This window comes from Dipodomys merriami, unplaced genomic scaffold, assembly GCF_024711535.1.
Source record: "Dipodomys merriami isolate MVZ:Mamm:240054 unplaced genomic scaffold, mDipMer1.0.p SCAF_8, whole genome shotgun sequence".
NCBI lineage: Eukaryota > Metazoa > Chordata > Mammalia > Rodentia > Heteromyidae > Dipodomys > Dipodomys merriami.
Window position 1 is genome coordinate 56160719 of NW_027206401.1, and position 72089 is coordinate 56232807.

Here is a 72089-nt window from a genome sequence, read left to right on the forward strand (position 1 = left end):
GAACCCAGAGCACAGTAGGGTCTGAACTATGGGAATTTCATTTGGATCTGAAGCAATGCCAACAACCTTTTTATACTTCGGATCATGACCATCTACTTGCCCATCTTGGATGTTGAATATGCATTTGGTCAATGTATTCCACCAGCATATTTTTATAAAATCACGTGTTGGTAAGATGGGTTCACCAAGGTATACAGATCTTCCACATGTTGATTGCAGAAAATTGTACAGAATCAAAAGTCACACTTATTAATAACTCCAAAAATCCCATAAAAATGTCTTTTGGCACAAGAAAGCCATCAAACTCACCATGAAAGAGAGAGTTTATGGAATTCTTATCTATAAGAGTTAAACTTTGTCAATAGCAAAAGAAAAAAAGTATCAGCCAAACTAGGAAAAAAATGTCATTTTCAACAGTGACAGTTACTGCGTTGATCTTTTAGAAGATGCCTGAGTAATCTCAATTCACATATCCTTCGTTTTCTCTGCAGTGCATGGCAGCTAGCTCGGCCTGTACCTCAGTGCTTTTCCTTGGGACACCTCCTGCCTTCCAGAGCAGAATGGCCGTCCACAAGTTGCTGTAACATTGGAAAGAGGTGCTGGGCTGGGCCCTTCCTTTCCACTCAGCAGGCGTGCAGCATGCAGCTGGCTGCAAAACTGCAAAAGGGTTCTCACTGTCTGTCCTTTCAGGGAGGGGAGAATTCTTAGAAGATGCTCCAGGCAGTTACCAGTTATGCATCAAAAAGTTAGACCCAACTATTAGTTGGCATTTAAAGAGCTAATTGAGTCCCTATGAAAAACACTGACTTACTGCTTTCAAAAATTAAACCTGATTTAACTGACACTGCAGGTCATCTAGAAATGTTCCATTGCTGGAGACTGGATTTGCAAAAAGTAGCAGGAGGGATGAACCCTGGTGATCACACCTGTAATACTAGCTACTCAGGAGGCTGAGATCTGAGGATCAAGGTTCCAAGATGGCACAGGCAGACAATTCTGAGAGGCTCTTATTTCCAGTTAACTAACTAGCAGAAAGTTACAGGGAGGTGGAGGTATAACTCAAGTGGTAGAGTGGCACCAGCGGTGAGGTAAAAAAGCTGAGCAAAAGTAAGAGGCCAAGTTCAAGCCCAGTGCCAGTGCGTGCACGCACGCACGCACGCACGCACGCACGCACGCACGCACGCACGCACACACACACACACACACACACACACACACACACATGAGAAGTAGGGGAAAACATTGCTCTTATTTTTCTTACTATCTTGTAGCTTCTTTGCTAAGAGAGAGAATTCTGTCAACTGAAATGTTACTTTAGCTGCTTTAATCATGAATGATGTGAGCATGGATGTGGAAGCCAGCCCTAGGGGTGTATCAGAAGTCTCAGGTTCTCGCCCCATAGCAACTAGCCACAGAGTTGAATTCTTTTTTTTTTTGTCGGTAGTGGGTCTTGAACTCTGGGCCTGGGCGCTATCCCTGTGCTCTTCAGCTCAAGGCTAATGCTCTACCACTTGAGCCACAGCACCACTTCTGGTTTTCTGGTGGTTGACTGGAGATAAGAGTCTCACGGACATTCCTGCCTGGGCTGGCTTTGAACCACAATCCTCAGATCTCAGTCTCCTGAGTAGCTAGGATTACAGGCATGAGCCATCTACACCCGGCCAAAGAAATCTTTTTGAAAGCTTGAACACACAGAAACAATTGTGAGATCCTCACAGGGTCCACAGAATTGAATGAACATCGAATCTGAAGCACAAGAAGGATGGTTTCTACACCACCTTCGTCATCCTTCCCCTGTCCAATTGGCTCAACAAATGGCGAAGTCCCTGCTGGCCTGAAGTTTACACGTGTGAAGGAGGGAATGGGGAAACAGAAGCAGACAAGTAGCTTTCCAGCATCGAGACCCTTTCCTGGAAGCCCATCTCATGGGAACTCTGAGGAAAACAGCCTGTCTGTCCAGCACCAGGTGGACACATAGAGGAGGCAAAGATTGGGCTGACGAGTATATAGACTGGTGGTTCGTCTGTGTCCCTGCCTGAGTAGGGACAGCAGAGGTCAGAGCTCACTGCAGTGCTGAGTCGGTCATCTTCAGAAATGAGCCAGTGCCACTCGGTAATCACTGACAAAAATACCTGTGAACACAACCAGAAAGGACACAAGCCAGCCAGAGGCAAATGTGAACATATTAGATAATGCCATTTCTATCGACCGACAGTTAGGAAATAGCTCATCTACACTGACTCAAAGCAGATCCGCAGCTGTCTGGGGCCAGATAGAGCCTGGATGGATTGTCTGAGAGCACGGTGAACGCTTACATGGTGGAAAGGCTTGACATCTTTATTATGGTGGAGTATATACCTTTGTCAAACTCATGGAAACACACTTGTTAAATAGATTTTTAACATGCATTGTATTGTCTGCAAACTCTTCCTCAATAAAACATTTTTAAAAGATGGTGCTAGTGGCTCATGCCTGCAATATTAGCTACTCAAGAGGTTGAGATCTAAGGATCATTGTTCCAAGCCAGCCTGGGCAGTAAAGTCCATGAGACTCTTATCTCCAATTAACCACCAGAAAACCACAAAGTGGTGCTGTGGCTCAAGTGGTAGAGTGCTAGCCTTGAGCTGAAGAGCTCACGGACAGCATCCAGGCCCTGAGTTCAAGCCCCAGGTTCAGAATTCACACACACACACACACACACACACACACACCACCTTTAAAGTTTCCATTATACCTGAAAAAAGCAACAAAACCCTTCATTATGGTTTTCCATCTCCATTCTTCCTCTTATTTGATAAGTGCACTAGTGTACATGCTGGCACTATAGCTTGAATTAAGTCTCAGTGGCTCAAGCATATGTTCTACCATTTGAGCCACCAGCTCTTTGCTAGTTAACTGAAGATAGATGTCTCAGGAACTTTCATAACTGAGCTAGCTTTCAACCATGATCCTCAGATCTCAGCCTTCAGAATAAGTCATGAGCGTGGCTCCTCTTTGTTATTTTAAGAATAGATCATCAACTTCTCTTAGAGAATTTTTTAATTTTATAGGAAAAAAATGGATAACCCTATCAAATGTATCTTTTTACTGTTTTGTTTTCTGGGAGATTTTTCTTATCTCCCCTCTTCTCCTTCCCCAGCCTTAAGAATCTCCCATTTACTTTCATACTCTTCTTTCCTCCTCCCCCAACTTCCATTCAAGAGCTGCATTAGGGAGACAACTTCTTTCACATAACCTTATCATCAGCAGTTCCATTATTCGTCTTCAAATGACTTAATTTCATTCTTCCTTTTGTTTTTTTTTTTTTTTGGTCAGTCATAGGGCTTGAACTCTGGGCCTGGGCACTGCCCCTCAGCTTTTCAGCTTAAGGCTAGTGCTCGACCCACTTTGAGCCAAAGTGCCACTTCTGGTTTTCTGAGTGGTTTTTGTTGGAGGTTAAGAGTCTCACAGACTTTTCTGCCCGGGCTGGCTTTGAACCATGATCCTCAGATCTCAGCCTCCTCAGTAGCTAGGACTATAGGCATGAGCTACCGATGCCCGGCTTCATTCTTCCTTTTGACTAATACTGTTGTGTACACACACACACACACACACACACACACACACAGATACATTTTTTTTTGGCCGTGGGGCTTTTGACTAATACTGTTGTGTACACACACACACACACACACACACACACACAGATACATTTTTTTTGGCCGTGGGGCTTGAACTCTGGCAAGAGCTCAGGGATAGCACCAACCACTTGAGCCACAGCGCCACTTCCATCTTTTCCTGCTTATGTGGTGTTGAGGAATTGAACCCAGGGCCTCATGCATGAAAGGCAAGCACTCTACCACTGAGCCACCTTCCCATCCCCCTGTTGTATATATCTTTTATCTGTTCATTCATTGATGAGCAGTTATATTGATTTCATAGCTTGGCTATAGTTTTAAAAAATGACATGATAAATGTGTTTCTATAGACAGCTGATGTTGATTCTTCAGGGTATATATTCTTGTGGAGTGACTAGTGACTAGCCTAAATCCACTAGCCATAGTGACTAGCCTAAATTTACAATCCCACCAATATCATACAAGGGCTCCCTTTCTCCAACATTTGCTTTTTGTTTTCTTGATGAGAGCCACACTATTTGGGGCAAGATGGACTCCGATGAATTGATCTGGCTTTCTCTGATAGCTGAAGATGCTGAATGTTTCCTCATGTGTTTTTGCCATTGTGCTGCTTTTTGATGGTGTCTGTCCAATTCATCTGCCCCTTTATTGATGGGCTATTTATTCCTTTTGAGTTTGTTTTATTATGACCTGGATATTTAAATCCCTTGTCAGATAGATAGCTGGTCTCTTATTCCAGTAATTGTTGTCTTTGTCCTGTAATTTTTTTTTTGGGGGGGGGGGGTGTTGTGGGGCTTGAACTCGGCCTGGGCACTGTCCCTGAGCTCTTTTCGTAAGCAATCACTCTACCACTTGAGCCACAGCGCCACTTCTGGTTTTCTGGTGGTTCATTGGATATAAAAGTCTTACAGACTTTCCTGCCTGGGCTGGCTTTGAACCACAGTCCTCGGATCTCAGCTTCCTGAGTAGCTAGGATTATAGGCGGGAGCCACCGGCACCAGTGCTGTAAAGTATTCTTAATTCATTGCAACCCCAGTCAGTCCTTCCCAACCCAACACCCCTCCTCCCCCCGCCCCACCCATATCACCTGAGTTACTGGGAAACCTGCTCAGGAAGTTACCACCTATGCCTGTGACTTGAAGTGTTCCCCAAGATGTCTCAAAGTTCCAGATCTAACATTAACATCTTGCATTCGCTTCAAGTTGCTGGTGCACACAGAATGCTGGGGCAGGTTTAGTTGGGATGAAAAGGAGTCTGAGTAGAGAGAAGAAAATGATCCGTTCTTGAAGGGGCCCCTCCTGCTCAGTGTCTGTGAGTCCCCATTGGCTTACGCAGACCCCACCTCCTCCACACTCAGTGGCCCTGACTGAAAAGCCCACAGCAAGGGTGCTGCACACCCTGGTGGGAAGGACTGCATTCCGCTGCTGTGGCACCCAAGAAAGTGAGCAGCCGCACGCCTACTTGGAGGCCACCCTGCCCACCTGCCGGCCACAAAGGCAGTGGGAAAATAGCCATCAAAGGCGAGATGTGCTCCTTTCCCAGCGGGCTTAGATTTGTTCAAAAAGAGAATTAAAACAACTCACTCCATGATGATAATTTTAGGCCATGAACTGGATGCTAGAAATGTGAAAATGCACTTTGTTCTGAGGCTGTTGGCTTTGGCTAAGAATGCAAACAGCTGTCAGGGATCTCATGTTTTCCAGCAGGCCCGGCCCAACATGGCATGTGTGGGGGATGTCTCCAACACGTTGTATTGGCACCTCTCAATTCCCTTTAAGACATTGGTCCAGTGTTGTTGTATTCCATCACATTTCTACAAACAAGAATTAAAAAGTACTGAAGTATAATTTTATTCTACTCTGCATCAATGCCATACATACAAAAAGTTGTTTGGGTCACTTAATAAATTACCATATTTCACATTTTAATATTAACAACAAAGACATAAATGATCGATTCCTGAGTAAAATAGAACGTATTGCTAATAATACAATAGCATAGAAACATAATCAAAGTGACCATTGGCAAGTGATGTAGTAGAACAGTGATACAATCTGAATATAAGGAAATTTGTAACCCATAACAAAGAATCTTGCATGTCATTGTTGTCATGATTGATTTTCCAGGTTAAATATCAGTAGTAAAAAAACCAAGAAGTTACCTGTACTGAGGGAACATTGGATTTCATTTAAGAAATGGAAGCCTGGACTCTAGTTAACCTTTAGGACATACAAAAATGTTCACTTAAAAAAATGCCAGTCCATCACAGATGAAAATAACCTGGTTGAATAGAAGACAATGGAAGGTCTTCATCATGCCGTAAAACTATGGATCTCATCTGTGGAGAAGTTAAGATCGTACAGCAACCTGAAAAACAAGTACAGAGTGCGATGGATATGAAAAGATGAAGAAATAAGAACAAAATTTATCTCTGCACCACAGTTCATTTTCATTTTCCACTTAATTAGGCAAGTAATTTTTACTTTTTAAAAAATGACAATAATTCTTAAATACTATCAAATGCCTAGTGTTCAAATTTTCCTTTGTTCATAAATGTCATGACTTTTTAAGTTGTTTGAGTCAATTTACTCATTGCAATATATTCATTAAAGTCAGCTAATAAATCTTTTAGGTATATTTTGATCTGTAAGATCTCTCTCTCCTTCCTTCATCCCTCCATCCCTAACCACGTCTTACAAAATATTTGTTGCAAAAGATCAAATTTATTTGTTAACCCCACCACAGCCCTTGCTTTGCAGTATCTCTGTCATGTTTCTTGGTAACATGTTCCCATGTTCCCTCATTTCCCACATCTAATAACTGTATCTGGAGCCTCATGAAGGCTAAATTCTGTCTGACAAAGCCAGTTCACAATGGCACATAATACACAGTTGCCTCTCTTACTGCATTCTAGCAAACACCGATGACATTCTACTTTTTTCCCTAATATTCAAATCCTTTTTTTGTTCATTAGATTTTTGCTTGTTATGTAGTTATCCAGAAGTCTGGCTCATAATGAAAACGCAGAATAGATGCTTGATTTCTGTTTCTCTTTATTCAACAGTTTTCAAAATAAGGAATTGATTCTAGCAGTCTACCTTCATTCTTCCTTCCTAAACAGGTATAACAGACAGAGCTGCGGAAATGCAGTTCACTTTGGAGCACAGTATAGGTGGAGAGAACCTCACGGAAGTGGCTCTGTTTAAAATGCTGCTGAAAACAAGCAGCTTTTATTTTATGTTTACTAAATCACATGCTGCTGCCAGATGAAGCATTTCACATGCAGGGAAATGTTGTTTATCTGGTTCCACTTCCTGGGTAGTGAGTGATTTTAAGTGGGGAGGCGGGCACTGAACCCCCAGCTGGCAGCTTCCTGGGCTCACAGGCAGAGGGCCACATCCCACGGGAGCTCTGGTACTGCAGGTAAGGCTCTCACTATCTGGGCCCCGCCTACCTTCCAGCTGACTCTCCCATGTGAGGGCCTTCACTCTAGCCTAGCCAGTCTATCTTCTGATTCCCTCTATGCTTGACTAAAGTGTCTGCCCCCTCCATCTCCTCTGGCTGTGCATTTCAGTCACCATTCGAAGCACGGGTCTTTTCTCACCATGTGGCTCCCACCCCTCCTCACACAACCATTTTATTCTTAGTAATTATAAGCTGTTTTCTCTTTATTGAACAAGGGGGGTGGGGCTTCTGAGTCTTCTGCTGTTGTTTGTCCACACAAAATGACAAATACGGACAGTGTGAGGTGACAATGCAGTGACCCCCCGTCCTCGGCTCACCTGGGGGGTAGGAGGATTGGTCTTTGGGTCACTTGGGGGAGGAGGGGGGACTGGTCCTCAGCTCACCTGGGGGGAGGGGGGACCGGTCCTGGGCAGGCACACAAGTCCTTCCTATAAAGTAATGGCGCGTTTGCATCCTACGCAATTCCTTTCATATACTTTCTTCTCCACATTGTTTGTACTACACATACACTCTCTACCCTGTACCTGCATGAAGATTAAAACTGTTCTTGTTTCTCTACGCTGTAACAGACTGCGCAAGTGTAAGAACCCAAGGAAGACCTTCACTCTCGCCCCAGCCGGCGCTTACCCAGTTCCAAGCTCCGTAAATGGCATTGGTCCACAAATGCACAGGAGGACTTTGGAGTTTTCTAGACTTCTTTTCAAAAATTCAGAGAGAAGAGCTGGTGAAATGTGTCCCCGTTTGCCATTCCATTCCAAAGCAGGTGCTGAGAGAACAAATTCAACATCAAATCTAGGGAAAAGAACCAGTTTTTAAAACTCTATTATTTTAAACACATTATTAGCACATTTCAAATTCAAGAAGACACTCCCTGAGAGGCCAGAGTAATATATAACCCTGACCAGAGACCTGAATAGGTAAGAAGAAAAGCTGTAGCAAAAAAACATACAGGCACATGATATTTGCTAAGAAATTTGGCCTTTTTATTTAACTCAGGATAGATCCCAGCACGCTCCACACTGTATTTATTAATTACATGCTGGTATAAATCACAGTGAAGAGCCATTTCATAGGTTCAGTGGCATGTGAATTTCAATCTCTGGTTCACACCTCTCTCAAATTGGTTATAAGGTCTGGAAGTCATCATTTTAGTTTATACAAGGCAATTCACTGTCACTAATTTATTTACATATGTAAATGTTACTTCATTTACATGTGAGTAAGTGCACTTTTCTAGGAAGGTTTCATAACCTTTCATCAGATTTTCAAAGGGACCCCCAAAGTAGTTACAGAGCAAAGTAGTTACAGAGTTCTAAGAAATTTTCAATTACACATAGACAGTTGGATAAAACACAGAAAGAAAAATGCCTTGGTTAAGTAAAAAAAAAAAAATAGAAATGGTCTCTTATACCTCTATTTGCAATGAACTTTTCACTGGAATAAAACTGTTAAAATATGAAAATCAATACTGAGTCCCTACAAACTGCAATAAGTATCATTCATAAGTTTTTCACTTTTGTATGTTTTTCTTTGGGGAAAAAGATGGTTAGTGGCGTATTTTCTACAGGCATGTACATATATGAGGAGAAACCATTGAGATCTTTCTATAAACAGCTTAAACTGCTCTTGCATTTTGTATCTATTCACATAATGGTCCCTTGGCTAGAATTCTAGCTACTTTGAGGAAAAAGCAAATAGGCGGCAGAGACACAATTTAAGGATACTGAAAGGGGCTCATATCCTGTTTATCCCCTTCACAGAAAGAGGAAACTGCTACAGTGAAGCAGGACTGATCCCAAGTTGAGGGCAGGAAATGAATGAAGGGGTCATCAGAATGCATGAAGGGTTTCTCATTGTTGAGTGTTGGGACACAGGTGCCCATGGGCTCCTCCCTCTCCGATGGTAAAAAGGAGTAGCTCTAGGTCGCTGTAAACATGAGAGGGAATGAGAGGAACCATTCCAAAACTCCTGTAGTCACAACAACTGGGATCCTTGAAAAGTTTACCTGAACCTAAACCCAAGTAACTCACAAGATACAAAGCAACAGGGACAAAACAGAAGGAGAAGAAGAAAAAGAGAAAATGCATGTGTTTCTGGTGAATGCTTTTGTGGTCTAAAATGTTAATGGAAGGAAATAATTCTTGTTAAGAAACTTATTTTTGATGAAAATGTATTATACTAATAAACTGAGATGTTGACTGGAAATCCCACGATTTAAAGATAAGGAAAATTATTTTAGAATGACAGTGAGGAGATGAAAAGGCTTGAAATACATATAGATTCCTTCTGAAGCATATGCAGAGCCTGTATATCCAACACTTTGTTTCTTCCTCCTCTCCCTTTCTCTTTGCCATATGGCATTCTTCCTGCCACATCCACATCAGGCCCCGAGAGCTCTTGTGAAAACACTTCTCTAACCTAACTCCCATCTGTGCCACACACTACTATTAGCTCTCCTACAAACCCAGCTCCAATCTTGTGAATTCTTTTGATTAAAAAGCAGTGACTCTTTACTGCCACAGATGGGCATCTCAGAGTACTTAGGGCCTCTATTTTCCTGTTGTTTTTTTCTTTTTCTTGGCTGAAGACAAACTCTAGGAGGAAAACAAGACTCTGCTTTGTCACTAAAACACTTCAACACTCTGGCCCTCATGTCTTTATTCATATAATCCCAACTACTCAAATGACCACAAACCAGCCAGCACTAAAGCCATCAGGACAACCATGTACAGTATTATTTACCATAGCCAAGATATGGAATCAACCCAGATGCCCCTCAGTGGATGAATGGATCAAGAAAATGTGGTATACACACACAATGGAATTCTATGCCTCCATCAAAAAGAATGATGTTGCCTCATTTGTAAGGAAATGAAAGACTTGGAAAAATTATATTACTCAAAGTAAGCCCAAAGTAAGCCAGACCCAAAGAAACATAGGCTGCATGGTTTCCTTTATTATTTATAATAACTAGAATGTGCCTATAAACCTACAAATTAATCCAATGGCTAGTGAAAGACAAATAATTACACTAGAATTGTTTTCTATTGACCGTACCAGCATTTCTGAGGGAGGCACCCAGGATACTTGAGCTAAGGCTGTGAGTATTAACACAACAAAACAAGCCACTGGGGAAAGCCACAGTGGGTATCAGCTCTAAGAAATCCTGTCCCTTGTCTCTGCTCACCCACCCTCATCACATTCTTTACCTGAACCCCATCATATAAGAAAATGTGGGATTATAAAACTGACTAGCCACTGGAATATTTTCAATGAACCTCAACTCAGTATAATGTACATTTAAATGATATATTACATAGATTTTACAAACAGCATTTTAAGGGGTTGAGGGGGATATTAACAGTATTTATGTTTAGAAAATTATGTTAGTTTACTTTTTTCTTTGAAGAGGCAGCTTCCTGATCAATTCAAAGCTTCAACCAAAGGAGTTAAGGCTTGTACTTACTATGTAGATATGAATATATAAATTTAGAGTTAATACCAATGCAATACCTTTCATTGTCAAATGCCAATTTCTCCAATTGTCTTCTCCAAATTATATCATCCTCTGTTTTATTGAAGAACATCAACTTTATCTTCCTTTAAAGAAAAAGAAACTTCATTAAACATAACTAATTATATTTAAAATATGCACAAGTGGAGATACTACAGTGAATTAAGGTGAATGCTTTTTTAATACAATATAGATAACCAAAATTATAAAAAAAAAAAAAACTGAAAAAAGATAAAGAAGCAAGTTAATAACTAACTAGGACTCAAGAAGGCAGAGTAAGAAATGATAAATGAGGGAATGACAATACTCTTATTATGGCCAGCAAATGATCAATTTAGAATACCTTAAGTTAATAAAACAGTCTCACAAGCAACAGTAATTAGAGATAAAATTACATACCTGAGACTGGGTACATTAGTCAAAGCATAATTCAGAATTTTAACCATTGGTGTGAAGCCTGTTCCGGCTGCCAATAAAAAGAGATCTTCTAATTCCTGGAGTTTGGATATTTTAAAACTGCCCTCAGGACTGCTTACAGAAACAAAATCTCCTAAACAATGAAATATAAGCTAAATCAGAAAAACAAAGCAAAACAAAAAACCAGAAGGGAAACTGAGAAGGCTAAAAGTAGCTGGAGTTAAGGTAACACCATGGCTATTTAAGCTGCAGACACACAGGCAGTCTTTAAGGTGTATCAGGAGTTCAGAGAGTAATCTAGGCCTCTCAGTATGTGTGGATTAAGTCATTATAATAATATTTTACTACATTGTTTCCCACAATTCTCTTCTCCAACAAGCTGAAGCCAAAACTTTACACATCATTACAAAGTGTTAATCCACAAATGCTCAGTATAGGACTGACTACCAAAGTATATTATAGGCACCTCAAAAGTAGATTCATGTAGATCTGTGTCACATGGTATAATATACAGAAGAAAAACTTGCTCATCTACTGATAGGATTGGTAGGGAGAAATGTTTTCAAAAACTTTGTGTTAGTACGTGCTACTTTTTGTATGAAGCTTTTATAAAAGACCTGATTAAAACAAAGAAAGCGATGCTGAGTTTCATTCCTAGGAAAACAAGGCAGGCTGGGAAAGCAGTGAGCTATGTTTGGAGAATGCCGTCTCCCAGTCTAGAAGGTACTCAGTGAGGAATTGGAGCCCAGGGCGGGGAGGGACAGAAGTAAGAAAACTACAGCCAAGGTACATTTAAAACTTGCCAGTGCAACTTTAAAAACAAGAACTAAAGCTGTGCATCTTATTTCTAAATAACTTCAAATTCTCTAGTTTATTTTCAAATGCTAGGATATTCAGAGTTTTTTTTCTTTTTCACTGCTAGGTAGTAAGAAATTTGTAGCAATTGATAAATTAAGAATTCAAAGTAATAGAAATATCACAGCTTGAAAGAGACCAAAATACCAGAATGTCTGTAGAAAACAGAAGATGATGTGCAATAAAAACTGTACAGCACCAGGTGCCAGTGGCTCACGTCTGTAATCCTAGCTATTCAGGAGGCTGAGACCTAAGGATCGTGGTTCAAAGCCAGCCCAGATAGGAACATCTGTGAGGCTCTTTCTCCAATTAACCACTAGAAAACCAGAAGTGACACTGTGGCTCAAGCAATAGCCTTGAGCTGAAAAGCTCAGGGACAGCACCCATGCCCAGAGTTCAAGACTCATGACTGACAAAAACAAAAAAACAAAAACATTCCACAGCATGAACTTTCTCTCTCTTTCCCTCTCCCTCTCCCTCTGTATATATATTTCTCTATCCATCCTATTAACAGGCCTGATCTTCCTGTCTCAGTCTCCCAAATTCTGGGATTAAATGTGTGTGCCCTCACTCCCAGCTTAGCTTGGAGCTCCTATCCCTAACCCTGCCTTTCCCATATCCCCAAGCTGCTTAGAGCCAGGCAGGATAACCAAATGCTAACCAGCTTCACAAGACGTTAAACTATACATGTCAAAATGGCAGATGAGCAACAGTTGACACCTACTATCTGGAGTTAACTTCCTCAAAGCAATGTTTTCTTTACGTGTAGAGTTCAGTGATGCACCCCAGTGTACCGCTAATGATACCTTAGCAAGAGGACATGTTTTCCATTGGGTAAAAAACAGTGAAAGAGACACAGGGAGAAATAGGAGAAGGAACATTTTCTAAAAGCCTACTGGGTGCTGCCTGCCATGATGGAAGCTGGAAATGAGTGTAAGTATGCCTTACACTCCGGTATTATAAGTAAGAAATGTACGTTCATTCAGTGGGGCTCCAACTTGATCTTCCTTCCTCACCCTCCCCAGTTCCACGATTAAATGTGTGTGCCAATAGGCTTTTAGAAAAGAGTCGATGAGACTCTTATCTTGAATGAACCTCCAGAAAACTAGAAGTGGTGCTGAGACTGGAAGTTGTGGAGTGCTAGCCTGGAGCAAAAGAGCTCAGGAACAGTGCCCAGGTCCTGAGTTCAAGCCCGTGACTGACAGGGAAAAAAAATGATATTTAGTTTGTATATTTACAAAAGGGCATTTGACAGAAGGGTGGATTGTTGCTGAGTGAGAGACCTCATGTGCCTACCAACGTGGACAGCAACTCTATAGAACTTCAAATAACACAAATGTTTCTCAACAGCAAGAGATAAGCTGGAGAGATCATGTAAGTCTTTGCAGCCTCAAAGAAACTGAATCGTCTACCAGCAATGGGGGCCCTTGAGAGACGTCAAAGCTCCAGAGCCATAGGATTAAATCTGTTCTCCAGGCAGATAAAGAGAATGAACTGGAAAATGCATATAAACAGAGAGATACTAGTTAGAGACAATAGGAGAGATCAGCAAGAGATTAAGACAAAAATGATCGATGCCAGCTTTTAGAGGGTGGCAAAGGAGTAGAAAGGAAATAAGGAAAACTCCTTGGGAAGCAGATTCAATGGAACTTGGTAGAACGATCCAAGAACAACATGTACAGGTTTCCAAACGAAGTAAGACAGCATGCTGTAAATAGCACAGATGGGGAAGACAGGGAAGACGACGTGGGCTGTAGACGAGCTGAGTTAAGATAGTTAACAGACGCCAGCACAGAGACAACTGTGCCTGAGGAAGGTCTAGCCACTGCAGAATTACTCACCGATCTCAAGACGATCAAGCTCGGGTGTGAAGAGTCCAGAAGGATAAATTTTGATCAAAAAGTAAATGTATTTATTGTTAGGAAGAACTGGCTCTTTGAACTCTGAGACTAAGGAATCAGATACAGGTGTATATGGCTTCACTATTTCTGTACCTAGAAAAAAACAAGACAAAGACATTAAATTCCAAAACCCTGAAAAGCTTTTATAAAAGATGCAACAGACAAAATTTAAACATATGACTATACATTTTATATTAATGCATACATAATTCTAAATATATGCTCTGTATCTACGTACTATATATATATATATATATATATATATATACACATATATGTATACTTCTTATACCTGCTGAAATAATTTTAACAGAGCAAAACCTTCCCATCATATAGACAATCTATTTTAATTAAATATGGTCTAAAATAAAAAAGATAGATGATAACATATCTAAATATGTCATCAATTTTATCAGCACATAAACAAAACTGGCATCAAAGGGGCTGGGAAGGTGGCTTAATGGTAGAGTGCTTGCCTATCATGCATGAAACCTTGGGTTCGATTCCTCAGAACCACATAAACAGAAAAAGCTACAAGTGGCGCTGTGGCTCAAGTGGTAGAGTGCTAGCATTGAGCAAAAGCAGCTCAGGGACAGTGCCAAGGCTCTGAGCACAGGCACAAAAATAAATAAATAAATAAATAAATAAATAAATAAGAAGGAAAAAAAAGGCATCGGCCGGGCGCTGGTGGCTCACGCCTGTAATCCTAGCTACTCAGGAGGCTGAGATCTGAGGATCGCGGTTCAAAGCCAGCCCGGGCAAGAAAGACCGTGAGACTCCTATCTCCAATAAACCACCAGAAAACCGGAAGTGGCGCTGTAGCTCAAGTGGTAGAGCGCTCGCCTTGAGCTGAAGAGCTGAGGGACAGCGCCCAGGCCAAGAGTTCAAGCCCCACGACCGACAAAAAAAAAAAAAAAAGGCATCAAATGTTTTCCACAGTGATGTAATAAGGTATCTATATAATAATTTTAATTATATGTATATCAAATTTTTAATTATTATTTGGGAGAGAGAGAAAGGGAGGAATTTAATTTTTTATTTTATTATTTGAATTGATTTAACACTTTAACATATGCTATTTTGGTAAATAAATGAAAGTAATACCAATTCAACTATTTCCAAGAAAATATTATATTTTAAAGGTAAAATAAAAATGCATAATTTAATTTTAAATAACTAAATTCCAAAGAGAAGATTCACCAAACATTTTAAAGATCAAAATTCAGTACATGGTTCCTAGACAGGTACAATATTAATTCATGTGTAAAAGTATACTGGTACTAACTCCACTGAAGAGACACCAGCTCTTGGATGTAATCTGGCATTAGTGCCGTGGTAACACAGCACATCTACCAGTTCCTGGCTTGGAGTCCATTAGACTCGCTGCTGAAAACTCTATGATGGGGATGGGCATTTTACCTTTCACAGCTTTAAAGAGGAAATCAGATGATGGCAACTATTAAGAAGGGTATTTAAAACAAGTAATTTCAGGATGAAAACAAGGAAAAAGAATTTTCACAGCAAGGAATACAGTTTTAGAATTTCTTATACTGGTGGCACAGATAACCAGAAAATTTAGATTGATCAAATTCTTAGAATTAATTATCTAGATCCAACTTTATAAGGGATAGACCCCAGTGACTGCTAACTGAAGTGGATAGAAGCCTCCAACAGTGGTCCCTATGGAGAACTACGGGGATTCCCCTCACCTTGCTCCTTCAGGGTTGTCACAGTAATAAGTCACAGTCCCCTGGAACGAGCTCTGCCTAGGGCAACTGTGTCACATGGTAACCAGGCACCGCGAGGGTCCCAACATGTCAGCGGCACTGCATCTACAAACCCAGTGCTGACCAACACGAGCCCAGCTAACACTTAGTAATCACTTGAAGACGACTTCCCAAAGAGACTGGAAATGTTTTGAGCTAAGTGCCTCACCTGCAATGGTCAGCTTGAGGTAAACATGGTGCCCGGCCGGCACCTGCAGATGAGTGCGTAGAGGCAGTGCCACACAGAACAGCCTTGTGTCGGGAGTGACAACTGCCTTTGACACCAGCTGGCACTTCCTGTAGTACAGACCTGGAAAGCAAACCATTATGTCCTAAGGAATTAAAGCCTTTCTTAAGTTCACTTCTTAAGTAATTCCTTCTTTACAACAATAGACATTTTATGTGTGAAAGCATTTAATAAACGACATACTTTCTAAAGTACTCACACAATGTTAAGCTGTTATCCCCACTAGTGGAGGCTGGGATAGGGCAGATCATAGCAGGCAGGAGACCCTGAAACTCCATCAGAATAGAAAAAAAGCTAGAGGCCTTCCCATCTTCAGTGGAAGAGTGTAGAGACTGAGACCAGGTCTCAAAAGTAACCAAAGTAAAAGAGGGTTGGAAGTATGGCTTGGTGATGGAGTGCCTGCCCAACAAGTGTTGAGGTCCTTAGTTCAAACCCCAGTGCTATCACCACCAGAGAAAGAAAAAAGAAAATGTAATGCAACAAATAAATCTGGAGGACAGAGAGATTAGAGATGAAAACTCTTCAACATTATTAGTAATTCTTAAAAATTTAATAGGCAGGAATAGGATTCTAAAACAACAGAACATAAATTTAGAAATTAACAAGATTAGGGGAAGCCAGATGCAGTTGTGCAAGCCTGAAATCCCATGGCTGAAGAAGCAGCAGTGGAAGGTTGTAGAACCTTCTCCACCTGCAGGCCTCCGGTAGAGAAACATGACTCTTATCAAAAAAGTCACTAAAAATCGGAACCAAAGGACAAAGTTCAAAATGAGAGAAAAGATCTTTAGTGACTGATTAAAGATGTGTAGAGTAAGAACATCTAGAAAGAAGAAAACAGAACAGAGAGGAAGAAAGCAAAATGATACGTTTTAGAACTGAAGGCCACCATTCCCAAACAACAGAGATCTCAAAGATCACAAAGGATGAATGCAGATGAATGAAGGGTAGGAACAGACACACAGGCTGACACATCACTGTGAAACTTCAGAACACATGGAGCAGCAAGTGCTGCCAGGCCAACGAGAAAACACAGGACGCATTCCTTGTGATATTTCAACACTGTAATATTTACTTTTTCTGCACATAGTTTTGTTTACTTGAGCAGAAAATTATTAAATGTGTCTTTCACAGAAAAAGTAAAAAGAGATGTGCATCTAAGGCATACACATAAACTGTTTCTGCACCTTTAATTGAAATGGTTGTGAAGGAATGAACGCTTGTATAATGGTCTAGCACTATTAGAATTCTCCACTCAAGGTATTACCTAATGACTTTGTGAAATCTACATATTACACAGTATAATCTGAAAATCAACCTCTGAAAAAAAAAAAAAAAACCAGAAATAAAAAGCCCTTTTGCAGACACAACATTCCCCTCAGGACTTCCTGGAGAGAGACACCAGACCCTCTGGCAAACACCATGACATCTTTACATGCCACCGCTCTGCCACTGCTATCCCAGCCTCACCAACACCCATAAGCACAACAAAACAGAGCACAGCACACCTCTATCTTTCCTTGGAATAAATGAACCGTGCATCTCCAGTGGATGGCCGAGACTCTTCCAGGAAGTATTCTCTCTTTTCTTAAGGATAATCTCTATTTTTCCCACGTTCTCAACAACCCGCACTGAAAAGAAGAGAAAATTCCAGCTGTATTGTTAATACTAAATATATGGCTTTATTTTAAAAGTCCCTGCAGTCAGAATGTTCTGATTTTATACAATGATCCCGATACTTTGTGAGAAAAGATTGTTTACATATTCACTAGAATTATATTAATCCACCTTATTTTAGAATGGTCCCTAGTAAATATAGAATTTAGTAAAGTATCTTTGAATCTTTGATAGTTAAAAGCCTTTTAGATTTTCTTCCTTTTGAATGATTAAAATAGTTTAGTATTTAAAATAAACATATTTAAAAAATTTATGTTGGGTGCCCATAGTTCATGCCTGCAATCCTAGCTGCTCAGGAGGCTGAGATCTGAGGATCAAGGTTCAGAGCCATGCCAGGCAGCAAAGTCCATGAGATTCATAACTCCAATTAATAACCTAAAAAGCCAAATAGAGCTCAAAGTGGTATTAGCCCCAGGATAGGCACATAAAAACAATATGTGGGTGGGCTGGGAAGGTGGCTCAGTGGTAGAGCGCTTGCCTTGCATGCATGAGGCCCTGGGTTCGATTCCTCAGCACCACATAAGCAAAAAGAAAAAAGCTGGAAGTGGTGGTGTGGCTCAAGTGGTAGAGTGCTAGCCTTGAGCTGAAGAGGCTGAGGGACAGCACCCAGGCCCAGAGTTCAGGCCCCACGACCGGATCGCCCCCCCCGATATATATATATATGTAAATATATTATGTGTGCATATATGTATATGTATATATACGTTTTAATATCCATATATATTTTAGTAACCATATACATATTTTAGTATCTATATATATGTACATATGTGTACAAATACATGGCTATATATGTACATATGTGTATATATGTGTACATACATATATGTAGACTTCTATATATTGATTTTAACTTGAATGATTACACATGCTTTTAAAGCTACAAGATAGAAAACATTTCACCTTCTGGGTGGACTGAACCTAGGGTTTTGTGTCCTTTAGGAAAGCACTCCACTTCTAAGCTATTTTCTTCAGAAACAATGGATCTGCTTCTCCCCACTGTAAACTCAGAACCTAGTAGCAATCTAACGTTTCAAAGTAGATTAGCCAAAGAAATTCAATTAAATGATCACTGATTTGAAGCAGAATGCTGTCTCTGAATCTGCAGCAGGCATTCTGACCTAGTGAAATGTCCTGGAAACTTGAGGAGTTACCCGTGTGTGTGTGCAGCCCCATTCTTAACTTACTGGATATCAACAAAGCCACATAAACATATCATCTAAGAAAACATACCCAGCTAGGGCTGTGAGAGAGAGTGTAGAGATGAGAGAGAAGGAAGGAAGAAGAAAGAGGAGGCAGGAATTGTTTGGCTTTTTTTTTTTTTATTGGTACCAGTCTTGAGGCTTGAACTCAGGGTCTATGCACTGCTCCTGAGATTCTTTTTCTCAAGGCTGGCACTCTACCAGTTGAGTCCCATTGCCACTTCCAGCTTTTTTTCTAAGTAGTTTTATTAGATAGTAGTCTCACAGATTTTCCTACCCAGGCTGGCTTCAAACATGAGCCTCATATCTCAGCCTCCTGAGTAGCAAGAACATAGGCATGAGCCATCAGCAACCAGCAGGAACTGTTTCTTAAGGGTGAGAAAAAGGAAAAATAAGGAGATGAGAGAAACAGAGACAAAGAATGGGGGGTAGGGAGGCAAGACCAAAAGGAGTATATTTTTAAGATAAATGATGTGTGGGTATATATTTAGGCATGTGTGAACATAAACAGTATTTTTTTTTTTGTAGCTTACCAGAAAAGTCTTCCTGAACCTCATGGCTTAGCCCTGTGATTTAAAAAAAAGCATTTCATTATAATCAATTCATACAGCTGTGAGTACTATGTAAGACTCTGAGCCCAGGGCCTCAAGCTTGTGTGGGCTGACGTTCTACCACTTGAGGAATACCTTCAGAATAGCTTTTTGCTGGTTAATTAGAGCTAGAATCTCAGAGACTTTTTCTGCCCAGTCTAACTCTGAACCTGAGTCTCCAGATCTCAGCCTAAGCAGCTAATATTACAAAGTATGAGCCACTGGTGCCCAGCTAAAATCATTTTTAACATATTATTTCAAAATCCTTAAAAAACAATTAGGAAACATTTTCTGAGATAATAACTGAAAATCCAATTTTTGAAAATATATCTCTTCCATTTTTCTATTTCTCTCCCTATGAACTGAGGGATAAATACTCAACTGCCCATAAGCTGCCAATCCACATTAGTCCTGACTGATACCTTACAAGAAAGGAGCAAGCAGTTTAGGAAGGACAGCAGTACTTAGCACGTGAGTGGCTGGTTGTATGTGTGTGTGCGCCCACGCATGTGTGCACGAGCACCCACTACATGTGAGCAGGCCACACCCAATCCAGCTCACTTTTTCTCACCCTTTTCTCAGGAGGCAAATATCCATCTGATCCTAAAAAACAAATTCCTGAGCATCTGTGTGTAACCAGATACTTCCCAGGTATGATGGATATAATGGTGAATAAAAAGAAAACCTCTGCCCCTGAGGAACTTAACATTCTAAAAGAGAAAACACAAGAAATATCTTTGCAAATACCTTTTCTAAGTTTCACCATGTTAATATAGTCACCTGACACTGAAAAGTTACTTTATTTCAACCTTTCCCTTTCACTATTGGCAACCAAGAGTTTCTCAGTTGTACTGAGTTTTGCTTAGTTGTTCATGTGTGCTGTTGCTCCACTTTTCTGTTCTGACCAAGAAATATGAAATATCATGGCTGCCCTGTGACCCAGCCAGCTACCTATTTTCCTCTGTGGGTTGAACCCCAGCAGGGGCATGTATTTCCAGGCACTGAGAAAGGATGTTATCCAAAACACTGTAAGATAGTAGCTAGTCTCCAGAGACAAAGTTCTCAAATCCATGCATCACCCCAGCAACCTGACCCCTCACTACACACAACAGAACACCCCTCCTTCCAATGTTGGCCTTGGAGATAAGCTGCAGCCACGTTGTGCTGAGTTTACCTCATGAATGTTCACTCAGGGCTTCCTGGAGATTATTGGCCCTCCCTGGAATCCCATCCTTGGGGACACTCACTTGTGGGAAGTCCCTGCTACAGCGTCTGTTGGGACAACTCCAGTTTTGGCTCTGGCTGGACTGGACAGCTACAATATGAGGAAGACTAGTGACACAGGATTCCAAAGCACAGCTGACGCTGCCCAGGGATTTCACCAACGGAGACATGGGGACAGTGCCAATGACTAACAGGCACATTTCCACAGTGATGAAGACCCACCCATGAAGGTGATTCTACCATATGCTAACAGTAAAGAGATATAAAACCTTTGGGGAAGGATGTATTTCTTTCTTTTTTTAATAATAATTTTTTATTGAGATGAAATGATTATATAAATTTCACAAATTTCACAGTATTGTGGGATAGTGATATGAAGTTAAAGTTACAAACACATTTTAACCTTCACAAGACAGACTGACGTTATCTTGGTCTATAAAGTTTGTGAATTCTATGAGCTTTGACAGTACAACTATTTCTTCCACGTTGGGTGATATAGACATTCTTTCCTTTTGCTTAAGTGTTAGCTGTTCCCTCTTTCCCTCTCTTACCCTCCCTCCTTTCTTCCCTCCCATCTCTGCCCTTGAGTTGCTTAGTTCATTTTCATCAATGTCCAGAAGGAGGATGTATTTCTAAAAGAGAGCTTTAATGATCTGCAGTTGGTGAATCTTGTGAATGGAGAAAATAGAAAAAAAATCAATGCTGGCTAAATTCAGAACCAAAGGTACTTCTTCACTAACACAGCAAAGCAAGGCACACACAAGTGAGCTCGAGTCTGGTGTTCCAGCCTGTTTTACAAAAGTAATGAAATGTTCTATACAAAGAACATATGTTTAAAAGCACTAGGATTATATTCTTGTTGTTGCTTTGTGTGTGTGTGTGTGTGTGTGTGTGTGTGTGTGTGTGTGTGTGTGTGTGTGTGTGTGTGCGTGTGTGTGCTGCTTCTCCTTCTAACCATAAAATATCACCATCGTGCCATAAAAGGAGCAAATGATAAAATCCTAGAGTTCATATGGCTGGGAATCAGAGGAACAATGGAGTGCTGATTCTGGAGTTTACTACTGATTTCTCTCCTCTAATTGACCTGGAATCCCTCAAAACTGCTAACTAAATTGTCTGGCTGGGTCTGAGCATGTCCAGAGGCAGCTAAAGGAGGCAATACAAAACTGTGGTCCAGAACTCGTTGCAGGCAAGGAGCAGGTGAGTGGGAGCCTCCCAGTGAGCATTGCGCTGGAGCCAAGCCACCACGTTTCCAGAGACTCTTGTAAGTGCTTAGCAGAAGAGACTTACCAGAACCAGGCCCACAAACATCATCCACTCTGATTACATCTACTTGCTAAAGCGTGGAAGGGTGAGACCACAATGCCACGTGCTAGCAGAATTCAGCCTGTCGAGGGTGGCTCACACCTGTAATCCTCGCTTCTCAGGGAACTAAGATCTGGTGGGTTAATTTTGAAGCAGGAGGGGGAGGGGGAGGGGGAGGGGGAGGGGGAGGGGGAGGGAGAGGGGGAGGAGGAGGAGGAGGAGGGGAAGCCCTCTAGACTGTTTCCAATTAAACAGCAAAATGCTGGATGGGAGGCGTGCCTCAAGTTGTAGAGCACTAGCAAGAAAATCAAGCAAGAACATAAGGCCCTGAATGCAAGACTCAGTATTGGCCACACACATACCAAAAAGAAAAAAAAGAAGAAAATCCAAAATGACAATAGTAGGATATAAATAATATAGTCACCTAGCACCTAGATTATATACCAAATAATAAACACAATTAAAGGCAACAACATTCTCATTAATAAGATACTTACCAATATGTATAAGAAATGAATAATCCTTCATGATTGTTTCTGCTCTAAAGGAACCATCCTGATGATCAATGATTATTGATTCTAAACTGATATCCTATAACAGAAAGCAAAGGTAGAGTTATTAAGAAGTAAAATTTCTCTAAAACTTGTACAAAACTATTTTTAGGGTGATCAGTAAACGTTCTTAGGATACTGTTTTATGGATTCCCACACGGTAATCCAGTTCTTCAAAGAACATATCATAACTTTCATTACATATTTGTTTGATATATACTTTACCCATTAACTCCTGAGTCATAAACTTTAGGGACTCCTTTAGAGCATTATTTGGTATCAATAGCACCCGCTAAATAAGCAAGGTGGCAAAAAAACAGAATCAGGGCAGAAATCAAGATACTTGTACTTGCTTATTTTCCTTTTGTACACCATGCACTGAACACATCACTTCCACACAGAGCCTGTCCTTACACCTGCCCATCTTACTGCGTGATGTAGAGACTTGGAAAGCAGACAAGCACAGATGCCGCAGCCTGGGCTACAGTGGACAGAGGCAGTACATGTCTACAGAATGTTCAGTCCTGCTGTGAGTCAGAGGAACCCACTGGCTCAGATGTGGCTCTGCTACCACAGAAGGAGTAGCAATTCTCCAAAATTCCCAGCCACCAAAACTTGTCTTTAAACACTATGTGGTTCTTAATTACTGAACCACAACAGCTGTTGAAGGATGAGCTTGGCAATGTGAGTTAGGCACATATTTGCTCAGTTTTCCAGTGGGGCTGTAAGCTGGTAAAAGCCAGGTCTCTCTGAATCTGGGTCATTACTAGATCCCTGACATCTAAGATAGTGTTGGATAAAAGGGGTTATTTACATAAACAAAAGAGAATCTCCCTGATTCGTTTCAAAGGGCATCTGACCACCATCTATGGTTTCACACATATTAAGCCATAGCAGTATATTCTCTCTAACCCAAACTTATATTCTGGCTTATGGTGAAGTTAATGTGATTCATTTTCGTCATTCATGTTTCAAAAAAACAATCATGGAAAAACACATAAAAACTTTCGAGTGTTTGAGGTAACACAAGGTTGGAGAGGTAAGAACATTCTTTCCAGGCAGCAGTCAGACTGCCTGAGCTCCAAATACTGCTACACCACAACACACTGTGGGACTCTGGGAAAATTACTGACATTTCTTGCTTCTCTATGAAGCAGGAATAACTTGGCATAGTTGTAGTGAGGAGCAAAGGAGTAAAACTAGGAAGGGAAGATGAACAGGCATGTGGCTAACATTTATTGAGTATTACTTTTTTATTTCTTCCTGACTTTTAAAGAAATGCTTACCTTCTGTTTTGTGTATATGACGATGGTAACTGAAGAGTCTGTTTGGAACCAGTCGTAGCTATAAAGGTGAATAAATGACAAAGTTACTGACATATATTAAATCATCAAGTGATCAAGTGTGTAAAATTTACAGGGAGAAGAAATATATCTCACTAGGTTAAATTTTTCTAAGTTAAAAGTGGTCTTAATAGCTGAACATTATTTATTTTCAAATTAAAACATACTTTTATGTATTTGAATACAAAATATCATGGATAGCCAGGCATCAGTGGCTCATGCCCATAATCCTAGCTACTCAGGAGGCTGAGATCTGAGGATCGCAGTTCAAAGCCAGCCTGGGCAGGAAAGTCCATAAGACTCTTATCTCCAATAAACCACCAGAAGTGACACTGTGGCTCAAGTGGTAGAGCACTTGCCTTGAGCTGAAGAGCTCAGGGACATCACCCAGGCCCAGAGTTCAAGCCCCACGACTGAAAAATAAAATCACAGATAAAGGATACTTTTTATAAAGGCTGTTCATCTTATTAAAACGTTCTTTGATCAGATTATAATAGAATACACAATGCTAGTTAAGGAAATCTGCATGCTTATTAACTCCACTCCTTATCCCAAAGAAATCAACTCATCAAGGTTGTTTAATGGATCAACAATAAAAGTTAAGGTAAAACTAAGACCTCTGTTGTAACTACTGATCAAATCAGTACTGTTTCTGCACTTAACACCTGCACATAGGCAACCATACCTAAAACTTGAAAAGGCATTCTTAGCCCCATGATTTACTAAAACTGTTCACAAAAAAATTGTGATGAAGTATAGCAAGATGCTCTGCTAGAATGATATTGCAGTGGGGCTGGGGCAATAAGAGAAAGGACAGAGAACAACTATAACACAAGTTTGTACCGCTTCACATGGTGTTAACAGTTAAAGACAATTAGTATTCAGTTCCAGCTTAAAATAGTTCCATTAAATAACTGAATAGCTAACTAAATTGTGGTATGGTCATATGACAGAATGAAAAAAAAGGTTGTACAGAGCATTTAATCACACAGGAGAGAACTCATACAATATGTTGTAATGTCAGTATTATAAAAGTAGAATAAGCCAGGCACCCGTGGCTGACACCGGTAATCCTAGTTGAGGAGGCTGAGATCTGAGGATCATGGTTAAAAGCCATCCTAGGCAGGAAAGTCCATGAGACTCTTATCTCCAATAAACCACTAAAAAACCGGAAGTGGTGCTGTGACTCAAGCGGTAGAGTGCTTACCTTGAGCTGAAGAACACAGGTACAGTGCCCAAGCCCAGAGTTCAAACCCCACAACCGAAAAAAAAAAAAAAAGTAGAATAATATGGAAATAGATACTATGTTAATCAAACTGGAAGGAGTAAGTCAAAATGTCAAGATACACATCTAAGATCGGTAGGATTATAAGTGTTGTGTTTTTTTACTTTATAGTTCTTTGTATTTTTCCAAATTTTCTATCAGGAATATATATTTTTAATAAATCATTTATAAAGGGTTATTTAAAAGGGATCAAATTTCTGTAGTTCCTGAAAACTGACTTTTTTTTCCCCAGTCCTTGGATTTGAACTCAGTTCTTAGCTAGTGCTCTACCCAATTGAGCCACAGCTCCCCTTCTGGCTTTTTGTGGGTTTAATTGGAGCAAAGAGTCCCATGGACTTTTATATACAGGCTGGTTTCCAACTGCAATCCTCAGATTATCACGCTGCTGAGTGGCTAGGATTGCAGGCCTGAGCCACCGGCACCCAGCTTCAAACTGACATTTATGGAAGAGTGCCTACTCCAGCAAAACCTGGCAAGTGAGGCACCACAGGCCACATGTCAAGAAGTACGGATCAATAGGCAGCAATAAATCAGCCCCAGAGCTTTCTCGTCCTAAATGTTTGCGTTTCTGTGTAAAACTGATAAAACTTTAAAAACGTAAAGTAAGGAAGGTGTCTACCTTGGAGAAGAGGGACTTTCCGTGGCAGGCGTATCTGTCGCTGGCCTCTTCGGAAGCAAACCTTCACAAGGAAACACAAGTGACAGCCATAACTTACTTACACAGCACCTCAAAGCTTGTCTTTCCAGTTAACTTCTCACTGGGCTTTCACACAAAAGGACATTAGCGACAAATGAGCTACTCAAAGAACTTACATGACTTAAACTTACTCTTGGAGCCAGCCCCAACTTCATGCCCTGCCCCTCGCTGCCCCTCCTCCAAAGTGAACCATTATTGAAACTTCTATTTAACACTAGGATTAGTACTTTTTAATTAGTGCATATTAACTATACATCATCATTGGTTCTTGCAATCATATAAAGAAATCATAAAATATATTCTTCTGGTCTGGATTTTGGGCCCAACATTATAGACTACAATTCTTTTATGATTGAGAGCAATAAATCAAAGCCAGAGCTTTTTAACCATGTTGTTAAAGCAACATGGTTTCAACACCACATATGTTAAAACACATGGTTACAACACAACAGTTGTTCAAACACACATTTTGTGTCTGTAATTTGTCGCTTTTATTACTGAATATGATCATACTGCATTAATACACCATAATTTATGCACTCTCCTATTGATGGAGTTATTTCCAGCAGGGGAGTCAATTACACTCAGTGTGTCTCAGTGTGGGGGCATACTAGTTAACATTGTTACTACAGTGTTCCGGAGTTCCCGTTATTCCACTAACTCAGCAAGGTGGTGTTCTTTTCCCACTTTACTCATGCCTGTGGGTCCTCATCAACATAGCCCTCCACTGAAGCTCTGAGATATGAAAGAACTCTCCCTATAAGCATTAAGTATTTAATGTTTTATGCAGTTTGTTCATATTGTCAGTTTATTTTTCCCAAGTATTGCTCCTAAATGACTAAAATTAAATGCATCCATTATATTGCTAGTTCTCAAAATATGCAGAAAAAAAATTAGTGGTGAGTTTCTAGTGATCTTATGAGATCTCCAATAGGAAGTCAGCAATTATAAGCTGAAGTTCATTGGCACCTGAGAGATTTTTTTCAGTCACAAAACCTTCTGCTTACAGCGTGCTTAGCAGCAATCACAGATGTACAACCAGCAAATGTCTTAGGGTGAGGCTAATAATGAGGCCTAAGCCTACACACCACTCTTCTGCTTCCTTCTCCTCCCATGCAACTCTGCAAAGCAGATAAACTAAGGGAAGCCTCAGAGATATAATAACCAGGCCAAAGCTGTGAATAAGGAGCAGTGGAGACAAAAAGAGGAATGCTTACTGTAAAACCATAGGTAACAAAACCAAGCACCATAAGAATTTATGACAAAATGCAAGAAAAGGAAGTCTCATTATCTAAGATCTTGTTATTTCTCTTTTAGAAGTCTCAAAGTATGTTAATAAAAGGAAGTCTCATTATCTAAGATCTTGTTATTTCTCTTTTAGAAGTCTCAAAGTATGTTAATAAAACCTGTACATGACAATCTAAAACTTTCTGTGAATTCTGCTTGGATTGTAACTGTCTGACTTGATTATAACGAGAAAATCTAGATTTAAGCTCAGTATTAGTGCTTATCTTCAATAGTTACCAGAAAACCAGAAGTGGTGCTGAGGCTTAAAATGACAGAGTGCTAGCCTTGAGAAAAGAGTTCACAGTAGCACCCAGGCCCAGAGTTCACACCCCATGACCAACCCCCCCCCCCAAAAAAAAAAACAAGACATTGTTCTTCTCAGTAGTGATATAATTTGTTATAACTTATGCACGGATACTGTCTATCTCCTCAGCTAGTCCAAGCACTACTCTAGTACTAGAAATAGTGCAGGTTCTCCAGATATACTTGAGTGTAAATGAATAAACTTAGATTCAGTTAGGGAAAAAAGGCTAAGTGTCAGAGCTGTTGTCTTATACTGTTTCCTTTCTCTCAACCATCCGGAGAACACAAAAAGAATTTCCAGAAAATCTAGAAAAACTAAAGAGTATCATGATAAAAACATAACTTGTTAGAACAAATTAACTTCTCTGCCACAGAATGTATCTTGATTTCAACATCTGCAAAGCAAGCTTATGCAACATCCTCCTGGGTAAAAGCAGGGTGAAGTAAAATAATTGGGCAAGCATAATAGGCTGAGAGTATATTCTGGCACCCAACACATGGTCTAACTGAATGATATATGTCCATTTGAAGAGATTGGGTCCTTACTGGAACTCAAAAGGAGTCTGTCCCCGTGTGTGATCTAAGGGGCCATTGGAATGACAAAAGGCAGGCAGGTCACACATGGAAATATATATAGACTTAGCAATATAAGACTTCCAGGAGCCAAACCTTAAGAGCCTCAGATACTCGCTGACATTTTTGTGACACACTCCTGTGTGAAAGCATGAGTCTGATTCACTGTTTATGACACAAGCACATCACTTACCATTTAAGACTCGCCTTTCCTCACGATAGTCTGAGTGATGAATGGCGGGGAGAGCGGAAAGGGAGAAGTCAGAAAAGAATAGATTAAGAAAATATCGGGATAGTTTATTGATTTAACTGAAACAGCCCTTCAGTCCGGAAGGGTTTGTGTTTTGTTTTCTAAGTCTTGAGAACAGATATGAGGCTATTCAATTTAAATAAGTCAGCTTCATCTCTGAAGACTACCAAGACATTTCTCCATGTCTGTGTCTTTTCATTGAACTTTCCCACACTCTTTGGTCCTTTATTCCCCCTAATAAATTGAGTAATTTCTCTCCCTCCCTGCCCGCCCCTCCACACACACATACACCATCCCCCATCCCAGAGATAAGGCAGAAGGCTTCAGGAATCCAGGCAGAAGCTCTACTACTGAGCCATGCTCCCTCAGTTCATTTCTTTGGCGGACATATAAACCCCAGACATATAAACACCAAGTTTTTTTCCAGGATATAAGATTCAGTTAGGCTAAAGTAAACCAACTTCATTAGATTTTGCTCAATAAAATATACATGTTAATAATAGAAAGAATGACAATTACTATTCTTTATTTGATAATGAATTGTTAATGAATATATTAATACTTGAAAGTAAACATTATTGCAAATTTAAGCTGGCTGAAACTATGAAGTACATTAAGACATTCATGCACATATTCAAGGCAATTACCAGTGTTACAACCTAGAAAGAATTTCAGGATAGCAACAACTCACATCTGCATTTCTAAGGATGGCTTGTCTCATCTCTAAGCCATTTGAGGAGCTAATCAATGCTTTCCTAAGGCTATGGCATCAGCATCTCTCTAAAGTAAGCCCTCCTAGCTCACTCCCCATTGAGCCAGGTACCTGCACTTCAAAGGAAGGCATGCCTTACCTCTAGGCCTTGGAGTTGGGTGCACAGCCCCCATCTCTGGTCTAGGCACCAGGATGTATACAAGAAATTATCTAGGCTCATCCACCTTACTTTATTTTGATGGCTAATTGTCTGGGTTACAACCACCAGAGTGGCCCCCCTATGGATCTTGCCTTCAAATACCCTGAGGTTATTTGACTTTACTGCAGTTCTTCACTGTTCTGATACAGTAGGGAGCAGTCCCCTGGCTAATAAAGATTCCTAGCCCAATTAACTGAGTGTTGGTGCCTCATTTCGCCCTGGGAAGTTGGGTTACAATAATACACCTGTAATTCCAGCACTCAGGAAGCTAAGGCAGAAGGATAATGAGTTCGAGGCCAGATTGGTCCTGTTCACAGGATCAAGGGCTGAGATGGGGCTTGACAGTACATCGTATGCCTGGTGCTTTATCTGGATATGAATAATGAAGTTCTGCTATTTGTCTCCCCATATGATCTCAAATTCTTTGCTGAGCACTAATAACTGATTTGCACCTATGGGGATGTTGAAGGTTTCAGGTTGAAACGATGTTCTTCCATTTAAAGATATGCATACAGATTTAGTTACCAGATAGCCTGGGAAATCTGTAATGAGACTATTTAAATTGCTGGTTTGAGGTGCTGTATTTAATCCAAACTCTTATTCCAAACTTAAAGGTGGTATATTTGAATTCATACGGGGAATCAGCTATGACCTGCACTCCTAGACAGAAACTCCTTAAGCAACAAAATGCTTAAGCTGTTTTCAGGAAAGGCTCCAGAATGCTACGAGGATAGGTTGATGCTGACTTCTTAAGAATGAACACATGCAAAACAGAACTCAACCTAAAGGAAAGGGGCAACCTGTGTAAGGTGTAGCATGTCTCTATGCCCTGAATGCCCTTCTTTCTCACCCAATCAGAAAGCTGCTTTTCCTCCCCCTCCTGTAACTCTCCTGCTACCAACTGATGGAGGCAAAGCTCAACAGCTCCCAGCTGCTCTGCTGGCTTGACAGCATTTCCTCCTAGCTTTTGCGTTTTATAAAAACCCAGTGCTATTGTGCTGGCTGACACATGCATCAGGCAGCAAGTCTTTATAGAAGACCTTCATTTTTTTTTGTCGGTCGTGGGGCTTGAATGCTGGGCCTAGGCGCTGTCCCTCAGCTCTTCAGCTCAGAGCTAGCACTCTACCACTTGAGCCACAGCGCCACTTCCAGTTTTCCCGTGGTTAACTGGAGATAAGAGTTTCACAGGCTTTCCTGCCTGGGCTGGCTTGGAACCTGATCCTCAGATCTCAGCCTCCTGAGTAGCTAGGATTACAGCTGTGAGCCACCAGCACCCAGCTATAGGAGGCCTTCTCTTTCCTCTCCCCATCGCCCTGTAAACTAGATCAAGACAGTCAAGACACTATAGTCCAACATCTCTCTTTGTCATCTCTCTTCCCATTTCACTTATCAAACACCCTGGAAAATCCAGGCCATACACAGAGGTCTCTGTTCCAACTTTCTGCCTTTTATGGACCCACCACCCTGTCTTCCATTCCAGTGTGAACATGAAAAATGTCTGAGTGGCTCCAAGATCCTAGTATCTATAAAGGGTTTGGGAACATTGGACTCAAAGCTAGCTTTGATTTCTGCTTCTACTTGGCCTTTTATCAAAATCTTGGGATGCCCTTATGAATTAATCAGCTCATTTTTAAAATGGGGTTGTATGAGATGAAGCTTTCTGAGGATTACTTCTCTTTTATTTCTAGAGAGTTAGGAAGAAAACAAAAAGTACTCTACTAATTTCACCTCTCCTGTGGGACACACTGTGGAACCTAGCATACTTCCTGATCACAGCAGAACACATGATCTTTACTGCTGGATTGTGAAGACACACAACAATGGAGGAAAAGGAAAGGTAGTCATTTACAAATTTTACTTAGGATCCTATCTCCTGCTGGCACTGGATCAGTGAAAGGAAGACAGTGAAGACATAAAAGGGGTTGGTTCAAATCATAGGTTAGTTCAAAAGAACTTCCAAACACTAATGTTTAAATGTGTTAACTTTTGGCATATATAACACTGCTTATCTGTAGCAACAAAAAGAAGTTTCCTCATCACCCCTCATACTTCTTGTGTACTCCTAGCCCACGAATCACTGTATAGGCTAAGAAACTGAGACTCAGAGGGGAAAACTGGCCCAAAGATGACAGGACTATCAGGCCATGGAGATAAGGTTCAACTCTAGCTTCAAGCCCCATTCACACACATTTGCGCACACATACAGTACTTATGTGTCACACTCAGTAATGCCAGTTTAGAACCAGCTCCACTTACTTACCTTTCAGAGCAGTGAGCTTCACTGCCATCCTGCCAACCAGGCATTCCTTCAGCATGGATTCATAATTGACCCAACGGTGAACCTAGGATGAAGATAAATGGGCAGACAAGCAATGTGACTAACTCAATAGGCCATTCCTACTGACCTGTGAGCAAAACTAAACAAAACCTTAAACCACTCTGAAGCTGATTCAATTAACCAGAAAGGAGAGGAAATTGGCAAGCACAGAAACCGTGGAGGGCTCATCCTCAGAGACCACCGGCACACTCAAAGTCTGCTCCCTGGTGTACAGTTAACTTCATAATGCAGTGATGCTGTATTTGGCAATAGATAAATCTACTGGCCAAAATCTTAGTATTAACAAAAGCAGGAGCCTCAAATGATATTAACGATCATTATATTTCTTACCATCATAAACTCATGGCTGGAATTTAAAAATATTCTTCACAAAGTTGAAAAAAAAAGTAAGTTACTTAAATCTGATTCTCTAACGTGTCTTATCTATAATCTCTGTGTTAAAACAGAAAACTTCTTAAACCGTGATGGCTATCCTGAAGAAAGATATATAAGTAATCTATTGGTTTGCAAATGAATGGAGCTTTTCTCCAGAAAGGCTGTTTATCATTCATGAAAGAAAAACTCATAAATAAGCCACTTTTTCAGACCTGGGTATTTAAACATTTTCTTAAAATGTTCATTTTCTTACAATTTTTTTCTTTTCTTTTTTTTTTTTTTTTGGTTGGTCATAGGGCTTGAACTCTGGGCCTGGATGCTGTTCCTCAGCTCTTCAGCTCAAAGCTAGCACTCTACCACCTCAGCTACAGCACCACTTCTGGTTTTCTGGTAGTTTATTGGAGATAAAGAGTTTCATGGTCTTCCCTGCCCGGGCTGGCTTTGAACCACGATCCTCAGATCTCAGCCTCCTGAGTAGCTAGGATTACAGGTGTGAGCCACCGGCTCCCAGTTCTTAAAATTTCTTAAAATGTTCATTTTCTTAAAATTTTCTTAAAAAATGAACAAAGCAAGATTATTCATTCTAGGGTAACAACTGGTAGTACTGTCATATAGTGCTGAGGGGAATTAAATTTAAACATTCCTGGAAATCACCTTCTCAATAAGCATTACGTCTTCAAATATATAGCTACATCACTCAGACTTGGAAATCTGTCTGAGAAGATATCTGCATACACACAAAGATACAAGTTACCAGGCTATTCATATCATAGCATGGTTTAATTAGCAAAAAACTAGAAAAATACAAAAGTGAAAATATCAATAAAGGAAAATCTTAATATGCTATCTTGTCAAATAATATATAAACAAAAACAATAAAATAATCAGGTCAAATGATATCAATATAAAAATCTTTGATATATTAAATACATAACAAAAACAAGTACATTTCCTAGGATAAACTGACATTTCACTTTCCAAATATCTAGGGAGAATCACTGAGATGTGAGTGTGTGCCTCTGGAGGTGGAGAGATGGGAAGGGGGTCGGAAGACAAAGGAGGAAGGTATTGAAGAAGGCCAAGGAACTCATGGGGCTATAAATACATGGGAATGCTCAGAAGCAGCAGGCACTTAAATTCTTCCAAAGCAGAATAGCTACCCTGACATGCTCTAAGGCCTCAAATACCAGGCAGATGACTAAATTTATCCCACTGCCAGTAGTGAGCCACTGAGAATTGTAACAATGTGTAAAAAAAAAATGTAAATCAGTACTTAAGATGAAAACAACTGGACAGTATTGAGATCTGAGATCTGAGGATCACAGTTCAAAGCCAGTCCAGGCCAGAAAGTCCATAAGACTCTTATCTCCAAATAACCACCAGGAAACTGGAAGTATGAATCAAAGTAGTAGAGACTAGCCATAAGCACAAAAGCTCAGGGACAACACATAGGCTCTGAGTTCAAGCCACATGCCTGCAAAAAAAAAAAAAAAAAAGGAGATGAAAAAAAGAGCAGAGTTAGAGAGAGTAATGATGACCTGAATTAGGCAACAGAAAGGAAGAAAAGGTGTCATGTGTGAGACACCACATTGGAATCAGCCAGAGACTGATACCAGGGCATTATGGGAAATGAAGATTACTTCAAGCCCTACCTATAGATGCAGACAGGAAAAAAGTGAAAATTGGTACTGAAGATATACTAGAGTGAAATGCTAATAGGTAAGTGGATTGCTCATGATGGATTTGGAAATACAAGAGGTCAAAGACCATCTGAGATGTAGTATGATAATAAAAAGAGTATCAAGTTATCAAATTGGGTATGCTTTGTAGACTTCAAATATGGGGGATATGCAAAGTTTTACAAGCCAGGTGCCAGCAGCTCACTCTTTTAGTCTTAACTACTTAGGAGGCTGAAATCTGAAGACAGCAGTTTGAAGCCAGCATGGGCAGGAAAGTCCATGAGACTCTCATCGTCAATTAACCATGAAAGGAAAGTCAGATGTGGAGCTGTGACTAAAGTGTAGGGCACTAACTTTGACACAAAAGCTCAGAAACAGTGCCAAGTCCCTGAGTGCAAGCCCCAGAGCCAGCACAAAAAGGAAAAAGTTTTATAATGAAAGACTCAAGAGGCTTCACCACAATCTCCAGAACATAGCTGTTTACTTCCACAGAGAATAAGAGTCATAAATAATTTAAGCTCTGGTCTCATTATAGCCCAGGGAAATGCAGCACACAATAACTAAGGTGTGTTGTTTCATGGATGCCATGACTTCTCCCAAACAAGTCTTCCTTCAACAAGGCCCAAATAAACTCAGAACACTGAGGAATATCAACAAGATTACATTTTAATGAAGATTCTTCTTACAGGAGAGATTCAACATCAAAGGTTACAGAGCACATATAAGAGGGAAAAATATGTGGAGGACCTTTCAGGCAAAAGTTCCTAAACTTTTCTAGCAGGCTTGGATTGCTAGGTAATGACAAATCACAAATGATAACAGGAAGCTGCCTTTTAAAAAGCAGTAAGGATGCTGGGCACTGGTGGCTCACACCTGTAATCCTAGCTACTCAGGAGGGTGAGATCTGAGGGTTGCAGTTCAAAGCCAGCCTGCGCAAGGAAGGTCATGAGACTCTCCAATTAACTACCTAAAAACCGGAAGTGGATCTGTGACTGCAAGTGGTAGAAGTTCAGGGACAGAGACCATGCTTGAGTTCAAGCCCCACGACCAACAATAACAACACAAAACAGTAAGAACATTGACAGAAGAATGCCATTATGACAATATGTAAAGATGATTTTTCTCCAATCTACAAGGAATATTAACAGCAAAAAAAGTTCTATACTTAGACACATCTAAGGACTTTTAAATACAAAATAAGTTATATTTCTGGAAACCTGGTTAAATAAAACCTTACTAAATGAGAAAATAGAATACAAATAACCAAGATAGAGCTGATCAGAAACAATGTAAACCAATAAATACATACAACTCAATTTGATTCAGGTATCTTGTACTGAATCCAGTACTCTCACCTAATTAATTAGTACTAAAATACAAAATAAGATATGCTAGACATGGGCAAATTTCACTGCTTCTGACCATTGTAAAAGATCATAGAATAACAACACAGCAAATATAGTCATCAAAGCTATACATTCTGTATAGCTTTTAAAAAGAGTAAAAGCTAATCCTGAGGCAAACAGCATAAGATTACTAATTCAATTATCTGTTGAGACAGCCACACAGAATCTCTCCTTTTAGTCTGGTAAAAAATGACTTTTCTGTGTATTAATCAACCTCATCCTATCCCTATATGATACGCAGATTCAGCACAACGATGCAGGCTGTATGTGTAGCAATTCACAAATGTACAAAGACCAAGAAATTTGAAGCCAAGCTAACTGTTTAAAAACATTCAGCAAATTGGTGGCAGACTCCAGCATTCCTTCCGATCACCACTACTTTCCAGAAGTCAATTTCCATCATTATTAAAATTAATCATGACTTAGTAAGCACTTGCCAGCAGGGGAAGGCAAACAGCAGGCCAACAATTTGAAACCATCTCTAGTTTTGAATGGTTCAAAAGCAAACTAAATGAACAGCTGCTACTTGTGAACATCTGCCTACATTTCACAATTTGAACCATATATCTGAAATTTATGCAACTATTTGCTTTCTTTCTATAAATGTCACATGGCTCAATCTATGAGCACTCTTCCACTGTAGTAAGCCAATTCCTTAAATTATAACTTTCAGTCCCTCACCTGATCGAAAAGATCGGTGCCATCCGCTCCCGCTGCTCTCAGGAGCTCCTCTTCTCCACCAGGGTGATACTCCATGTACGGGCTGACGTTATAAACATACCCTGTTCAAAGCAAGGGAAATTGTACTCCAGTGAACTTCTTAAAACGTGCAAAAGCTGCAACTTTAAGTACCAGTAAACTATTCCCAATCAATTTTACTGAATTAATTGCTATTTCCAAGTATCAAGAGCTATAAAGAAACCAAAGTTCCACTGTGCTTGTAAGGTCACAAGTTAACCTGTCAGTTGAGGGGCTGGGCAGGTGCCTGAGACCCCACAGTCAGAGGCAGAAAACATGGGAGCCTTCACATTCCAGAAGTACACATTGATGTCCACATCAATGCTGCAGGCCCATCAATGCTGAAGGCCCACTTTGTCACACATGACCCAGCAAGGAAACAGTCACTTGAAGAACCTGTATGCACTGGAAGATGATATAGAGGCAAAGATGGAGCAGTACAGCGCACCTCTCACCTGAATGAGGAGCTGGGCTCAACAACATAAAGTCAGAGGGCCCCACACCAGTAGTGATGGAAGGCTGGGGACCAGCCCCAGCACTGCTATATGGGCAGGGCCGCTGGTTACTGGTGGAGAAAAGGCTGTGGTGTCCCTCCCCCAGCTCTCCCCTTGAAAGGAGGATGCCACTGATAGGGCACACATCCCAGCAGCCTGTGATGCGATTTCACGCCTGCACATACCTGAGTTTGGAAGTTTTAGCAGGTCTTAGAAGACATCCAGAAATGAATCATTGTCAGTGTTGTCATCACTTTTTTCCAGTCCACTCTTTACCTACTCTCCACCCAATGCCCTGTCCTCCAAGACTGGACCTCTGAAGCTGGCAAAGGTGAAAGTGGAGTATAGCTGCAGTGTGGACTAGGGCTTTGGCATGTAAAGTACTAGCTTTCAACAGAAAGGAGTCTTGCGGGGGAGGAGGGGGAACCAAGGGTGAAAAAAATTATCAATAAAATGACTTAAAGCCAGGCACTGTTGGCTCACCCCTGTAGTCCTAGCTACTCAGGAGGCTGAGAGCTGAAGATCATGGTTCAAAGCCAGCCCTAGCAGAAAAAGCCTCATGAGACTCCAATTAACCACTCAAAAACCAGAAGTGACACTGTGGCTCAAAGTTGTAGAGCACTAGCCTTGGGCAAAAGTATCAGTCTGGAAGGCTATGGGTGTTTCAGAGCTCAGGGACAGCACCCAGGCCCTGAGTTCAAGCCCCAAAACTGCAACAAGAGAGAGAGAGAGAGAGAGAGAGATAACTTTCAAACAACAACAGAACAACAGAACTGTTTTGCTTAATACTGAAAAGACTGTTTCCTGTTTACATGATAGCATCTATGAATTTAAATCATCTTAAAATGTTCATCATAATGAGTTTGGAAGGAAGGAGGCTGGATTTGAGACCTTTGAAAAGTACTACAATTAAAATAACAAGCCAGTCCAGAGTTCTTCACAGAACTGCTTAGAAGCAAGCACAAGGAATCTACAAAACCACTTTTCAGCAGGCATCCAAAGAAGAGTTTAAGAAAAACTAGCTGGGCCCCACCCTACCTCTCTCCTTGCCCATCAAAATTTAGGGCTTTTTCCAGTCTTTAATTTTTCAAACCACAAATGAGCGTTAACAATTAGGATCACATGGTTCCTGGTAGGCTTTTTATGACAGAGGATATGTTCCAAACAAGATCCAAACATCCTCTATAGTCAAGTCTTGAGCAGAGCTGTAGAGTTTCTCAAGAGTAAGATCTCTAACATGCATGAGCATCTGGGATAGAAACTGCATGTGGTTCAACCACCGGCGTTCTGGGGTATGTGAAGAGCCACAGACCTCCAGACGGATGCTTAGTCTTTCACCACGTTCTTTCCTTCCTGACTGGATCACCAGAACCAGAGCACACCCCACTCTCCTCAGATGGACAACACTACCACACTCATAGATCCCGCATGGCAAGTTGTGACTGTAAGGTCCACTCCTGGATGGCGAGCAGACTCCACCCTCCTTGCAGCAAAGTCTCCGCCCATTACCTGCGTTACCTAGGCAACTGGCACACCTAGAAGAGGTCACATCTGCTGAGGTCACATCTGAATTTGACGTGGCCACACCTTTCTCTGTCCATACCCTAGATAAGGCTTAGCCCAGGCCCAGACTCTCTCTTTCCCAGCTCTCTTTCCCAACTCTCCTCTTTTCCCAGCTCTCTTCTGTTTTCCAGCTCTTTCCCAGCTCTCTTCTCTTTCCCAGCTCTCTTTCCCAGGCCTTTCCCAGCCGCGTGGAGGGCCAACATGGCCTGGTGCCAGCCAGAACAATGAATAAACCTACCCCTTACCTAAATACATGTGTGTGGTGCTGTTCTTACTCGGCTACCTCTTTTTAAAAAAACTAACATAAATGATGCCGAAACCTGGGAAGGGCTTAAAGTCAGGATAGGTGGGATTCCTCTCCGTTTTTTTTTTTCTTTTTGTTGGTTTGGGTTTTCCCTTTTTTGCTCTGAGGAATACCCATAGTTCTGACAGCCTTTTCACTGTCTGCTGCAGACACAGCGCATCAATACCACTGCTGGCCTCTACATCCACCTCCACGCTTCTACATTTTAGTGAGTGAACTACTTTCTAAGGGTTCTCTGTTGCTCAGTCTCTCTTCAGACGTGGTACCACGCCAGAAAACCTGCTAGGCCTTTAACTGAAAGGCCGGTCACCAGGACGCTTGACTCTGGTTGCTTGTCTACTCCTCCCTAGAGGGCTCGGTGGCAAGTTGGGACACTGCTTCCATCCGATAAGCCCTCCTTCACTCACTAATTTTTTCTCTCCTATGCCTTTAATGGGGTGCTGTGTGTCACTCCAGTGCCATGAAACCCCTCTGAAATGCCTCCTGCACTCCCTGGCAAGCCAGAGCGCCTAATTTTTTATGCTGTTCTCAGATTTAGACAATTTTGCCTCTGCAATGGTACATGGGTAGAAGTCTGTTTACTTTTAGGCTCTCTTTGCTCTCTCTCTGATAATCATGTCCAACTTTCTCCCCTTTTTTCTACAACTTTTTGGCTTGTGCCCTGAAGAGTGCGACGCGGGCTGGGTTCTGGGGACCTCCTCTAGGTTCCCTCTCAAAGGCTAGCCAAACTAGGCTTGATCTATTTGTTCAGGGTTTCTTTGCATTTTTTTTTTTTTTTTCAGAAATTTGCCATCTTGAGTTCACCATCTCGGCCACATGGTGGGGTAAGGGTTTGGCCCCATCTGACCCATACCCTTCCACCAAGCTTACTACTCCTCCATATATCTATTCTAATGTACCTTGCTGACAACTTGCTCTTTTCACAGACCCTGGCTGGTAACTGAGGCCCAATCATCTAATGTGCTTTGTTAGCAAAGATGTCTAAACATTGTTGTCAAAATTTTAGGTTTTGAGTTTTGCCTTTTTTGTTTTGTATTGTATATTATAGTACTGACTACGTGATTCTAAAATATAGGGCATATCTGTTCTAAGATTCTCACATCTAACGAGTTTTGTCATTGCAGCATATTTTTTGGCCAATTCTTAATAAGGACCAGATAAGCTCTATCCTATTTGATCTCCTTATTGCTTTAATTGGAAATAATAAAGGGTTTTCATGGCAAAGATTGCAATTCAAAGACAGCCCGGGCTGAAAAATCCCTAAGACTCCATCTCCCAACTAACCTGCAAAGAGCCAGGCTGGAAGCATGGCTCAAGACTCTTATCTTGAACTGGCAAACACTGCAGGTGGTACTATAACTCAAAGTGGTTCAGTGCTAGCCTTGAGCAGAAGTGCTCAGGGATAGTGCCCAAGCCTTGAGTTCAATCCTCCTTGAATACCAACTGGGACAAGCCATCCCAGCAACAAGCACCTAGACTCAACCAGTCTGGGGAACAAGGGACCATGGAAAGGAATAAGAGGAGATGATGTCACATCAGCAACTTTGTGCCTGCCCTTTCAAAATTAACCAGAGCTGGAGGTCAATAGAAGTAAGAAGCCTGCCCATCTAGTGTCCATACCTGTCTACCTATTAACTGAACAGGAATTTATATTCTTGCCTTTGTCACCTGACTTCTCCTCTACCTAGTCGCCAGATGTCAGAAGTAGCTAGGGAAATTTCTACCAACATTTTTAGCCCCAAGTCCTTCCTCTTGCCATTTACTTGCTCTCTAGTATTTTATTTTCCAGCCCCTCAATGCCTCATGAGACTTCTCCAGACTTCATCTAAGGACTCACGGCCACCAAAGGACAGATGCTGCTCGCTGCCTTCTCTGGGAGGGGACCAAATTCCAGCCTTTTACCCCTATTGTCGGTGCCCCTTGTCAGCAGGAAGTAGCCAGAGAGAGTCTGCACCCTATTTCATGATTATTAAAAAAGGCTGGAATGTAAGGTCTACTCCTGGATGGTGAGCAGACTCCACCCTCCTTGCAGCAAAGTCTCCGCCCAGTACCTGCGTTACCTAGGCAATTGGCACACCTGGAAGAGGTCACATCTGCATCCGCCTGAGGTCACATCTGAATTTGATGTGGCCACACCTTTCTCTGTCCATACCCTAGATAAGGGCTAGTTCAGGCCCAGACTCTCTTTCCCAGCTCTCTCTCTCTCTCTCTCTTTCCCAGCTCTCTCTTCTCTTTTCCTAGCTCTCTCTCTTTCCCAGCTCTTTCCCAGGTCTTTCCCAGGCCTTTCCCAGCCACGTGGAGAGCCAACATGGCCTGGTGCCAGCCAGAACAATGAATAAACCTACCCCTTAACTGAATACCACGTGCGTGGTGTGGTTCTTACTCAGTAACCTCTTTTTAAAAACCTAACAATGAACAAGTTGTCATGTCCAAAACGAGCTTTACAACGTCGATGGGGGGGGGGGGAGGGGGGAAGAAGGATTGGGATTGGGGGGGAGGGGGGAGGCTGGGAAGGAATGTGAAGGGTAAACAAAGGAGGAGGCTGCAATGCTTGGTAAGAAATGTACGCATTATCCTGCCCATGTAATTGTAACTCCTCTGTACATTATGTTCACAAATAAAATTAAATTAAATTAAAAAAAAAACCTAACAATGACAAAACAGTTACTGTTGTAGCCCGAGATACCTTAATGGCAGTGTTAATAACTTCCCAATCAGGAGACTTAAACAGCAGCCCCTGAAGTAAACTGGACCATTTCTACAGACCTCTTTCCTACCTCTCTCTTTTCTCTCCGTCCTAGTTTTCTTTTCTAGCAATTAAAAAGTAAATCCCTGAATGTGCAATATATCCCCCTGAGAAAAGCGTGCTTTCCCTTCATGCTTTGTAATTATCTCTGTATTACACATGATCTTTTTTCTTTGTTTCCTCTTTTTCCTTTTTTTTTTTTTTTTTTTTTTTTGGGTGCAAGTTTTGGGGCTTGAACTCAGAGTCTGGGGGCTGACCCTGAAGTGTTTTTGCTCAAGCCTAGCACTCTACCACCTGGCCCACAGCTTCATTCCGGCCTTTTAAATAATTAATTGGAGGTAACAGTCTCAAGGAATGTCCTGCCCCAGATGACTTTAAACCCTGATCCTCAGATTTCAGTAGAGATCTGAGTAGCTAGGATTATAGGCATGAGCCACTGGCACCCAACTACATCTGGCTTTTATTAAGCAAGTCTCTCATGTTCAAGATTTGCTGTCATTGTTTTGTTTTGTCTCATAGTATCAAGGACTGAATCCAGGCTTTCTTCAAATAAGCTTTGCACTGAACCCTTTTGTTTTGATTTTGTTTTTCAGACAGTCTCATTAACTCTGCCAAAGTTAGTGTCACACTTATGACATCTTCCTTTTTTTGCCTCCCAAGTAGTTGGGATCACAGGTTTACCACTGGGCAGAGCTTCTTGTAAGCTCTATTTGTTTCATGTTTGTTTGATTGTAGGGATTGAACTTAGGGCCTGGGCCCTGTTTCTGAGCTGTGTGGCTCAAGGCTAGCCATCTACCACTTGAGCCACAGTTCTACGTCTTTTTTTTTTTTTTTGATATTTAATTGAAGCTAAGAGTGTCAGGCTTTGCTGCCCAGGCTGGCTTCAAACTGGGATCCTCAGAACCCTGATCCTCAGATCTCAGCCTCCTGAGTAGCTAGGATGATATGTGTGAACTGCAGGCACCCAGCTACTACTCGACATTTAGAAACAGTTTTGTAACCTTCACAAGTCTCCAATGACGATTTTATTAATTTCCTCCTAAATTTCTAATTCCTAAGGTGTGGCAGCTTGGAGCACATGTTTGACCATGGGATAGAAACTATTTATTTGTGGAAGATAATAATCTCAAATTGATGCTGGGATCTTGATAAATTTTGCAAAGTCTAAATCCTAATTAATAACGTTAGAAACAAACAGCCTCCCACATTCATGTCTTTTTTTTTAAATCTAGATTCTGCATGAGAGAAAAAAATGTGAAATTTGTCTCCTCACTTCCTGCTAAAACCCTGCTCAGGTCTCCAGGTTTATCTCAAACACACACACAAACACACACACACACACACACACACACAAACACACACACACACACACACACACACACACACACACACACACACACACACACATCTTATTTTCCTAACCTAGGTGTATCCTGCCTCTAATCTGCTACCACCATCCCCAAAACCCTCTACAGAACTTCACTGCCACTACCCCCACATGGCAGCAGGTCTAAATAGACTGTCCCATGATAAAATGAAAAACAAGCTCTGTCAAAAGAAAAAGATAAAAGAAAAAAGTCAGGTGTCAGTGTCTCATGACTATAATCCTAGCTTCTCAGGAGACTGAGATCTGAGGACTGAGGTTTGAAACCAGACAGGACAGAAAATTCCAAGAGACTCTTATCCTTGATAAACTAGCAAGAAGCCAGGAGTGGAGTGGTGACTAAAGTGGTAGAGCACCAGCTTTAAGCAAGAAAATAAAAGGAACAGCACCCAGGCCTAGAGTTCAAGCCCCAGGACCAGCACCAACAAAAGAAAGAAAAAGGAAAGGCAAAACAATACACTTACTTTTCCAAAGAAAAAAGAAAAGGATTACTTATTGTCAGATTAGAACACATTTCCCTAATAGAAATTTTAAAATTTCCAGCAACCTTGCTGGAAAAGGTATCATATATTGAAGTCATTAGAGGTGATAGTGGACGCCAGCACAATAGTGCAGGCCTTTATCCCATCAGCATATCAAATGAATAGTAGGGGGGATATAGATTCTCATAAGCTCTCACTGCCTATAGAATATGAGTCTTCAGAAGCGGCTCTATCTTGCACAACAGAGCTGAGGCCCCTGCAGTTGGGCCAGCTGAGGAGTGCTCCTGGGGAATGGGTCTCCACCAATCCTGAGCAAAGCACTGAGGCACAGAAGAGAAATCACTTTGAACCAGTGCCTGCAGCCTGTAAACAGGTAAGCAGCAGGAAAGGAGGGGGGTGGGATACTGAACCCTGTAAGAAACAAAGGGATCTTTTCACACCTGGCAGAATCTTAGATGCAGCTTGCTGGTAGGAACCACGTCTGGATGTCCCTGGAAAGTTGAACAGTTCTAGCTTGGGATAAGTTATGTCATCACCTGCTAGAAGTTTCCATATCATGGTCACTGAAAATTCATACTCTAAGCTGGAAACAGTGGCTCACATCTGTAATCACAATTTGAGGCCAATCTAAGCAATAAGTCATTTAGGCCCTATCTCCACCAATAAGCAAGTGGGGGAGACAGAGGTAGAAGGATTGTAGTCTAAGAGTGCCAAGGCAAAAAAAAAAAAAAAATCTATGAGAACAATAACCCAATGAGAACAATAACCTACAACAAAAAGGGTTAGAGGGGTGCCTCAAATGGCAGAGTGCCTGCCTCACAAGCACAAGGCTCTGAATTCAAATCCCAGTACCACCAGAAAAAAAGGACAAGAGAAGGCCGGGTGCCAGTAGATCACACCTATCATCCTAGCTACTCAGGAGGCTGAGATCTGAAGATTGTGGTTCAAAGCCAGCCTGGGCAGGAAAGTCCATGAAACTCCAATAAAACACCAGAAAACTGGAAGTGGCCTGTGGCTCAAGTAGCAGAGTGCTAGCCTTGAGCTGAAGAGCTCAGGGACAGTGCCCAGGCCCAGAGTTCAGGCCTCATGACCAAGAAAAAAAAAAGGAGAGAGAGAGAGAGAGAGTGAGAGAGAGAGAAAGAGAGAGGAAAGGAGAGGGGAGGGGAGGGGAGGGGAGAAGAGGGGAGGGGAGGGGAAAGTAGGGGAAGGGAGAGGAAGGGAGGGGAGAGGAGAAGGAATGTCTAATAGTGTCCAGGTCATGCCCATGATAGAAGAGCACACATAGAGGACTGCAGCCCAAGGCAGCCCAAGCATGCAGTGAGACCCTGTCTTGAATAACCAGTGCCACAAGGGACCGATAGAGTGTCAGGTGACAACGTATCTACCTAGCAACTGTGAGGCCTCAGTTCAAACTTCATTACCACCAAAAAATAACCAGGACACTATTAGATTATTCACTTTGATTCCCCTGAAGCTGGAGATGACAGGCATTGCCAATGTGCCCAGCCATCCACCGAGATGGACACCTGAGGATTTTTAAATCCTGGAAGGCCTCAAACTGTGACCCCCTGATCTCTGTACCTCAAGTAGCTGGGATTCTGGGCTTGAATCAATGTACCCAGGTAAATTGCATCTTTTATAGGTTGAATTCTGTTCAAGGTTAAGACGAGGTTCTTAACCTAGTAAGTATAGAACCTAGCACACACAGGACTCCATGGCTTTGAAATGAAACCACACAATTACACACACACACACACACACACACACACACACACACACACACACACACACACATACACATCCATCCTATATCCTCCAATCCCTCTTCCTTAATCACCACATGACTGTGTCCCTGTGCATTACCCAATATAAATTTCCTGCCCTGCATTAGGGGCCTATCTTACTTTAGGATGATCCCAGCTGACTTCACATCCATAATGAAAGCCATATTCTGTCTTCTTCTCATACTCTCATTTCTAATGTGAAACTTACAATGTAGTATGGGCTAGAAAACTCAGGAACTGGCATGGCTAAGAAAGAACATTAAAAACAATTTGCTGAAAATGAGACTTGAAGACTGGGCTTTAATGTAGCCTTTCTGGCTCCCCCTGGGTTCTCAGACACATCTTTTCCAACAGAACTCAATTATATGGCTCTGAGATAGAAAATGATGTGACACACACTGTGTGTTCTGGATAATTCTGCCGTTCGGTTTGGCATTAAATTTCCTGGCAAACACTTGTTTCTTTGCAAAGGGAATGCTGTACTAAGATGCTAGACAAAATTTCCATTTCAGAAGTCAGGTGTTTTCTACATCAAAATGAACACAGTTATTTAAGGAATACCGTCCAAAGTCAGGACATGGTGTTACCTAATGCTCACAAGGTAGCATGAGCACCACAGAATGATTACATGACCCTGTAAATGGAAAACCCAGGCAACATTTTTTAAGTACTTAATAAACCTACCCCTTATGCATATCCAGCAATCATCTTTCTTGTTGTGTTTCTTAAGTTCTTCTTCAGTGACTTCAATCAGCCTGCCTTGCATACCTGTCAGGTCCTTTCCACTTTTGGTCAGTCGAATCCAATCCATAAGACTTCTGCCTTGTTTTAAAGGGACCTTAAAAAAAAAGAAAAAAATTTGGCTTCTTTGAGTTGTTTTTTTTCTTTCCAGCCCCCTCTCTACTACCTGTCTTCAGGATATTTCATTATTTTTATTCCCATTTCAAAAGATAAAGCTTCTCAAAACACTGAGTCAGGAAAATTGGAAGTTCAAGGCCAGCCTGAGCAAGAAATGTGACCAGGTCTCAAAGACATAAAGAGAGCCAAGTGCTGTGGCTCAGAGCAGTGATCACCACTACTCCAGAGATGGAGCCTGGTTTGAGACAACCTGGTGTAAAAAGTTAGTGAGACCTCATCTCCTACCCAAGCTGGAAATGGGTTAGGATTATGGGTGAGCCTCTGATTGTAGATAGGGAGAAAACAAAGTAGGAGGATTGCCATTTTAGTTGGCAATTTTAATGGAGAAAGGCAGCAATTCACATTCTAATTCTAGAAAAGTTAGATTAAGGAGAGAAACAGATTAAACATCAGGAAGGAAGGGACACAGGACTGGAAGGTTGGATAACAGAAATACATAGTCATAAGTGAAATGTCACAAACGTGATCACATCACAAGCCTTCATGATCTAAGACATCATTTCTTACTCAATTTCCCTTTTCTGTGAAATGGTACAGTAAAAGCTCCCATCGCAGGGTCACTGTGAAAATTAAGTGAAATAACACATAAAACACAGAGAGCCAGTCACCAGTAAACACTTCAAAAACCCTTGCGGTAAAAGCAAATGAAAAGTACAGCTCCCTAAAGCCACATACTGAGCTGAGATTAGAACTCTAGTCCACGTGGAAGAAAATAATAAAGCCCCAAAGTGATACTAAGATTCAAAAACAGTCCAGAAATGAAAATAAAAAGGAGTGACTCAACAGGGGAAAGTCTCAGACACGAAGCAGGAAGATGTGGCTACCCAACAGTGGGAACAAGTGGCATTCACACTGCAAGGCACCCAGGACAGGGTTTGCATCCAATTTTGCAAATGTAAAATATTTCTGTATGCCACCTGTTGCTAGCAGTCACTATGCCCCACAAATACTCCAGGATATCAGCTCTAGAGACAGCAAGTAACAAGTAGAAGAGACACTGTTAAAACTGTCACATACTAGAGGAAGGCAGTATAAATGGTATGACTTGGAGAAATGTCCTTAAACCTAACGGGAGGCTTGTGGACATTCTCTCCTCTAGGCTCTCCCCAACTGGCCCAGAAGTCCCCGCCCTGGCATGGCTGTCACCATGGTTCTGCAAGGGACTGGCCTCACCCACCACTCCCAAACAGGGGAAAGCAAAAGGCGAGAGGGGAGGATGGAGCAAGGTGAGGGAGGCCCAGATGTGGGAAGAGATGTAGTAGGTGTTGGAAGGGAGGACCAGATGAGGGAAGGGAGGATGGGGAAGAGCAGGGGCTGAGTCTGAGGACCTTCATCCAGCACCTGGCCAGAGCTGGTCCCACAGGTGGACACTTCGGGAAAAGATTTGGAGTGAGGGAACTGACAAGAGGGATGAAGACACAGTAAAGATGCGGAGGAAGAAGAATTTGGGGTCTGGAGATTGGGGAGATCAGAGAGTGGGGCTGAGAGGATCAAACAGGGGGGCAGGAGGGAATGGGGAGAGGCAGACGGGGGGACAGGAGGGGATGGGGAGAAGCAGACAGGGGGACAGGAGGGGATGGGGAGAGGCAGGCAGGGGAAGGGAGGGGTCGGGGAGAGGCAGACAGGGGCATGGGGCAGGGATGGGGAGAGGCAGACAGGGGGACAGGAGGAGATGGGGAGAGGCAGACAGGAGGACAGGAGGGGTCAGGGGAGAGGCAGACAGGGTGACAGGAGGGGACGGCCGGCGTGAGCCTCTACTAGGCCCGGCCTGGCCGAGACGCCGGGGTTACCCGCGTACCTTGCTGCGGCCCCCAGAGGCGGCGCGCTGCTGGGAGCTGGGGCCTGGGAAGGACTGAGACGGGACGTTCAGCATCCTGGACCCCGGCCCGGCCCAGCCCTGCCCAGCCCTGCCCGGAGTCCACACCGCACGGCTCAGCGCCGTTCGCTCCGGCTCCGTGGCCGGGCAGACGCCAAGCCCGGACCCACTTCCGGGGTCGCCTGACGTCATGACGCAACACGTCAGAGGCGGGATCATGAGATTACGCACGCTCAGTTACGGACGAGGCGAGTACGCATGCTCAGTTTTCCCTGCCCTGACTTCAGCACTGCGGGCAGCGAAGCCATTGGGATCGCAGGTGGAGAGCGCCGGCCGTGCCGCTGTCCCGAGCTCCGGTGCTGAATGAAGTGTCATAGCGACTCTTCACCCAGTACACCAACACTCGTCCGAGGGTATTTAGACAGTCATCAACTTTACACCCAGTACACCAACACTCGTCCGAGGGTATTTAGACAGTCATCAACTTTATCAGCATATACACTTTGTAATGGGTCCGAACAAAAATGGCATCAAAGGGGCTGGGAAGGTGGCTCAGTGGTAGATTGCTTGCCTAGCATGCATGAAGCCCTGGGTTCGATTCCTCAGTACCACATAAACAGAAAAAGCCAGAAGTGGCACTGTGGCTCAAGTGACAGAATACCAGCCTTGAGCACAGAGAGGCTCAGGAACAGTGCCTGGGCCCAGAGTTCAAGCCCCAGGACTGGCACAAACAGCAACCAAAAAATCACAACCAAGTTGTCATCTACATGTTGCATTCAACCAAGTTCACTGAGAGATACATTACTTTTCATCAACTCTCCAAGTCCAATGGCCTGCGAACAAAGCCCAGTTATCTGTTCCATCTCTGACCCTCTCACATAAATTCAACATTTTGTAGTGAATCAGAAATACAAATCAGAAAAAACGTCTTCTACTTTGTGGTTTGTAGTGCTGGGCAGGAGTAGGGAAAATCCCAAGCCCTTAGTCTTGCTCTCTAGTAAGAATGCCAGAGATGATCCTTGTCTTTGCTGTCTGTATGTTTCTTCCTTATTCACCTCCATGGCCACATTTGCCAAATACAAATCTATCAGAAACAATATTAGGAGTTTTATATGTTTGTCTGCATTCAGTTGTATGTGCCAGTGACTTTACTATATTCTTCTCTAGTTGTACATAATATGACTGCCTTATTTCTTTCTGTGCATCCAACACATTTTAATGGCCTTATTTAAATGAGATCCATCTTCATCCCTTATTTTAGCAGCCACTATCTTGAACCTGTGTGAAACTGCAGGCAGCTAATCAGGACAGCAGAATCCTTACCCTTCTCTTGACCGCAAGACTGAATCCATTGTTTTGTCAAGAAGTCTTTAAAAAATTCCTTTGAGAAAGACACGAGTTTGGAATGGTTGATTGAACGACCCCACATTTCTGCTCATTTCCCACCATCTTTGCTTACAAGCTAGACAATTCTTGCCAGACTAAACTCATGAATGAAGAACCACCAACACAACTGGGGCAATAGTCATGGTGTTCCAGTAGTACATCTTCCTCTTGCTAATACATGTTAACCAAGCTACTGGCCTATATTTTATGATTGTTGTTAATTGGAGATAAGCACCTCATGGACTGTCCTATCTGAGCTGGCTTCAAATTCAGATCCTCAGATCTCAGCCTCCTAGGTAGCTAGGATTCTCAGGTGTGAGTCACCTTCACCCAAGGTTTGGCAGGAACTGAGAGGAGCTATAACTTGTAACTATTACAATTCCTAACCTACAGTAGGTGTTCAGACACTTTTTGAATACATTTTTAATAAACAGTTATTTTATATCTGAATAAGGTAAGTTGGAGATGTGATCAGACAAGATTAGAGTCAGCATGACATAAAGCTCTCACAATAAGAAAATATGTATGAACTAGCTGAGGTTCAATGTCACTTCTATGAAATGGGGAATATCTTTATCTATATAAAGATAGCAGTGTTTGGATCTGCATTGAACGTTGGTATTAGTCATGTGATTACTTGGTATGAAATAACTTTAGTAATTGGTAAAAGCATTTTTGGGGAGAAATGAAATGGTGATGAGTGAACAGGGTCTCATTTGAACATATACCTAACATAATCATACCAAGGACAAAACCATTGTACTTAAGAAATACTTCAAATGTGAGAAAAACTATAGGATTGGGAAACTTTCTGCTTAAAATATTTAAAACCTATTGTTTGAAGTATTCATAATAATTGTCTCTTTTTTTTCTTCAGTTGGGCACGGGGCTTGAACTCTGGGTCTGGATGCTGTCCCTCAGCTCTTCAGCTCAAGGCTAACGCTCTACCACTTGAGCCATAGCACCACTTCTGGCTTTTTCTGCTTATGTGGTGCTGAGGAATCGAACCCAGGGCCTCATGCATGCAAGCAAGCAAGCACTCTACCACTGAACCACCTTCCCAGCCCTCAAGAGATATTTTCTTAGCTAACTACCTCAGATCCTTGCCTCTACCCATTAGCATACTGATTATAGAAAACAATTTTTGAGATAAGGTCCTGTTAATTGTCCCAAGAAAGTCTTGAATTTGCAGTCTTCCCTCTTTAGCCCCACAAGTGGCTAATATTAAAGGCTAAAGTTCTACTTGTGGTTGAGCTCTTTGGATATATGACCTAAAAGAACTTCATGAACATTGCTTATTATATTTCTTCCACTTTGCAAATCGTCTGTTTTCTATCTCATTAAGGAACTACTCCTCTGTGTATCTATGGAAAAACTAATCACTGAGAAACCATTTCACGTCTCATAAGAAAATTTTTCACATGAGAATATCAAAAGCAAGGAAAGAAAAGCAAAAAGAAAATTGATTTACATATATATTTTACATATACAGAAATTAATTTTACATATATGTGCTTTATGTATATATTTCAATACCCAGTTTTACTTGAGCCCACCTACCCTGACTTTTTCCTAGTTAATTGGAGAGAAAGTCTCAGACATTTCTGTCCAGTCTGGCTTTGGTTTTGGTTTTTTGTTTGTTTCTGTTTTTGTCTGTTATGGGGCCTGAACTCAGGGCCTGAGCACTGTCCCAGAGCTCTTTTGCTCAAGGCAAATGCTCTACCACTTTGAGCCACAGTTCCACTTCTGGTTTTCTGGTGGTTAATTGGAGATAAGACTCTCATAGACTTTTCTGCCTGGGCTGGCTATGAACTGTGATCCACAGATCTCAGCCTCTTGAGTATCTGGGATTACAGGAGTGAGCCACCGGTGCCCATCTCCCAGGCTGGCTCTGAACCATCATCCCTCACTTTACAGTCTCTTGAGTTGTTAGAATTACAGGTGTGAGCCATCAGTGCCTGGCAAAAATTGATACTGATATGTTTCCTACTTGGCAAGGATCTTAGCTCTATCAGACAAAAATTGAAAAAAAAAGTTTTATATTCTGGCTTTTGGGCTCCATTGTTTTAGGTTCTATGTAAGTCACTCCCATTTAAACATCTTATTTTAATTTAGGGATCCATCAGTAGAGTACAGTATGTAAGATACTTTCTCTTTTACCACAAGATTTTTTTTTTTGGCAGAGGGAGGGGAGGGCCGGTCGTGGGGCCTGAACTCTGGGCCTGGGCGCTGTCCCTCAGCTCTTCAGCTCAAGGCTAGAGCTCTACCACTTGAGCCACAGCGCCACTTCCGGCTTTTTTCTTTTTTGCTTATGTGGTGCTGAGGAATCCAACCCAGGGCCTCATGCATGCAAGGCAAGCACTCTACCACTGAGCCACCTTCCCAGCCCTTACCACAAGATTTAAAGACAGGAATAGTATTATTAAAGTTTGTTCTTTATTGCTTTGCTTTGTTCTCCACTCCCCCATCCTGTGTATTTAGCAGTATTGGGTACTGAACTCAGAGCCTCATCTTGCTAAGCTACCACTTGAACCATGCCCAGAGTCCTTTCCTGTTAGTAATCCCTAAAATTTAAGAGCCCTAAGCTTGGGTTTTGTTTCTCAATGATAGAAAATGGCCTTAAGGATTTTCACCACCTTCCCAAACACCTAAGTATGTGGTTGGTATGTGTTCTTCCTCTTCTTGTGAGGTATATTACAAGACCCTGCCTTGAAAAAGTTAGGGCTGTCATTGTCTGAAAAAACAAGTAAATAAAGATAAATCTGTAATTTACTAAAAAGACCAAAATTATCCTCTGTGTGGGTGCTCACGCGCGCATGCATGTACACACACACGTGTGCCATATTGGGATTTGAACTCAGCCTGAGTGCTGCCCCAGGTATGGTAGACTGGTGTGTTACCATTTGAGCCAAACCTCCACTTTTGGCTATTGGTGAACTGGATATGGGTCTCACAGACTTTCCTGCCCAGGCTGGCTTCAAACCATGGTCCTCAGATCTCAGCCTCCTGATTAACTAGAATTACAGATGTGAACTACTGATACCTGGCTGAAATGATCCTTTGTAGGCCCCCAGGGTTTTTAATGCAGTCAAGACACTTGCAAATGGTACCTCTTTTAAATCCCAACATCTAATTCTTACAGGCCAAAGTACCACAGTAATTACAAAATACTTCATTTTATTAATAATGTATATACAAATAAATTAGTTTCAAAAGATTATGATACATTTGTACACTAAATTCAAGTCCTTCTGTTTTGCATATCTTCCGGAGTAACTAGATTAATTTTCAGGTCATCTCAGCAGTGTCATCTTCACTATCAGAATCTTCATAAAATGAAATTGTGGCTTGAACTGGAAAATTTTTCAGAAGAACTTCTGCTTCTTGATACAAGTAATCATAACACTTTGACTTGGGCCAAAATAATCTGAAAGAAACAGAACATTTGTGTGTTTTATCTTTTTCACATTTGTGAAATGGTCAAATTTCAAAAGCTCCATAGAATCAACAGTTGATTTAGACATTTAGATAAAGTCTTGCAATAGTTTAAAAATATCCTTATCACAGCTTTCATGATGATTGTTCACCAAAGTATCAGTAAATGGCTGATCATTTTAAATCCTTATCCAAGCTATAAATTAGAACAAACAAATCCGTATAATGCCCGGTATAAACATAAGATCAATGTTTAAGATAGGTACATACACATATAATGTGTATATATACATATATATACATATATACATATATATGTATACATACACATTATATATACATATCACATACACAAAGTTTGTCTTTCAATTTCCAAATTCCTTTGGAGGGATGACTTCTACCAATACATTAAAAATATGGATGACAGCCAACTTTGTGAAGATGACAACATATTATGCACCCTAAACACCTACTGTCTGTCTTAAAATTCACAGATTTAATTCTTTTGCTACACGTGTAGTCTATGTAAGCTTCTAAAAGTACCAAAACCAATATTTTCAAAATCGCATCTTAAAGTATAGAAAAGCTACCTGTTGCTACACCAGACTTCAGCCCACCTTCTTCCTCTCTCTCTCTCTCTCCATTCAACCAAATTTGAAAACACCAGATTGATATAAAGGTACGTGTAAGTGATTATCTCATAATTTACCATACCTAATAAGTATGAAATGTACCATCTGGCCTATTTGGTTCTCACCCAAAGAAAAGATAGGAGAGTGAGGGCCGAAGCCTGGGCCACTCCAGGGCCAGGGCAGTGACTTCACTGCAGCCTGTGTGTGGTCATTCACAGAAGACTTGCAGCCTGTGTGTGGTCATTCACAGAAGCGTATATGCCCAGTGCTCCCAAAGCAGCTGCACTGGAAGGCTGGGCAAACTTTGCATCTGCCCAGCCCAGAGCAGCTCCTTGTGAATAATGCATCTTCCACAGCCCTGCGTCTCCACAAAAGTGGAGATATTCTAACCACAGCAATGTTATATTATGGTCAGTACGTTCCATTTTAAGAGACAACACTAGAAAAATGAAGTTTCTAAACGTTTCTGACGAAAACATCTCCAGAGTTCACACACTGAATGCTTAATATCATTAGTTTGTTCAATAAATATAGTAATGCCGACATTATTCCTAATTTAATAATAATAATCATGAACTTCTAATAGGTCGAAGATGGGGGGGGGGGAGAATTAGAAACACAGTAGTGGTCAAGACAGAAATGAATCAAAATAAAATGAGAGAAGTACCAGAGCAAAAGCTCCAGACAAACCTGACCAGCATGTTCAAGTCGTGGCTCTCCAGGAAAGCCCACACTCCACACCCCGGCTTCCAGCTCCCCGGGGTTCCCCGACGGTGCCATGCTGTGCCAGGGCCTCAGTTTCCTTCCTCTGCCCTACCACCCCGTCCTTCGGCCTGTGGAGCTTCTTTGGAGACTCAGCCAGGCGACCAGAAACACGAGTCCCTGAGATGTCCCCGCCCTCTGCGAAGCCCAAGCAGCCCTCTGCCCATGGGCGCACACCGGAGCAGAGCGAATCCAGCCCAGTGCTTGTGCCCAGGCGTCCTTCCCCCAGACAGCCCCACCAGCACGGACTCACGCCTGTGGGCTGCTCACCCACACTTGCACACTTGGCCACCTCCACGAGGCGCTTCGCCCAGCAAGGCGCCGACGGTGACCGTCCCTGTCACCCGGGTAAAAGTCGCGGGGAGTCGTACAGGAAAGCCCACATCTGGGCAGGAAACAGAAAAGGAGCCCCCACCACTGAGATAAAACGTGTGCCACCCTCCTAGCACGGACTTTTCTCTAATGTCCACTTCCTGCTAAGTGCCAAGCCTGGCTTGCTGGAAAATTCTCTCCCCTCCTGCTGAGTTGCTGCAGAATAATATACAGACTAATATATAATGTACATAATAGAATAGAATAATATACAGAATAATATATAATGTGCATAATAGAATAGAATAATATAAAGAATATATAATGTACATAATAGAAAAGAATAATATACAGAATAATGTATAATGTGCATAATAGAATAGAATAATATACAGAATAATATATAATGTACATAATAAAAAAGAATAATATACAGAATAATGTATAATGTGCATAATAGAATATACAGAATAATATATAATGTGTATAATAGAATATACAGAATAATATATAATGTGCATAATAGAATAATATACAGAATAATATATAATGTACATAATAGAATAATATACAGAATAACATATAATGTACATAATATATAATGTAATAATATAATATAATAATATACATAATAATATATAATGTACCTAACATAATATATATGTACATAATATAATATAATAATACACATAATAATATAATGCATATAATATAATGTACATAATAGAATAAGACATAATATATAGTGTATGTAATATATACAGTACATAACAGAATATAATGTACATAATAGAATAATATATATATAATATACATACTTCAGACCCATTTGAATTAAAAATAAAATAAAGGTGAAATAAAATAGTTACAACAACAACAACAAAACCCGTTTTCCAGGCTCTGACATCTCGGTTGGCTTTGACCATGCCCCACGTTCCCGCCCTGCAGGTGGGAGCGCCGGGCCCGTCCAGTTCCGATGTCGCCCGCCTCCGACGCGGGGATTGCCCGCCTCCGCCGGCCCGAGCCCCGGCCCCGCCCGGCCCGCCGGCCCCACTCACCTGACCGGGTGTCGGTGCGCAGAGCTCTTCCCTGGCGCGGGGGTCCCGCCGCGGCCGCCGGGCACCTGGGGACACAGCAGGGGAGTCCCGGTCACCGTACCCGCTCCGGAGCCGGAGGCCGCGCACGCACATGCACGCACGTGCACACACGCGCACACGCACGCGCAGCACACGCGCTGGCACTCACCTCCGGCACGCACACACGCACGCGCAGCACACGCGCTGGCACTCACCTCCGGCTCGCCCGGCCGCGGCGCCCCCCGGTCCTCCGCTGGGGCTCCGACCCACGGCCTCCAGAAAACGGCGGGTGTGCAGGACGCGGGCCCCGCCTCGAGCGGCGACGGGAGCCGCACGGGGACCCGCGCAGCCCGCGCGCCGGGACGGGACGGGGGCGCAGCCGCTTCCAAGCCGCACCCCGAGTCCGCGTCCGCGCGCCGCGCCCGGCTCCCCGCGCGCCCCGCGCGCCCCGCGGCAGCCATGGCCCGGCTCTGCGGACCCGCCGGGCCGACCCTGCTTTATACCCGGCGGGGCCACCGTCCCCGCCACTGTCCCCGCCCCCGGAGCCCCCCGCGACCCGCCACCGCCCCCTCCCCCCGGAGCCCCCCGCGACCCGCCACCGCCGCCGTCGGGTAGCGTGGGCCCCGCACGGGGTCTCGGAAGAAAACTGAGTCCGCAGCCATTTCCAGGGCTAGAAGCGGGAAGCAGCTCCGCGGTCTCAGGACGGGGGCGGTGGTCGCTGGCTCCCGGGCTTTGCTCCGGGCTCCGGCTCCGCCTCCAATGGCTTCTCCGCCTATGGTGGTGCTGGGTCCTGAGTCCCAGTCCTGGGCTCTGAAGGCTGGGTGCTGAGTCCCCCAGAGAAATGACCGGATCCCTCCCTCTGAGACCACATGGACACATTAGATACACACACATGCACACACACCATATAAACACACACACACGCATTGTATGTGTATATGATCATTTATATATACATATGTGTATGTGCTCTAATATAGATAACACACATTGTATGGGCAGATATACTCAATATGTATATAATAAACATGTTTTTTCATGTGTCTTTTCAATGCATCTATATTTTTGCACATATATATTCTGTGTATATTCTATAAATATATATAAAATGCGCATAACATACATAGAATGGATACATATACACATATAGAACATATCTATATGTTCTAAGAATATTTTCATTGTATATATTCTATGTGTGTAATGTATATTCTGTGTATATTCTATGAATATGTACATAGGATGTGTGTGAACGTGTGCTCCTTGGCCATTCATTTACTTTACTAGAAACGGTCCATTTACTTAGCCCCTCCCTGCCTGGACGATGAGATAGGATTTTCTCTGGGAAATGAACCCCATGACAATGGATATATACCTACCTGTGACTCAGTGGTCTGGAGTTGTGGCTAGGCTAAAGGAATTACACTTATAGAATGTCTGTTGTATGCTTGACACACAGCGAAGCCTCAATCTATGATAAACTGTTTTAAAATTGTAAGGCCTTTACAGATGGTAAGTTATTCGATGAAATGGCTTATTTCAACCCCCTACACATTATCTTGTGTATGTGCCAGTACTGGGGCTTGAATCTAGAGCCTTGTGCTCTCACTTTGCTTTTCTATTCAAGGTTGGCACTCTACTACTTGAGCCACTCTTCTACATCTGACTTTTGCCTGGATTTTTGGTTCTTTTGACTGTCTGGGCTGGCATTGAGCCACAATCCTCAGATCTCATCCTCCTGAGTAGGAAGGATTAGGCGTGCACAACCAGCACCTGGCTTGTGCAGACATCTTAGATCCATCTGTAAGGTGTAAGTCCTGTCCTTTGCAGTTGTAATGGTGAATGAGATAGAACCCACCTCAGGAAGATTATAATCATTATTATAATCTAGGGCCATTACAATGGTCGCATGAGCAGCAACTCTTTAAAAAGAAGACATTTGATAACAAAAGGCCATTTTGTGCCTGGGAGGGACTGAAATCTGTATGAACAGCCACAAAAACCTGCCTACAGCAAGCAAAACCTAAGCTGAGATTTCTAGGAGGAAATCCCAGTCAACGAAAAGTGACTATAACAGAAGCAAGACAGGAAGGGCTTGCGCCGGTCACAGCCTCCAGTGCTGTGCTCTAAGCCATTCTAACCCTGTTCTGTAAATGTTGATGAAGATTTTAAACGGGAGGATGGAATGATCGAACTTCGTATTTTAGTTTTAGAAATATCTTTGGCAGTCACATGGAAAAGGGAAGTTGGCACTGGCACACTTAAATACTCTCGGTGGTGGTCTAGTGGGTAGGTGGTAAGATGAGGACCAGGTGTTAACTGGGCCTGGCACGGAGGGGTTAGGAGTGAATAGAACTACATCATGGGAGTGTCAAGGGACACAATTTTTTTTTAACAGCAATTGAGAGGGAGACTAAGGTGAAGAAATGAAGTCACGTGTTGAGATGGCCCTTTGGAGAAGAAAAGAGAGAAAGGAGAATATGGGGTGAACATGACCTGTGATGGGCCAACACTTTTTGGGGGAAGGAATGAGGTCCACAAGGGTATGACTGACTGACTGCCCGCTTAGGAGCTGAGGTAAAAGCACAAGGGTGACATAGAGTGACTCAAGTCCAATTGTCATCACTCACCTGTAACAAGAGCAGAGTTCATACATAAGCTCTGGTCTTCGGGATGCTTTTCACTCATTTTTAAGGAACATTGTAATCCCTAACTAGCTGGACTGTTGATTTAAGATATTTCCTTCCAGCTAGGCACCAGTGGCTAATCCTAACTACTCAGGAGGCTGAGAGGTGAGGATCAGGGTTCAAAGCCAGCCTGGGCAGGAGAGACTCTTATCTCCAGTTAACCACCAAAAATCCAGACGGAAAGGTGTGGCTCAAGTGGTAGAGTGCTAGCTTTGAGCAAAAAAGCTCAGGGACAGCTCCCAGATCCAGAACCAGTGTGAAATTAATTAAATAAATGAACATCTACAACACGCTCCTTCCCAGGAAAATCATTCATGTGTGTCTGAATGCCAATAGAGTGACATTTATTAACCCCTCTCTTTTTTTGTCGGTCTTGGGGCCTGAACTCTGGGCCTGGGTGCTGTCCCTCAGCTCTTCAGCTCAAGGCTAGTGCTCTACCACTTGAGCCACAGCGCCACTTCCTGCTTTTTCTGCTTATGTGGTGCTGAGGAATCAAACCCAGGGCCTCATGCATGCAAGGCAAGCACTCTACTACTGAGCCACCTTCCCAGCCTCTTATTAACTCTTTTGATATTCTATTTCAATTATATACTTATATTCTCCCAGAAAAGTCATGGGAAAGTTGAATATAAAATCCTAAACATAATGCATACAGGGAATTTATTTTTTGAGTAGGGTAACAGAAATGATTTGACATTAGATTGTGTGATGATTGCACAATTCTGTAAATTCACTCAATTTCATTAATTGAGAATTTTATTGTATACAAATTACAGCTAAATATGAAAACCTCAACATGACACCAAAAAATGGATATTATTCCTCCTCACAATAAACTTGATGAACCAGATGTCATAAACAGAATGAAGCCTATTTTGAACGGGTTCCAAGTTTTTCACTGTGTTCTTTTTTGGTGGAGAACATGGTGGCAGTGTCTCTTCTACCTTGAGACGTTTCTCAGAGCATGGCTCCTATTCACACTGGTCTCCTGGCTGTCCTCGGTAGATCTGGGGTAGCCTTGTCTTTGGGGTGCCGGGAGGAGGCGCTGATTCCTAGTGATCAGAGTAACTCCTTCAGAAAGAATTCTATGAGTTCTATCATATGTGCAGCAAAGGCAGCCTCCAACCTAGGCAAGTGGTCTTGTAAGTAAAGTCCTGCTAAAACCCAGGACCTCACATAGAAGCTGCTATTACAAAAGCGCACTGTCACAGGGTGAACATAGCAAGAGAGCAGGCAGGTGAACTCGGGTCACTTGGAAATGTGTTTGGAATTATTAAGAGATTATGTAAATAAAATGGTTAATTTCCTTAGTCAACCAAAATGCTTAAGAGTTTTCTGACAGATTCCAATTGTCTGTGGCCAACGTTTTATACCAACAAAATTTCAGTTGAACTCATTGATTTAATAGCCATCTTTATTTTTAATCTCAAGGACCAGATTCTTAGTCGGGGTTGACATTTCCAAGCTATAGGCATTAGCGAATGTTCCCAGGTTTAAGGCAAAGATAACAGTTGTGGCAAAAACCAAACTGGGCCAAGCTGGCTTGTGTTGTTTTAAAGCAAGAAGGTGCTCACAGATGGCTGAGGGAGAGATTTAGCAAGTCCATGCTAATCACACCCAGATAGGAAGGGAATGAATACCTCTACTGCAAACAACCACTCCTGTGTTTCTCCTGGAGCAATCTTGCTTGGCTAAATCACAATAAAGTATGATATTTAATGACCTGAAACATCTTATGCTCCCTATTATAGTTGGCATTTTATTAGCATATATTAATTGTACAAAATAATGGATTTTCTTATAACATTTTCATACATGCATATACTTTGATCCTATTTGGTCCCTTTCCCAATTACCCTCTCTTATTCCCTTCCCCACGGTCCCTTTCCTCTTCCCAAATAATTCCCTTTCTACTACCATTATTATTATTATATTAGATATAGGTTCTACATACAAGAGAAAATATGAGATGTTTGTTTTAGCTAAAGAATATGCATTTTCCTGTAAATGACATAACTTTGTTCTTTTGAGGCTGAATAATGCTCTATCGTATATATATGCCATATTTTCTTTATCTGTTCATCTGTTTATGGGTGCCTAGGTTGATTCCATGAATAATGCCTCGATACAAAAACCAATATATGCGGCCCGAGTGCTTCAGGTGCACAGGCAGCACACCCCTGTGTGCTATCATCACGATAAGGAGCCACGACAGGCCATTCCAGTTCAGATGAGGATACAAAGGATTTTCACAAGTTCAGCTGTGAACTATAAAATATTCTAGGTTCTTGATTCTAGACATTTTTAAACTTCTATTCTAGCCTCAAATAGGTTACCCATACCTAACGAATTGTATAAAAGGAACAATTATTTCCCTCTAACCTAAACAGGAATTGTTGATCTTTGTTCACAAATTGTATTTTACTACGTGAGACATTTTATACTAAATGTCTATTGATGGTACAAATGTAATATCCTATATTACTAAATATCAGTAGCCAAAATATGATAAACACCAAGATTGATTTAGGTTTTGCTTTGAGACTATAGCATGAAACGTCTCCATGAGAGAACATTAAATTCAATGAATGAATGTATTGATCAGTTATGAATAAGTAAGTTTATGGAATAAGATGGACTTTGCTGGTCATGGAGGCCCAGGCCTGGGATGATAGCAGTTGGCAAGCAGAGACAGGAGAATTGAGCATTCAAGGCCAACCTCCTTGACAATGTACATAGAAAGGTCTCTTTTTACAAACAAACACACAGATAAAGAAAGGATCCACATGTTTTATAGCTCTCACAGTTCTCATAATCTAGTTGGGAAACAGAAAACAAACATGTGAAGGAGACAATTACAAATCTGTAAGAATTCTATAGACAGAATTAGGAAGGAACCATAGGGGTCTTCTATTTAAGGTAGTCAGGAAAGGCGGCCAGAGGAAAACAAATAAGGGCCATTTCCTACGTGATCTATTCATTACTGATGCTACAGAAAAATCAAAACAAAATACCTCTGCTCTGATTGGCTTATATTATCAGAAGACCAGACAGATGGTGTGTGGGCTGTTGCAGGGAAAGTAGGCCATATTGAATAATATATTTTCATATTTTTTCTAACTTCTATTAATTACTTAGACTAGAAAAATACTTGAGGCCGGGCGCTGGTGGCTCACGCCTGTAATCCTAGCTACTCAGGAGGCTGAGATCTGAGGATCGCGGTTCAAAGCCAGCCTGGGCAAGAAAAACCATGAGACTCCTATCTCCAATAAACCACCAGAAAACCGGAAGTGGCGCTGTAGCTCAAGTGGTAGAGCGCTCGCCTTGAGCTGAAGAGCTGAGGGACAGCGCCCAGGCCCAGAGTTCAAGCCCCACGACCGACAAAAAAAAAAAAAAGAAAAATACTTGACTTATTGAATGGAATTAATACTTTTGAAATATTCTCCCAGCTTAACGGTGGAACCAATTTTTACCTGGAAGTATCATGACATTTAAAAGGTGAGATATTTGAATATTAGCCCTAACAAAATTGAGATTACCGAAAACTACTTTTAGTTATTGAATAAAACATTATTGTGGATTTATAGAAAACTACAGACCACACTGCAGTTATTCATGAAGATGGGAGAAAATGAGGCTGCGCATCTTAAAAATCTGTTAGGCATTCCTCAGGCTTTCAGACTACTGATTAACTGAGGGAAGGATACCAGGTAGAGGTGATGTTTATAATGCTTCTCTGAGTTTCAGCCTATGTAGCATGGTAGTATTCAATTATAATTACAATTAACTGTGTAAGACCTCACCAGTTGCCTATCTTATAGCTATTCTCTACCTTCACCTCTACTCTTGTTAGAACCCTAATTTTGTACAATTAGCAAGTCTCCCTTTTGGAAAAGCTATGTCCTTTCACAAACACCAAGAGAATCATGGTCAGACCAAGCCAACAGCAATCACTTCATTCTTGCCCATGATTGGTTTCCGCAATCATGTGATCGCATTCTGACCAGTGATATTGAAAAGAAGTCAGGATTAAGGTGTCAGTGCACCTGAGAAATGTCTCTTTTTTTTTTTTCTTGCCTATAAGAAAGCATGAGAGAAAATATTTGACTCCTTCGTGTTCTGACTCCCAATCTTGGATCTACCTTTGAAGTCAGGGATTGGAGGCTTATGATTAGGGCTAGTCACATGAGCCAAGATGCTGAAACAGCAGACTGGAGGGAGGTAAAAGTTTGGGGATGATTCTGACACTGTCAAGCCTGTGGAACAGCCACCTGTGGGAATAGTCAACATCTCTCCCATCTATACCTATGCAGGTTGCTTATTTTTATTATGGTTGCTGATCAGTTTTTACATCTCTGCTGCAATATATACCCTTCAGTAAGGAGTTCTTTGGATATTTGTTTAATGGAGTAATGAATGGTCTCTCTGGAAAGCCCGAAATGAAGCTGATTTGGAATTTCCCTATAGATGAAATAAACTCATTCCCAACAAGGAGATGAGTCCTCACAAGGCAAGGCTCTATTGTTTCTCATGTATCCTTTGACTCTTCACAGAGACGTTTGTCATGGGGAATCTCCCAGGAGCAACCACTCAGACACAATATATAGCCAGTGGAGAGTCTTTGTTAGCCTGCCTGCTCTCACACTTGGGTGTCAGGTAGTCAAGTGGGATAACCCCTGTTCCAACCAAGTCAGTTAATATACCCCTCACCCAGGATTTGGAAATTCCCTTTTTTCCTAATCTACAGCTGTAAGCAAGCAAGCAGGAAACAACAGAAGCAGAAGTCAGCATTAAGCAAGTGGCACCTGATCTAATTTAGGTGTATTTTGTTCATTTATCCCAACCAAGCCATTTCCTAAAACTAGACTCATACTGAAGCTTATCAATTCCAAGCAAACAGGAACTAAACTGTCTCTGGAAGCTTATTATTCCCAGGCAAGCAGGAACTAGCCCAGGGGAAGAAGCAACGTGTACGTGACTGGATGGTGCTTAGTCATAAAATGGAGACATTCTGTGTGATATGCTATCACACCTTGGTACCTAGTAGTTTTCTCCTTCAAAATATAAAGTTGAAGCCAGGAGCTGGTGGCTCACACCTGTAATCCTAGCTACTCAAGAGGCTGAGATCTGAGGAACGAGATTCAAAGCCAGCCCTGGCAGGAAAGTCCCTGAGACTCTCATCTCCAATAAACCACCAGAAAACTAGAAGTGGCACTGTGGCTCAAGGGGGTAGAGCACTCACCTTGAGCTGAAGAGCCAAGGGACAGTTCCCAGGCCCAGAGTTCAAGCCCACAACTGACAAAAAAAAATAAATAAATTTGACTAGATAAAGTATTGCCTGAAAACAGTGGTTCCCAAACCCTTCAGTCTTAGGAAACTTTTTTTGGGGGGGTCGGTCGTGGGAGCTTGATCTGAGTCTTTTGCCCACCTCTTTAATTTTTGTCTTTACAGAAGATGATGGGATGCTTGTTTCTGATCTGCATTCAATCTGGAACAATATGTTGTATTGATTTAAAAAAAACTTGAGCCAGCCCGGCCCGGTGCAGCACCGGGCCTCAGTGGGGAGGATGAAGGAGTAGGCAAACGCGCTGTCTGATCTACAGAAACAGCTGTGTTAGAACAATTTGGATTCCCTTTAGCTGGAACACAGACCAGATGTTACACAAACCACGCCGTCCTATGACCAGACAAAAACGAGTCCCTTGATGGGTCCTTGAACACATTTCCAAAAGCAAGATCACAGGGGATGCAGACAGAAAGCACTGCAAATTCCAGCTGGTTCCCAGGATTCCCTCGGCCTTCCCCACCTACAATGAAGACTGTCTTGGAAGTGGCTGGTCTACAGGACATATGGCTCCATCTGAAAATAACAAATTTTCAAGTAAAGCTGTGGTTGAAACCTTTTACTTTTCTAATATTGTGCCTCAGAATTATGAAAATAATTCTGGATATTGGAATAGAATAGAAATGTATTGCCGTGAACTGACAGAGCAATTTGAGGATGTGTGGGTAGTGTCTGGACCTCTGACCTTACCTGAGACTAGAAATGATGGCAAGAAGACTGTGAGTTACCAGGTGATCGGTTCCCTAGACAACCTGGCCATACCCTCGCATCTTTACAAAGTGATCCTGGCCCGGAGGAGCCCGGGGTCCCCTGAGCCCTTGGCCCTGGGGGCCTTTGTGGTGCCCAACGAAGCCATCGGCTTCCAGCCCCGCTGGCTGACTTCCAGGTGAGCCTACAGGACCTCGGGCCTGGTGTTCTTCTCCCCGTGTGGACTGGACAGGGGAGATCCAGGACCTCTGCTCCGTGGACAGCTGCAAGCTCATGGACTTCCAGGCCTTCACCTGTACCTGAGCACCAGGAAGGTGGATAGCACCTGCTCGCTGCCCCGGCTGGAGAAGATTCTGGAAAACCTGAAGGACGTGGGCATTGAACTCAATGTGTATTTCATGAGTCCCTACATGAAGAAGCTTAAAGAACTGATTGCTAAGGAACAGCCAGGCACCCGGGTGGGGAAATCCACCTAGATGAGTTGCTTTTGTAATTTTTGGATGTGTGAGCCCAGTACCAGAACTTGAACTCAGGGCCTGGCCATTCTCCCTTAGCTATTTTCTTTTCTTTTTTATTTTGGTCGGTCATGGGGCTTGAACTCTGGGCCTGGGCACTGTCTCTCAGCTCTTAAGCTCAAGGCAAGTGCTCTACGGCTTGAGCCACAGCGCCACTTCTGGTTTTCTAGTGGTTTATTGGAGATAAGAGTCTCACGGACTTTCCTGCCCTGGCTGGCTTTGAACCATGATCCTCAGATCTCAGCCTCCTGAGTAGCTAGGATTATAGGCGTGAGCCACCTGCGCCCGGCCTAGCTATTTTCTATGTTTTTTACTCCAGGCTGGTGCTCTGCTTCTTGAGCCACAGTGCCACATGTGGCTTTTTTGCTGTGGTTTCTTGGAGAGTTTTGAAAGAGCCTCCTGGATTTTCCTGCTCAGGGCTGGGATTCCAATGACAGTCCTCAAATCTCAGCCTCCCCGGTGAGCCACGTCACCCTCACCCAGCCTAGATTTTTTTATTCACTTGTTGTTGATGCTGTTATTATTATTATTATTGTTGTCAGATTGGGTCTTGAACTCTGGGCGTGGGCGCTGTCTCTGAGCTCTTCAGCTCAAGACGAGCACTCTACCACTTGAGCCACAGCTCCATTTCTGGTTTCCTGGTGGTTCACTGGAGATAAGAGTCTCATGGACTTTCCTGCCCAGGCTGGCTTTGAACCACAATCCTCAGATCTCAGCCTCCTGAGTGGCTGGGATGACAGGCACAAGCCATGGGGCCCGCCGAGACTCAGCTTCTCCACATGCCAGATCTCTGGATTCCACACTGAACACATCTGGAGGCTACAAGAGCTCGAAGGAAGAGGAAGGGAAGGATGCAGCGGTGGGCAGGGGTGTGGTGGGGAGGACACGGGCCAGTGAAGGAGGGATGGGAGGAGATTCCAAACAGTCAACATGTCTGGACACATTCCCACGGGGCGGGGGGGGGGGGGGGGGGGGGGAAGGAACTAGGGAAAACCTGCTCTCACATATGTTTGGGAAAGGAAAGGTATTGTAGACTTCTGAACAGTACTCTGGAGGTGCCCTGAGAGTCCTGTGCACTGCTCAATCTACCAACTGAAGATTACATAGACTACACTGGTGACACTTTGAAAAGTCGAGTTTTTTAAGTTAGAAAGTAATCACAAGCAAGCATAGCCAATTAAGAGGGTTCAATTCAGTTCTCTGTCTCCACAAGAGAATTTCACTTTCTACTGTCATAATAAGATTAGTGGATTCATTCTATTTATCAACCAAATTTTTATCTTTAAAATTACTGGTAACTCACTCATATAATCCTAAACTACTCAAGAGGCTGTCACCTGAGGATAGCAATTCAAAGTCAACCCTGGCAGAAAAAGCCATGAGACTCTTATCTCCAATTAACTACCAAAAAAAATTGGAAACAAAACTGTGGCTCAAGTGATAGAGCACCAGCCTTGGGCAAAAACTTATTTGGATAGCACCCAGGCCCTTAGTTCAAACCCCAGTACACACAGAGACACAGACACACAGACACAGACACACACACACACACACACACAATAAGCAAAAAAATAAAAAAAAAAAGTCCAGTGACCCTTTTTTGAATCATGGTTTCCTGAGTCACAGATTGTACTTTATGTTTGAGACTATTGGATGGACAAGTCCAACGTATTCCCCTCTTTGTCTTTGTTTGTAAACAGAGGCTTTTTTTTTTTTGCATCTTTACCACCATTTGGATAAGACTTAAAATGGACCTCAGACAGACACATGTGTTGACATTTTAAGATCTTGCTTTAATTATGTCACACCTCGATACTAAAAATTCTGTGAGTTCTGTGGCAAGTGATTATTTATGGCACACCTACAGCTGGTGTGTAAGCTGTGTGCGTGTGACGTGCATAGTGCATGTTCTCATGAGCTCCCTACAGAAGGTCAACTGCATCTCAGCTTGTCTCAAGTTTAGAACTGGACCTTCTGTCCTTGGCCATCCCTCGAAAAGGGCGTTTTCCTGGCCCAGGTGCTGGGGAAGGAGCGGTTTCTGCTGCAAATACAGACTTGCAGCTAGTTCTGCTTTCAGCATGGCTCCCTGTCCTCTTCGCTGCCTCTCTGCCTTGAGTCTCCTCCAGTTCTGCAGCATGAGTCACCACTTTTGGCTGTTTTTTTTTTCTCTCTCTGCTGATTTGGATGCCAACGTTCCTCAGGCTAATGAGTCAGTATGGTTCCCATATGTCCTCCTCTTCCGTCTGGACTTCCGTACGCACACCTTTTTCATGTCTTTGCATCATTGGAGTAGGGCTTCACAGAGGACCAAGGCAAACAGGGGTTCACATTTGGAGATCTCGCTTTAATGATATCATGAGAGTTTCGGTGGATTGTAGCAGGATTAAGGAAATTTCTAGGTCAGTATAAAGTCAGAAGTGGACAGTCTTAGTCTTTTTCTTCAGTTCTTGGATTTGCACTCTGAGCCCTAGCATACAAGATGACCTGCTACCATTTGTGTCAAAATCAATCCTTCTGTGTTTTGTTCTTAAAATTCAGTTTTACACACTTGTCCATGTGAATTTGTTCTTTTTTTTTTTACAGGATTAGTGGATCTGAGCTATTTTTAATTAATATCTTTAAGTAGTTGTACAAAAGAGTTGCCATTTAACAAAGCAGTTTATGAATACAGTATATCTTGACCCATGTCACCCCCTTCAATATTCTAATCCATCCCTCCCAACTTATACCTTCTTTCACTTTTCCTTGTGCATTCTTTTCTTTTTTTTTATTGTGAAAATACTGTACAGAGGGGTTACAATTACATGGGCAAGATAATGAGTACATTTCTTATCAAGCATTGCAGCCTCCTCCTTTGTTTACCCTTCACATCCCTTCCCAGCCTCCCCCTGCCCCCCACCCAATCCTTTCCCCCACCCCCCCACCAAAGTTGTAAAGTTCGTTTTCGACATGACAACTTGTACTTCTCCTTGTTGCAACGGCTCCACCAGTATCCTTAAACGACTTGTTTTTCCCCTTCTCCTCCACAAATTATACCGACATCAAATATAGTGAAAGCAGGGGTTATACTGTGGGGGAGGGACATACAAAGCAACAAAGAGATAATCTTATAAATGTGTTAGAAACAAATGCGTGAAAGAAAAAAACATTTAAATACATATCTAAGGGTTCATTTTCCTAACATCACATATACACAATGGAATTCTATGCCTCCATCAGAAAGAATGACATTGCCCCATTTGTTAGGAATTGGAAAGGCTTGGAAAAAATTATATTAAGTGAAGTAAGGCAAGCCCAAAGAAACATAGGTCCCATGGTTTCCCTTATTGGCAATATCTAGTATATGTATGAGTCAAGCAGAAAAGGTTAGATAATGTGATGTTAGGAAAATGAACCCTTGTGCATTATTTTCTATGTGAAATAATCAACCAATGTTCATCTAAGGAGAGTATTTCCCCACACATAACAAGCCACTTTTTTAGTGTTAGATGACTTTCTCATTTTCCTACCCACCTCAATTTGTTTTGCATAAGATCATGAACAACAATCAAGGTTGGATAAAATAACTTGTTGAATCTGATTTAACTTCATTGATCAACTTTTGACTAATAGGTAATATTTATATGTCATTTTGATGACATCTGTAGCATTGAAGGTTTGAAGACAATGTAATAATTGCAGCAGAGCTTTTCTTTTTCTTTTTTTTCTTTTTCTTTCTTTTTTTCTTGTTTTGAACTCTTCAGGTCAAGACTAGCAATCTATCATTTGAGCCACAGTGCCACTTCCGGCTTTTTCTGCTTATGTGGTGCCGAGGAATTGAAATCAGGGCCTCGTGCATGCAAGGCAAGCACTCTACCAGTGAGCTACCTTCCCAGCCCTGCAGCAGAGCTCTGTGTAATGAATTTAAGTATTTGAGTGAACAGTTCTTCACACATTTGAATATGTAGAATCTAGTTGATGGATAAGTCTCTACAGACACTGTGCAAACCTTTATGTTCCTAGCATCACACTAAGGGCCTGGTATTAGGGGAAAAAATTTCAAAACTCTTGACTTTAAAAATCAGAATCCTAGCCAGATGTGACTGCACACTACTGGCATCCTACTGCCTAGAAGGCAGAGGCTAGAGATTCAGGAGCCTGGCTCAGGCAAAGGCACAGAGCCTGCTTGAAGAACATTAAGAGCAAAAGGTAGAGAACCTGCCTAGAAAGTGTGAGGCCTTGAGCTCCATCCCAATATTAACCAAGTCATTAAAGTAGTGAGAAAGAGCCAGAAAATCCCAACCATTTTTGAAAGTACAACTCAGAAGAGCATGGGAATTTCCTCCATGTTATGTCTTTACTCAGTTGAATAAGAGAAGCAAATGAGTAACATGTTTCTATAGAAATATAACCCTATTAAAATATATAGAAAGAGCAGGGTGCTGGTGGCTCACACCTGTAATCCTAGCTACTCAGGAAGCTGAGATATGAGAAACAAAGTTCTTTTTGTTATTGTTATTATTGCAAAGGTGATATACAGAGGGCTTACAGGTTCCTATAAAGTCAAGTAATGAGAATATTCTTTTGGAAGTGTCCTCTCCCAGTTTTTTTCCTCCTACCCCCTTTCCCCACAAGTTGTATAGTTCATTTTCAACATAGTGTATAGTGAGCATCTAAGCCAGCCTGGCAGACAAATCCATGAGACTCTTATCTCCAATTTTCAAAAAAAAATCTAGAAGTGACTCAAGTGGTGAGTGCCAGCCTTGAGTGAAAGAGCCAAGTGAGAGTTCAAGGCTCTGAGTTCAACCTATATACCAGCACACACACACACACACACACACACACACACACACACACACACACACACACACACACACACACACATTTGTTGAAACAGGTCTCACTATAGGTCAGACAGCTTGGGTGTCCTTGTGCAGCCAGGTTGGCTCTGGTCCTTCTGGCTTCAGCCTCCCAAGTACTTGGTATCTCAGGCAGGAACTATCAAACCCAGCCTATACTGCTTTTGAACTGGCATCAAAGATAAGGACACGTCCATGCTTATATGGTATACTACTGCTGGTGAAATGTGTTTGGGGTCACAGAAGATCTCCCAAAGTCACTAACCAAGTAATGTCTCCTGCTTCTAACTTCCTATAAGCTAGACTATGGAACAACCAACGTTCTTTTGAATTAGGAACTGCCTGGTTCAAATATCCATAGCACCAATGGAAGGAACCATTCGTATTTTTACTTTGGTAGGAATTCAAGTGAATTCTGCTGTCTGCCACTCCTCCAGCCCCACTGGTCAGGTATGAAAAGGCTTTGTTCGGAAAGGCCTGGGCTTTCGTGGTTTTGCCCTGTCTCTGACGGAGTCTGTGTGGTCACAGGGCTTGTGGCGTGTGAGGAAAGTTCACTTTATCTCCCCAACTCACCAGGAAACAAATGCTCCAGATCCAGTCCCAGCAATCAGCAAATGCTTCCCAGATGTTTCCACAAATGCCTCATCTTTGTGTAAATGGTACTTTTGCTGCAAGAGTTTTGGTTTTTATTGTTGTTTTTAAGGAAAAAGCAAAGTCTTGAGGAACATGCCTTTAAAAAACTCGCGTGTTTAAAAAGCATTTTGTACAAACATCACACTGTATTCTGCGGACAGCTCCTCTGTGTGTCACACCTTCCCGCGGGAATCCCTGCCAGTGCCCCATGTCTTGGAAGGCATAGGAGAAAAGGGGTCCACGTGAAAAGAATTTCATTCTTTCTGTCCCAGTGTGTTTCTATTCAGCTTGAAACATATTTAAGGAAACAATGGGAGCAACAACCACATTTATTTGGAGACTCAGCAGCCTAGTTCAGGTTGGTAAATATCTATCCTTTACACTTCCCTGAAAGCAAACTCCTGGTGTTGGTAGTGATTTGCTGAGTGTGAATGCAAACACCCCACAAGGTCCAGGCTACTGGACAGATCAGCATTACTGGGTAAATAACTGGGAAAATAACAGACGTTCTACGGAGAAGAACACTGTCCTTTCCCGAGGTGCTGCCTGAGCTTGGGGCTTCAGTTTCCTTAACCCCAGCGGATATCTGAGTTTCTTAGCTTCCGATGTACAGTGTTCTACCAGGGATCATTTTTGCACTGTCTCCAAGGACATGGAAGATTTTTCAGCATTTGGAATAAAATAAATGAGAGCTTAAAATATCTCACATGGAGGGGGCTGGGAAGGTGGCTCAGTGGTAGAGCGCTTGCCTTGCATGCCTGAGGCCCTGGGTTCGATTCCTCAGCACCACATAAGCAAAAAGAAAAAAAGCTGGAAGTGGCGCTGTGGCTCAAGTGGTAGAGTGCTAGCCTTGAGCTGAAGAGCTGAGGGACAGTGACAAGCCCTATGACAGACCAAAACAAAATTATCTTTTAGTAGTTGTTCTAAGGAGTTTTCAATTTGATGCTAAGTTATGAGATGCACAATGCATCTCGATCTATGTCATCCTTCCATTCTCCTCCCTCCCCTCCCCCTCACTACTCCTTCCCTGAGTAACCTGGTTCCATATTCACACATGTACATTGAATATCATGACTGTACTCCCGCACTCTTACCCTCGACAACCGAATATCCAGATACTCAGTTTTTTTCTTGTTTCCATTTCCTGGCGTTCATTTAGATAAACATTGTTTTATATGATCAGAAGCAGCTAGGCATTGCACATGCGTGTTCCTCTCCTAAGAATATCATCCTTTGTGGGCACACACTCTGGTGTGCATGTGTGGGTACTGGGGCTTGAACTCAGGGCCTTGCACATTTGCTTGGCTTTTTCTGCTCCAGGAGAAGCCTCTACTACTTGAGCCACGGCTCCATTCCTGGCTTCTTACTGGTTCATTACATTACTTAATTTGGGGGGAGAGTGCCCATCCTGGGACTTGAACTCAGGGCATGGGCACTGTCCATGAGTTCTGTTTCATTTTGTTTTGCTCAAGGCTAGCCACAGCTCCGCTTCCAGGTTTTTAGTGGTTAATTGGAGATTAACCAGTCTCATGGACTGGCTTTGAACCACGATCCTCAGATCTCAGCCTCCTAAGTAGCTAGGATTTCAAGAGTGAGCCACCAGCATCTGCATGACATTACTTAATTTTTAAATGATCTATTCAATGGCAGAATAATTGCGATGGAGGCAAGCTAGTTAATACGTGTAAATCTGAGCATTTGGAGACTCTCCCTGGCATACCTGTGGGTGTGTCTGCGCATTTGGAGACGCTCCCTGATGTACCAGTGGTGTGTGTGTGTGTCTGTGTGCAGCATCCACACACATCGTGTGTCTCGTGTGACGTGTGTCCATGCGCTGACACCTCCCGTGGAGTAGAAAAGTGCTCTTGGGGCTGTGCTCTCGGGGTCTGCTTTATTTCCAGGCCTCGGATGCAGTAAGCAGCCAAGGCGAGCTTCTTGGCTATAGTTGTGATTCTGTTGCCATCCGGTCACAGAAATCTCACGGCACCTTTGACATTGTCACACAGTCTCCCAGTTATCACGTCGAGAGACATTTCCTGAAAGCCATTAGCTCAGGGTCAAATTATGACAGGCTACTTCTTTATAAACAGGAACTAAAAAGTCTCTCATGGCCTTGAAGGCCTCACAAAGCCTCCTGGGATGTCCAGGTGGATGCCGCCACAGGGTGAGGACACGTGCATGCGTGGGGGGGGTCCTCTCTGGAGAAGTCTCCCCCTTGCAAAGGGCCCTTGCCCTACAAAGATTTGAAACCAATGACGTGTGTGTGTGTGTGTGTGTGTGTGTGTGTGTGTATGTGTGTGTGCGCGTTAGTACTAAGGTTCAAATTCAAGGCTTGGGCTCTGTCCCTCAGCATTTTGCTCAAGGCTGGTGCTCTCCCACTTGAGCCACACCTTGACTTCTCACTCTTCAGTGTTTAACTGGATTTTCCTGCCCAGGCAGACTTTGAATAATTAGAACTCGAGGTACAGGGGCTGCCCCTGGGCGTCTTTGTGCTCAAGGCTAGCGCTCTGAGCCACAGTGCCACCTCTGCCTTTTTCTGAGTAGTTTATTGGAGAGAAGAGTGCCATGGACTTTCCTGCCTAGCTTGGCTTTGAACTGTGAGTCTCAGATCTCAGCCTCTTAAGCAGCTAGGATTACAGGCATGAGCCACTGGCACCCAGATTGCTATGACTTTTTTTTTTTTTTTTTTGGTCAATCATGGGGCTTGAACTCTGGGCCTGGGCACTGTCCCTCAGCTCTTCAGTTCAAGGCAAGTGC

The 72089-nt window shown here is 42.3% G+C and overlaps 1 protein-coding gene and 1 pseudogene across 3 annotated transcripts; one reads left to right on the forward strand and one right to left on the reverse strand.

Annotated features, from left to right (window-relative positions):
• Positions 1 to 5443: 5443 nt before the first annotated feature.
• Positions 5444 to 47169, reverse strand: Cyb5r4 (cytochrome b5 reductase 4). 3 transcript variants are annotated; one of them, XM_070010120.1, is made up of 16 exons: positions 46987 to 47166; positions 44955 to 45108; positions 35457 to 35557; positions 31238 to 31319; positions 28010 to 28039; positions 25576 to 25636; positions 23615 to 23672; positions 22275 to 22368; positions 19192 to 19224; positions 17288 to 17410; positions 15705 to 15845; positions 13710 to 13862; positions 10996 to 11146; positions 10596 to 10682; positions 7710 to 7874; positions 5444 to 5984 (listed from the first exon to the last, which is right to left on the reverse strand). In XM_070010120.1, the coding sequence occupies exons 1-16, from the start codon at positions 47059 to 47061 to the stop codon at positions 5930 to 5932; spliced, it is 1563 nt and encodes a 520-aa protein (XP_069866221.1). In that variant the 5' UTR covers positions 47062 to 47166; the 3' UTR covers positions 5444 to 5929. The 3 variants fall into 3 exon arrangements, with proteins under 3 accessions (XP_069866221.1, XP_069866222.1, XP_069866223.1); XM_070010121.1 differs by lacking the exon at positions 28010 to 28039; XM_070010122.1 differs by lacking the exon at positions 5444 to 5984 and having other exon boundaries at positions 7714 to 7848; positions 46987 to 47169.
• Positions 47170 to 63144: 15975 nt separating this feature from the next.
• Positions 63145 to 63822, forward strand: LOC138819239 (nuclease EXOG, mitochondrial pseudogene; annotated as a pseudogene).
• Positions 63823 to 72089: the final 8267 nt, after the last annotated feature.

Excerpts from the sequence above, each read along its gene's own strand:
- Cyb5r4 (XM_070010120.1), bottom strand. The coding sequence starts at position 47,061 with ATGCTGAACGTCCCGTCTCAGTCCTTCCCAGGCCCCAGCTCCCAGCAG. Across the intron at positions 25,637-28,009 it reads GGAAAGGCGAGTCTTAAATG|GTTTGCTTCCGAAGAGGCCA; the intron begins GTAAGTGATGTG and ends TTCCTTGTGAAG. Across the intron at positions 23,673-25,575 it reads GAAAGTCCCTCTTCTCCAAG|CTACGACTGGTTCCAAACAG; the intron begins GTAGACACCTTC and ends TCACCTTTATAG.